A 72,089-nucleotide genomic window follows, 5' to 3' on the forward strand; every position below is an offset into this window, starting at 1 on the left:
ACTGTGAGGTTCGTTCTTTATTTTATTTTTTTCATAATTTTTTTTTTACAGGATTTTTCTTTTAATTTGAATTTTTTATATTGTTTTTTGTTTTTTTGCAACGTGGCACCATAGGAATTTTGGTTGGTTTCACTCGTTGCTGGCATATTTCTCATCCTCCTCATGTAACCTCATCATCTGGACCAGGTAATTTGCCCAAGGCTCTCTCTTGTAAAAAAATAAAATCTAAGAACGTAAAGAAAAAACAATGATAATGGTAATGATTTTAACTGTGTGCACCTTAACTGTGTAGAAATCTGTCAAAAACCTTGCTATGCTTAACAAGAAGGAATACAAAAATTTACTAATTTCATTGTATAATACTTTGATTAATAGTAAATGTTTATTTTTCTTACGAACCTGTGCAGATCAAATGTATGTTTTGTGTATAAATTCAAATGATATGTAGAACATGTCTTTCTATTGCTGGAAAGAAAATTTTAATCGTATATAATCACAGAAGAGGTAATGTTCACAGTACAAACTATTTCAAAAACATTAAAAAACCATTGTTGATAGTTACCAAACCATTAACTAAATTTTTGAGGTGTGTATCATAGAGAACATATAGCCAAGGAAAGAAAATAAATGTAGATTGAGTCCCTTGTGACAGAGATTCCATCTTCTCAGTCTGTTAGTATTCCTGTGAGTCATAATCATATTAATCGCTTGTAATACCCATTGTTTAGTTTCATTTTAGTTCCCTTGTAACGAAGAGAACCATTTATAATTCAGGCCCGTGGTATTAATTTATTGAAGAATTTATGATTCCTTTTTCCCTTAAGACCGACTTCTTAACTTCGGATTATGAGAATCAACAGAGTAAAATCGTTGGTGTATCTCTGTCTTGATCTCAATTTTATAGTAGTATTTGAGTGTCACCCTACCTCCACTATTGAATTACACCTTTTCAAATTATATGATCATCAATTGAATTATACCTTTTCAACTTTACTAATATGATCATTGATTTTATAATTCCATAAGTAATGGACCATGAAATAACCTGACAATTTCAACCTTGCTAATTTATTTATTAAATATATCCCCAAGTGGTTTCACTTGGTTGATGCTTTAGGTACTTAGCTTAACTTATATAGGGTGATGGTTGTATAATCTCGACCTAAATATTTTCTAAATTTTTCTTCGCATAATTACCTTCAAATTATTTAAAAGGTATTTATTTATAAATTAATTCATTTACTCTCAGTTCACTATAATTTGGGTTTGGTAACTATCAACAATGTTTTTGAACTCACAGTATAGTAAAAAACCACCTGTCTTCCACTATTTCATCCCATCCAAGACCAACAATATACTAAGTATTGATCAAAGCTAGGGTCTCTGAATAGGCTGGCAACCCTCACGGAGGATTGATATTAAAAATATTTAAAACTTTTAAACTATATGAAGAGTTCTATTGTGTTAAAAACTTAGAAATAGAAGCAAACTCCCATATTCTACAAACAAACATGATATGCTTGACAAATTATCAAAACTAGAAATATTTTCTTATCTGGCCACTTTGTGTGGCCACCAGACTGCTGTTGGTCTGCAGGCTCCTCATTTTTATTTTTCTCCTCCATTCGGGAAGCAAAAAATGATTTAGTATATTGTCTGAGAGAGCTCCCCGATTCTTCGATATAATTACAATATAAACCTGCAAATTAAACATGTAAATTCTCACTAATGTGTAAATATGATTATTTATTATTTATACAATTTCAATATATTAACATATAATTATACACACAAGCATATATATAAATATAATGTTAAATATTATTATAAAATATATTTGTATGTATTTCAATAGGCTTGGCGTACACAAATATACATTAATATGCATCCACTGCAGACTAAAAAATATAATGGTGAAATATCAGTCGACCATTTTCTAATTCTACCTGTAAGATAAAGTGTAAATTTTTTGTTTGGACCACTATGTACATATGATCTCTTTTGTCTCCAGACTTCTCAAATTATCTTCTCTAAAATTCAAATTTAATATCATTTGAGATACATCTTTTTTATTTCTATTTTGTTGGGTGCATGAGATTGATGCTAATTAGAGTGTTGGCATTGCTTTGTCATCTATTTTTTGTGTTTTAATTTTAATGTCAATGGGTTGACTTGTTCTACCTTGATTTATATTGTAGAACAACCTTCATGCTTCTTGGTAACATACTTTCCTTGCTTCTATTGTTATATGTTCATTTATGTTTCATTTTTCATTATTTGTAATTCACTTCAAGCTTCCCTATTTGCTTGGAACATGGGTCTTATTAACTCTAGACTAAGATAAGGCAAAATACACTTAATTGAAGGTTCTTGTACTTGCTCTTTTCAAGTAGTAGTTTATTTTTGAGACACATGTTTTTCATTTTTATTTTATTGGGTGCATGAGATTGAAGCTAATTAGAGCATTGGCATTAATTTGTCATCTATTTTTGGTGTTTTAATTTTAATGTTATTAGGTTGCTAATTAGAGTGTTGACATTTCTTTGTCATCTATTTTTGGTGTTTTAATTTTAATGTTATTTGGTTGACTTGTTCTACCTTGATTTATCTTGTAGAACTATGTTCCAAATGCACCAAAACACTCTAAAGAGAATCCCTATGATTATCAGGAGTCCCTACTCGATCAAAATGTTCTATCGTGAGAATATGGGCATATGATGTAGTGCCAAAGAACTAGAAATGATGAACCTATCATTAATGTTAGTATCATATTCCCATCTTCTCAGCACATACCATTTTAATCGAAAAAATGAAAAAATTGATCAACGAAGAGGACACCAATGAAAAAGATGATGATATCATGGCCATTGAACAACCTTGAAACTTCTTGGTATCATATTTTCCTTGCTTCTGTTGTTATATGTTCATTTATGTTTCCTTTTTCATTATGTGTAATTCACTTTGATTCCATATTTTCTTGGAACATGGGTCTTATTAGCTTCCTAAGATGAGGCAGAATACACTTAATTGAAGGTTCTTGTACTTGATCTTTTTAGGTAGTAGTTTCTTTTTGAGATACATATTTTTCATTTCTATTTTGTTGGGTGCATGAGATTGAAGCTAATTAGAGTGTTGGCACTGATTTTTCATCTATTTTTGGTGTTTTAATTTTAATATTATTGGGTTTCTAATTAGAGTGTTGACATTGCTTTGTCATCTATTTTCGGTGTTTTTATTTTAATGTTATTGGGTTAACTTGTTCTACCTTGATTTATCTTATAGAACAACCTTGATGCTTCTTGGTAACATACTTTCCTTTCTTATGTTGTTATATGTTTATTTATGTTTCCTTTTTCATTATGTGTATTTCACTTTGCTTCCCTATTTTCTTGGAACATGGGTCTTATTAGCTTCCTAAGATGAGGCATAATGCACTTAATTGAAAGTTATTGTACTTTCACTTTTCAAGTAGTAGTTTGTTTTTGAGATACATCTTTTTCATTTCTATTTTGTTGGGTGCATGAGATTGAAGCTAATTAGAGTGTTGGCATTGTTTTGTCATCTATTTTTGGTGTTTTAATTTTAATGTTATTGGGTTGATAATTAGAATGTTGGCATTGCTTTGTCATCTCTTTTTGGTGTGTTAATTTTAATGTTATTGGGTTGACTTGTTCTAGCTTGATTTATCTTGTAACAACCTTGATGCTTTTTGGTAACATACTTTCGTTGCTTTTGTTTTTATATGTTGATTTATGTTTCCTTTTTCATTATGCATATTTCACTATCCTTCCCTATTTTCTTGGAACATGGGTCTTATTAGCTTCCTAATATGAGGCATAATAAACTTAATTGAATGTTCTTGTACTTGCTCTTTTCAAGTAGTAGTTTCTTTTTGAGATACATCTTTTTCATTTCTATTTTGTTGGGTGCATGAGATTAAAGCTAATTAGAGTGTTGGCATTGCTTGTCATTTATTTTTGGTGTTTTTATTTTAATGTTATTGGGTTGCTAATTAGAGTGTTGGCATTGATTTGTCATCTATTTTTGGTGTTTTAATTTTAATGTTATTGGGTTGACTTGTTCTACCTTGGTTTATCTCGTAGAACAAACTTGCTGCTTCTTGGTAACATATTTTCCTTGATTCTGTTGTTATATGTTCATTTATGTTTCTTTTTTCATTATGTGTGTTGGATTAGTGGATCTTGACCTAGGTTCAGAGTTAGTAGCGCCAAACAAATCCCTACACTATTGGCCCTTTCGGCATCAATCTGCGGAGCGCAGACTGAAGTCTCACCCAAAGCAGTATGCGGAGATGCTGGAACCAAGTTTCTGCACCCAGAGATCTGCGTGATGTCCTGTTGTGCCCTAGAACTACTTTCGTGCAGATCGATAAGCCCTTATGGCCTATCGATGCAACTTCCTTTAGCCAGCCCCTAGGCCTCCGCGAAGGTCTACAACTGGATTTTGCAGACCATGAACATGTGAATTAACTAACGCGTATCATAGATTACTCTTAACCCAGTATTTACTCAGATCTGCTTAATTGTTTGATAACTTTAACAGAAAGTCTTATAATCTTTGTGTAATCACTTAACATAAATTACGTTCAGATAACAATATAGATCAAGTAAAGTCGCGCATCAATACATCATTATTTCATACAAACATTATTCATCACAACATAAACCACATTCATACATAACAGAAGTAAAGAGATAAAACAAAGGAATTTCTGCAACAATATTCTTTACTGATATTCAGTTAAGCTTAAAGAATCAAGACTTCCCTGCGCACTCAGCTGCAGGGGTCCGCATACTCAGCTGCGGACACTACTCTAGGCCTCTACGCACACATCTGCAGAACCTTCCTTCTTACTCTCCTGTGCTAACTCTCTAGAACCTTCTTGTTGTACCATAGACAAAACTTAATTACTTCTCTTAGACATCCCTAAGACACACCTATTTATACAATCCCATGGTCCGCAGACCATGGGTAGATTTTCAAAAGACGATTCAAGTTACATAAAATAAGAGTAAAACCCTTCTTGACTCTTTAACTAACAACGTGTTCCGCGACGACAAATTATGGAGACTTTACATCAAAACTTGTGCTTTTGCCCCAAAATTGACCCAGGGGACCCCATCCCAATAGGCCCCAAACACAAAGGTCGTGAATCTCATTTGAGTCACTCGAATGGTGTGGAGATATTGCTGTGAAGATCCCCCAAATCCACCTGCACTACTGCTACTTTAGCCACACTCTGCGTGGCTGCCTGCTTCACCTATTCGACCAACTGTTTTGTGGCTAGTCTTGTGTTGTCCTGCTTGATCTTCTGCTGTGTAAGTTGTAGGTTCTCCAACTTCTCCTGTATGTTGGTGGAGACTTGGTAGGCTTCTTCCAACCAAGGATCCAATCGCGCCTTAAGGATTGCCTCTTTTCTCTGCGCTACTTCTACTTGTTAAAGGAGTTACTTCCCCTCCGGTAATTTGGTGAGGCGCTACATTGTAGCCACTTAGCGTGACATCACTCGCACTTCATCGTACTGATGTTGAAGCTCGTAGATCTCTATATTTAATCTTTGTAGGTTGGGATCTTCCTGCAGGGTCATTACTACTTCCATGGCCTGCTCAAACAACGATGTGCAATCCACTACCGCAGCATCCACAATAGCTACTCCATCCTTAAGAACGGCTTTGCATTGTTCCCTAACTTTTGGCGGGGTTGACGGTTGTGACTTGGGATCCTATTTAGTGATATTCATATTCAATTCAAAGTGAATTCTAGCCACCTCTTCCTTAGCATTTCCCACACTTGTTGCAAGTTTCCTAATCTTGGCCTCTAGCGGCGCCTCCTTAGGGATGTGCAACTTCGGCACTGTCCTGCATGCTTCGGCCACCGCGGCCGCCAGCTAGGCACTCTGTGCCTGGATCGTCTCCTTTTCTTTCAAGGCCTCTATCTTCTCAGTGAACATCTACTTGTTGTTCACCCAATATTCATTGATTAAGTTGAGAGCATGTTGCTCCCGTGCTCTTAGCTCTGCTATCACACATGACTGTTGTGTGTACAGATACTTGTTAGGGAGCACTACAAGGTTGAGGTCGATGTTCTTGAGACTACTTACGATGACCTTGTCATTGCCCGAATCTGCGCTTAATGATCCCTTTGGTGGCACGACTACCCAGAGATCAACTGATCTGACCATCTCTACTGCCTGACTAGTCCCTCGTGCCAGGGTTGTCTGTGCGGTGCTCACCTGCCCTGCGCCCACCTATATCTGGCTGGTCTGGATCTACATCTTGCAAAGATCCTAATGGATAGTACTTAGCGAATACTGGTGCTACTGTTCTAACTACTGCAATAGTTCCACCATGTTATGACGCACCTTATCTCCGATCTCATCAAGATCACCTTCTGTTAGTGTAATAGGATCTAGTGGTGGCTTCGTCACTTTTGATTTCTTCCGGGGCCCCTCCTTCTGCTGTTCCCTATGCCGTTTCACCCGGAATGGAGTGCTTTGTCCTTCCTCTCTGCCACCATGCTACTCTAATTGCTCCTCTTCCTTGGTCTGGGGCAAAGGGGATTTACCACTCCACTTAGAGTCACGATGTTCTTGCTCAGCTTGCTGCTTCACAATGCACTCCTTTTCCAATCGAGTCTTCTCCTCAGCCTCTTTCCTCCTTTGTGTGGCCAACTTTTGGACTGCTTTCTTTGTTGCTTCCTTCTTCTTCTTCTCTACGGAACTCCCTGCGCCTTTGATAGTACCTATGGAAATATCGGATGGAGAATGCCAATTTGTCGGCTAGTGCTTGATAGCCTCCTAGATGGCATCATCTGTGGAAAGGTAAGGCAAGTCAAACCATTTCTGTTGCGGATCCTTCCGTGCCCTGATGTACACATGGTGGAAGTCTGCCTTAAACTCCGCATACTCTGAAAATTGCTCAAACAAAGTCGGGGACAATTGTGGCTTCTTATTGATGGCCATGCGAAGGCTCACCTCCATCAAAATCCAAAAAACTTTGGTCTCCATGACCCGCGCGACGTCCTTTGTGTCCCAAAGTGGGGGAAATTGTGCAGCCTCCAACTATCCTTTCTCTAGGGGGGGAAACTGACTCTCCTCCTACAACTCCCAAGCTACTAGCACGATGGAGAGCAAAAACCACACGTAGTGGAAGGTTTTTCTCTTTCTTGTGCCTAGTGGAAATTCACAAGGAACTCGCTGCAGAGGTAGCACAGCCAGTTAAACTGCACACCCTCCGCGCACTGTGCAACTAACGAGATCACTGGCACTGGAACCTCGTCCAGGTGACATTTCCTCATGACCTTTCCAACTAAAATTTGCTAGCAATTAGCACCGTAGGTTCGGTGATAGATGTGATGTAGTACCCGCACGACTTCTTAACTAGGTCGAACTTTTTCTTCATCTTTTCTACCAGGTCATGCTCATTAGTTTTTCCATGAAACTCCTTGGCTAGATTTAAGCATGAATGCAGAAAAATCATGATCTGATGGATCAACATGTCTGTGATGGGGATAGGCGCACTCAACCATAAATAGGCATCATGCACCAGGGTTAACAATTGCTTGATACAAATAAGATTGATGTTGGAGCGGTGGTAGTGGGGCACCCACAGGAGGTTCAGAAACCCCGACTGATTCACTTCGCGAATCCACTCCAGTGGCTCCTATGTAGTGACATCAGATTCTTTATAGTACACCCACTTCATGTAGTTATCCGTCATTAGGTGAGGAACCTATTATCGTCCGCCAAATCTCAGTCTTCCAAATTTAAATGGGGAACCTGCGCCAGAAACGGACCTTAAAATGTGATGCTCTCAGGTAGTAGAGGTGTATGAATAAGGAATTTATCTATGTCTGGATCCTTAGTGATCTTCACTTTTCCCTTACGTGGAGGGATATAATCTGGTAACTTGGAGATGGGCTCCATGCCCTCAGCATCTATATCCTCTGCACCCTCTTCAGCCTCCAAATCTACAACTTTCTCTTTATCCTTTGCTAGTTTTTTATATTTCTTCTGGGCCTGGGTAGAAGAATGCTTCCTCGACGACTCACACACCGGCATTGGCCTCTTCTGCTTGTCTTTCTTTGGCTTGGGGGCTTCATGTACTGGTGTAGGCTTCAGCTTGGGTGACCTTGGCACCATAGGTACAAGAGTCGGAGTCTCCATACTCACAACTTCTGCTGTAGCTCCTTTAGAGGTGACAATTCCTCCAGTGCTTGTAGTCTCAGTGGGAACTGGTCTTAACATGATGTCGCAAATGATTTTTCTATCTAACTCAGGGAATTTATCGAACATAGAGCTTGTGATCAAAGATTCAAAGAATTCATGATTCATACATGACGCACAACAAAACTAAAAAATTCTAAGGATGCAAAGTGTTCTTCGCTAGACAACCACATGTAATTTATAGGTGAATTTGAATTCAAATTCCACATTCCTCCTAAAATCCGTCCATAAATGCTGATTTGGCATTAGATCTCCAAATATTTAAATCTTAACTTCAGCCTTAAATGCCACCCCATCGCTCCTCCTAACCATCTCTTGGCTGCCAAATCATGAATAGTGACTGTACAGTCATTTTCTAGCTATGTTGCATGGTATCTCCCTTTGTAGCGTAGCTCCCTTCGCGTCGCTCCTGGTACTGTGACATCACTCGTTTTCTTGTAGCCCCGCTATCACGTAGTTCTAAAAACCAGGTAGTGTATTTTATAGTCCCGTGCTCCCTTGCAGATGGATGGAGTGCTATCACTGTGATGTCATTATGTAGTCATTGGGCCGGATCTCCTGTGTATGGCTTCAACCAGCTTCCATTTACCCTTCTCAGAAATGGTTCTCCATTCAACTTCACGAGTTGAACTACACCACCATCTATAATTTCTTTGATGACATATGGCCCTAGCTAGTGCATCTGAAACTTCCCTAGAAACTTAGCGAACTTACTATCATATAATAAGACCAAGTCATTTACCTTGAAGGTGCACAGTTTGATGTGTCGATTGTGCCAAGCTTTTTCACATTCCTTCTGAACCTGCTGATGGAATCCAACCAAAAGCCTATCTTCCTCGAGCTCCATTAGTTTCACAAGCCATTATTCTAAGGCTCTGTAGTCATCCATTCTTGTGAAAGCCACTATGCATAGACTAGGCATGATATACTCCATAGGCATCACAACTTCTACACCATAAACCAACCGAAAAGGTGTATGATTTGTGACATTTTTGCAAGTAGTCCTGTATGCCCATAATACTGTTGGTACACGCATGTCCCAATCATTTTGCTGCCTGAGGATGATATGGCGTACTCTTCTGATGGTAAACCTAGAACTCTTCTGTCAGCTCACTGATCATTTCATTGAGAAAATGTGTACCGCGGTCACTCATCAAAACCTTTGGGAAACCAAACCTGGTCAACACATATTCAAATAAAAAATTTGCTACTGTCGCCCCTGTACAGTCCTTCATAGGCTGTGCCTCTGCCAATCTAATCAAATATTCTATCTCCGTTGTTATCACTTAGAACTATAAACATATGTATATAATCCTTTGTCCAAGTTAAATGTCAAAAGTTGGTGTCAAATGGTTTTTGTCCTATGTTTCTTACTTAGGGTTGAAGTTTTAAAGGTGTTTGATGTAATCATTCTCTAATCCTATTGGTCATCCTCCATCATGATTGCTAAAGCCATGTCTTGTCTTATCCATGTCACCGATCCTTTCCGTAATTTCGCAGCGCAGTCTCATTGGTTAGTTTTGGAGCGTAATCATTGTTTAGCCATTTCGTAGCGCGTCAGCATCAAGCCGTTTCACAGCGCATTATGCCAATTCATAACTAACTGCGCTACGAAATCGCAGATTCATGCGTTTTGCAGCGTATATTCCTCAAAGGGTCAAGTCTGTTGATGAGTCACCACTTCCGTCCGTTCATGTCAGTGGGCGTACCTCCCAAACACTCATTAACCATCACTCCACCAATAGATTTGTAGGCATGCACATAAATATTATTCAAATGGGTTTTACCGTGCAAGGATTTTTTATGATGATCGTAGATGATGCATAAATGACCAACCTGTGTGATGAGATATTTGAGTTTGCAAGCGAGCCCGAGTTTTTCAAGTGAGCCTAATTACAAGCGAGCCCACGTTAAAAAGAATTGAATTACCATTTGAGTTGAAGCTGTTGGCCATTCTCTGTGTGAAAATTTCAAAAGCGAAATGGAGAGGAAAGAACATAGGTCTGGAAAATGTCAGAGAACAGAGCCTGAAGGTTTGGACCTTGCATTAAGAGATGAAGGCGTGAAGAAAGCCTTCAAGGATGCCGGCTGTTGGAATTTCTGTAAGAAGCTGCAGGGTGGCCATGCTCAGGTAACAAAGGATTTTGCTTTAAACTTCACGGGTTTGAATTCTAAAATAGCTATGTTAGAAGTTCAAGTGTCTCCGGAGGCAATTGCTGCTGTAACTAAGATTCCAAGAGGGGGGCAAGAATGGTTTAAGAACTTTAAATTTGATATGAACCCCTGCAAAGAGTTTTTAAAAGAGGCATATGTGAATGAAGACCTAACAAAAGCAGTGCCTAGAAACTATGTTAAGGAGCACTATGCCCTTCTTCTCACCTGTATTCAGAAGTACTTAACTTGTGAGGGAAGATACAATAAAGTCTACTCTTATCACTTCAAATTGCTGTTACATTTCACTGGTAAAGCATCCATAGATATTCCCTTTTACTTGTTTCGCAGCCTAAGCAAAATGTGTGACAAAGTGCAATTAAGGAAGGATGGCTGTGAAACATCTTTATTTCACCATGGTTTGGTTAAATTGTTAGTTTTGGATGGTCTTCAGAAAATTGGTAGAGACTGGAACTCTTTCATCTTCATGGCGGGTTTCCAAAGTAAAACAGGTCTTACTCCACAGCCGGTTAGAGAAAAAGAAAAATCAGTTGAAGAACTCACGATAGCTGAGCTTCAAAAGGAGGCAAAAGATAAGAAGAAGGCCAAGTCACAGTTGAGAAAATCAATAAAGCCACTGATCATTAAAGAACAACCTCAGTCATCATCAAAAGAAAAAGCTCAGCATAAGAAAGCTGTACATGGACCAAGTGGATCTGAAACAGTGTCAAGAGTTAGGACAAGGAGTCAAATAAGCAAAGAAAAAGGCAAAGCATTGGTTGTTGAGGAAAGCCTGATATCTAAGGCCAGCTTGAGTGATTTTCTTGAGGCCATTGAGTTTGAGCAAGTTGAACCGGTGCACATTGAACCAGTGCACATTGATTTGACTCAATCATCACCAGAAAGCACTAAGAAATCTAAAGCTTCAAAAAGACTGAGGTTTGATGAACCAGGTGATGAATTTATCTTCAAACCAAGAAGACCTATTACAAGAAAACAAGTAAGGGAAGCTGAGAAATTGCCTAGAGCAGAGGAAGTTGAAAAATTGCCCAGAACAGAGGTAGCAGAGGAATTGTCCAGAACAAAGGAGGCAGAGAAAATTAAGCAAAAAGACAAGAATAGAACAGTCATTATTTCCCAAGGAGGTAAGATTATAGCTATAAAGAACCAGTTGGAGGCAGCAAAAAATGTAATTGCCAAGGTGAAGAGTGCCACTAGGGAGTCTGCAGTCAGGTATGCAAATTATCGAAAAGTTGTTTTGAGAGGAAGTAAAAACCTAGTAAGCCAAGTGGATTCAGTAGCTGATGTTTACACATGGACTGTTCCAACTCTCAAACAGGCCAAATCCATTAGAAAAATAAACATGCATTTAAGAGCTGAAAACAAAGCCTTGAGGAAGGAGGTTGCAGACTTAAAGGCACAGCTAGGTCAAATAGCTGCTAACTGAAGTTGAGAAAGGTGTTGTTCTAAGTTTTGTAAAATTTTGCTTAGTTTCATTATTTTGAGGACATATAGATCTCTGCCACACGTAAAGAAGGTTTAAAAAATCAAAGGTCCAAGCAGTAAATACCTCAGGGCAAATACACACTGTTTTAGCAAATTCAGCAGTTTTGTAGCGCGCTACGAAACTGCTGTAGGTGTTGTTTTTTAACGCAGACAAACAATTTGATAGGATGATCAGAAATTTTCAAAGGAAACATCTGAGGGACATTTAGGAGACCAAATGAAGATAGCATAGCCATTCAAATGATGACAGTTGTACCTTTGTAAAAGTGAAATGTTTTGGCTCAAGTTAAAGTTTTGATTATAAAGGCACTTTATTACCGGTCATTAGGGTTTGGAAAGAGTTGCATACGAGGAGACTTGGCTTGCAAACCTATCCATCAACGAAGCCTCCAACACATCTGGAAACATGGTGGTGCTCTACATTGTTGGGATATTAAAGAGCTGGAGACATGCTGCTGCATTTTCGAATAAGTGGTGGAAGACTAGAACCGGAAAACCAGGGGTTTTCTCCTAACATCACTGAACCATCAAAGCATTCAACATCCAAAGCTAGTATGGGACATTGAATCCTTTTCTCAGCCATCTCGGCCAAACTAAAAGGAGACAGGTGTCAAAGAACAAGAAAGAATCATTCTACGAGGAGGATAGAATTAGAGTTATAGTTAAATTAGGACTCTTTAAAATTCCAGTTTAACACTTATTATATTTAATGAGTTAGTTCAATAGTGGATAGGGGTAATTAGTGGCAGTCATCGAGCTCCCCTCATGCTGGAGGAGGAAGCTCAAAGTAGTTAAAGTTATGTTTCTATATATAGATGAAACTTTTATGTAATGAGGGTTGGATATTTGAGAAAACAGAGTGTTATTTTGGCTTGTGTACAAACTCATTTTCAGTAATACAAGTGACTACTTTTCTTCTCAGGATTCATACAGTGTTTCAAATGCTCAAGATATGTGGTTTTGTTTTATCCTTTATGTTTTTACAGTTGTATAGATACACAATCACTCAGAATTCACTTTGCTGCTCTGATTTTCTGTGTGTATTTGTAAGCTGAAGTTTCCATGAGATGTGTTTTGAGTATTTAAACATTACATGCCCTGACTTCTATGTATGAGTAGTGTTATAGTTTACTGAAGGATGATTAACTCCATAAGCCCAATGGAAGTCTTTGTAATGTTTGTCCAGCCAACATATTTGTTAAATTTACTTTGCAAGAGTTAGCCATCTCATCAATAGTCAAAATCAATAACCTTTTGAGAGAGCCCTCTCAGGCTAAGGAGGCTAAGCCTTCGTCAAAAGTCTGGTTTGAAATAGTTGCACAGAGGCTACCTGATCAGCAGCCTTTCAGTGCTTGATTTTGTGATAACATCCGTGATGGTATAGCATGCACCAGTTTTCTTGCCTAGGGGTCGAATCAGTCCTACAAAATCAATTTCCCATTTCTCAAATGGCTGCAATGACACCTCTAGATTCAGGTGCATCTCATCCCTTCGCGATGGCCTACCTATCCTCTAACATGCGTCACATGCCCTACAATATGCTTTAGAATATTTATGTAGCGTCAGCTAGCATAACCCAGCGCGCAAGACCTTCTTGGCTATTGCTTTCCCTGCATAATGCCCTCCCATAGCTCATCCATGAGCTTCTGTGAGGATACTATTTAGTTCAAAATCAGGCACATAACGTCGATGTATCTCGTCCAATTCCATTTTATACAAATGGCCTGCAATGAATGCGAGATCTGCCACGCGCACCATGAAATTTTTCTTTTGCTGACTGGTGTATCCTTCTGAAGTTGTTCCTGTAGTCAAGAAGTGGATAATATATGTGAAGTAGTTATCTGCTACACACACCAGGAAGAGCTACAGGTCAAGAAACCATTTCTCCAAATTAGTAGGTTCACCTCCTGTTTCAATGCGTGAGAGATGATTAGGTCCCGCGTTCAACCTTCCTAGCTTCACAATTACCTCAAAGTCATATCCTTGGAATAAAAACAACCATCTGCATATTTCCCCCCCAACACAGACTTATTGACTAGATACTTCAGTGCAAAATGGTCTGTGTACATCTTCAAATTCTCACCTAGCAGGTAATGTTGGAATTTCTGGAGCGTGTACACCATCGCCAATCCTTCGCACTCTGCCGTCGAATAATTATTTTCATCCTTTGACAACTTCTTGCTTGCAAATGCTATAGGATAATCCATATCCCCTTCACTATCCCGTGTCAGCACTGCTCCTAACAAAATACACGATGCATCAACATGCACATGGAATTCCTTCTTCCAATATGGGAATACTAGGATTAACGTTGTGACCATTCTTTCCTTCAATACATCCAAGTTGCGTTGACATTCTTTATCCCAACAGAATGTAGCATCCTTCTTCAACAACTTTTCTATAGGCATGGTAATCTGAGCATAACTCTTGATGAACTTTTGATAGTATCCAGTATGGCCTAACGTTGCGCGCAATTGTTTGACACTCCTTGGAGCTTCCAAATTTACTATGACTGCAAACTTAGTAGGGTACACCATAAGTCCTTGCTTGCACACCACATGACCCAGCAAAATTCCTAAAGGGATGCATAATAAGAATTTCTTTAGGTTTAGTGCAATCTGATACCTTTGGCACATATCAAACATCAAGTGCAAACTGGCTACATGGCACTTTACTAGCCCAAACATTGTCCAGTAATCAAAATATACTTCCAAGAACTTGTGAATAAACTCTTTTAATGCCACGATGACTATGCACAAGAAGATTGCCAGTGCATTATTAAGTCCAAACGACATCACTATGTACTAGAAACATCCCCATTCTGTCATGAAGGTGGTCCTACTCCTGTCTTCTGGTGCGATCTTAATATGATGGTACCCAGAGAACCCATCAGTGAATGAGTAGGCCTCGTACCCTCAAACATTATCCAGTACTTCATCTGTGAATGGTGTTGGAAAGGGATCATGGACGCAGGCATCATTAAGCTTCCTAAGATCTATGCAAATCTGTATCTCTCCTTTTTGTTTCTTTTCTTAGACTACCATTGGGCTCACCCAATCAGATTCCTCCACAGGTTCAATAATTCCTACCTTAAGCATCTTATCCAACTCTAAGCAGACCTTTTCTTTATATTTGGGATTAAGGCAATATGGTCTCTGCTTAATCAGCTTTGCATCTGGTTTCAAGGTAATTTTCATTACGCCCAAGTCTCCTATGATACCTTTCAGGTCCGAAAATTTTGTAGGGAACAAATCCTGATATTCGCGGAGCAACTCAACGACTTTATCTACTGTAGCATCATCCCAGTAGTCCCCAATCTTCGAAAACTTTGGCTCTGTGTCCATGCCAATGTTTACTTGCCTAGTTTTCAATGGTGCGATGATGTATGGATTCTCTATCTGTGGTCCCTCAACCTCATGGTGGCCTTCTACTTCTGGGATGTTAATATTTTTGGGATCCTCATCCTCCCCTTTGGCAGTCACATTATAGCATTCCAGCGCATGGCACAACTGGGTGCTGCAATATGGTTGAACCAATTCTAAAGGATCCTATGGTATTCTGAAGATTATTTCCTTAACCTCATGCAATGCCTTGTCAATGCTTTCGAACCCATCCTAAAAGCTTAAGGTCATCAAAAACCCTTCCCTTAAGAGGTCCCACTCTGCAATTCCTTGGCGGAGCTCTGTTTCCAAGGGATTATATCCAAAGTGTGATAGAATATATGCACCCATTTTGGCTGCAGCTCTGTTCCATAAACCTTAGTCCACTTTGAAAAGTGATCGCACAGATAATTTCTTCCATCGTATTTCTCAGTTAGCCAAACTTTTGGGTGACCAAATCACAATCTCATCATTCTTCTCTACTCACACCATTCATCAAAGTTGTCTTTATGCATACCCCACCACCATGCGGGTGTAGCACGCAACGCCAAATCCATTGCTTGAAAGCGATGTTTCTCAGGTACTTCTCTTTCAAAGGCATCGAAAAAATTATCTACATCAGTTAAACCATCATAATAAGGTAAATTTATTACTTCTGATGACACACATCGCAACGATTTAGTCATCATATTATAGCACAACATAGATACTTTGTGCAACCTATTATGCCAATGCTGCAACTCCTCATCTGAATCCGAGGTATAGGAACTTTTGTGGTCCCATGCAATTCATCCATCAACTGTTGGATTTACCCAGTCTTGGTCTCGTGCTATTATTTTATAGATCTGATCAAAATCATCATCACTTTCCTCATAGTCACAGACCAACTCAGTTTAGCGCGGTCCTTCTACAGGGTCCAATGGTACTACAACATTGAACGATTTCCTTTCAAATGACAATGTCTACTTCTTCAAATTGATTAACCCATTCATGTCAATAGCCCAATCAATCCCAAGGAGCGCGGGGTAGGGATTTCTATCATCAACAATCTCTATCACTTCAAAATCAGCTAGTGTGCTCGCACCTTCTATATCTACAGTCACTCCATGCAGTTTTCCCATAGGGATAATGTTTTGTTGGTTTTCCATCCTCAATTGAATCAAAGACCATTGCAGCACAGGTCTCCCCATTATTTCCCATGTACTTTTAGGCAAAACGTTCACATCCGATTCCAGATCCATAATAACCTAGTCCATCTCATAATCTCCTATTTGTACGGTGAATCTCATTTCTCACCCTGTTCTTGTCTTATGTTTTCCGATCTTTCTGATTGCATGGTGTCATTCAGGAGCATTTTCCTTACCAACGCACTTGTTTATCAATTATTGTAGCCCTTTTACAACCTTTCTATTGCGCATTAATTTCACATAAGTCTCCAAGAATGTGGTAAGAATAGAGGGATCAACCTTTGTAGATAGTTTGTCTTGACTTCCGGGGGCAGTGGCCTTAGCGAAGCTCTTCTTTGCTTCCATTAATGTTTCCTTCACACGCTTCAGATCAAACTAACCTCCTTTTCTGGAGCTTGCGGACCCACCTACTTTCTTCAGGTTGCTTCCCTTTATCGTCACCAGTCGCCATTTCACTTCACAGCACAATATTCACATTGGGATCCTCCTCATGGGGCTCGACCCTCATCATCTATAGGTTCTAGGTCGATTACTGAGGTTGCGCCTTCTTGTCCTGCATTTTAGCTATCAACACAGGGCATTCTTCTATTGTGTGGTCAAACCGAGTGCACTATCAATATGATGGACGTGTCTATCTCATACATTCCCATGCGTAGTGCCCTGGTGTTCTACAATTATAGAAAAAGACTTGTCCACGACCTCTCCCAGGTCCTCCTCCTCCTCAGCTTCGTTCACACCCCTAGTATCCTCTGCACGCTCCCTAGATCCCTGATCTAGAGGCCGAGTTCCTACTTTCATTCGATACGTAGGCATTCTGTCCATCATTAATTCGTAGCTACAACAATGGCGCTCATCGTGGCACACAGATTTACAAAAAGCATAGAACAATTGTTGTGGTGTTTGCACAAAATTTTGCAGCAAGCGACAATTGTCTGTTACATGCTTTCCAGCCACTCGATAGATAAAGCACCATAGTGTGGGGCCTGTACTTGGTCCTGCTGGAGCTTCCTGCCTCAGGGGCATTGGTCCTCCTGCTGTAATATAGTTCACGAAGATAGGGAAGTGATCTTTATCATGTCTCTGTCTTTTACATTTGAGCACCAAACTTCTTCGCGCACATCCGACCAAGCTGCCTTTTCCTTTTTCAAGCTCTACAACTCCAAGAAGAGGTTCTGCAACTTTGCATTAATCTGTTGAACTCCCAAAGAAGTGTCCTGGATAGGTGTCTCATGCAATTTCATCACGATTTCCAGGGCTTCCCCCTAAGTTCCTATATTTTGCTGTGACAATGTAATCCTTAAGTGGGGCAGGAGTGCAACTATAAACCAATTGTGGTGCTGACTATCTATGAGATTCATATTAGCTTCACGGATCTAGCGCTTCAATATTTGATCTATTTCCCAAGGTGTTTCACGACCCTCATCACAATTTCCTTGAACCCAACTACTGATTGCGACCCAGACTTAGGCTTAACGAATTCTTTGTTCAAAGTGGTCTGAGTGTTTGCTAACGATGCCAATGGATTATCAGTGCAATAATTGATGTACCATGTCAACGCATGATCTTGTAAAGAAGTAACAAACTACGCCTTCTTTATATGATCATTTGTAATCTTCTGTGCTGTCCACACAGCCTTTGCAATGAACCAAAACTGATCTGAGACCTCACTTCCAAATCCCTTGAAAATAGGAAACTTCATTGTATTTTACATGTTGAATGGCAGCGGAGGTGGTGGTGTGGGTGAAGGTGTATGTTGTGGAGGTGAAGGTCAAGGTGGTTTGGGTAGATGATGTATTCATGGAAAACACTATCTTATCAACTGGATAGTGCTTTGCGGTGATGTTTGTACCACTCCCTCATCGTCACTCAAAGGAGGTTCAATCAATGGGATATATTCAGGGCTTGTTCTTCCCTTATCTCTGAAGAGCTTCACACTTCATGTAGCTTCAAACATCAAGGCAATGGCATAACCCACTTTTCACACAAGAGCATCTTAATCCAAGTATTCAAATATCTCAAATACTTACCTCATGGTCCTTTGAAGAAGCATCACTCTGCTTCACTGTAGCTGACTGAGGTGTCAACCATGAACTCTGTAACAAATCCTCCTATGACTTGATTGAGAAAATGATCAAAAACATGCACAATCTTATCTTTAGAAGCTTCCTACCTTCACACTAGCTTTGGGGTCCACACTATTGTACCGTCAAGCCTCCACCTTCCTTGGCCGCCTGCCAATTTAGTGATCCACTCATATAGTCTGATCAGGAAGGTACAGAAAAAGATTTCATGTATTTTTGTGTATAGATATCTGTCCAACCACTGTTCTTTTGTCAGGAATGGATTTATGTTTTCTTGCGCCACAAATTTGTGGATCTTTCTATCCAACCACTTCTTTATTTCTTTCTTTGTCGGATTCTAGTGATGCGTGATCACACATCTCTTTATGCAAATCCTGGTGCCAGCAACAAAACCATTTGTTGGCTTAGTGGGTCCTAACCCAGGTTCAGGGTTAGTTGCACCAAAAAAATCCCTATACTACTGGCCCTTTTGGCATCAATCCACAGAGCGCAAATTGAAGTCTCACCCAAAGCAATATGGGGGGAATCCTACAACGAAGTTTCCACACCCAAAGATTAGCGTGATGTCCTTTTGTGCTCTAGAACTGCCTTCACACAGATCGATAAGCCCTTATGGCTTATCAATGTAACTTCCTTTAGTCAGCCCCCAGGCCTCTGCGAAGGTCTATGACTAGGTTTTGCAGACCCTGAATAGGTGAATTAACTACTTACGCGCATCATAGATTACTCTGAACCAGTATTTACTCAGATATGCTTAAGTGTTCGATGACTTTAACAAAAAGCGTTATAATCTTCACGTAATCACTTAACATAAATTACGTTCAGCTAACAATAAATATCAAGTAAAGTCGCACATCAAAACATCATTATTTCATACAACCATTATTCATCACAGCATAAAGATCATTCATACATAATAGAAGTAAAGAGATAAAACAGAGGAATTTCTGCAACAATCTTCTTTATTTATATTTAGTTAAACTTACAGACTCAAGACTTCCCTGCGCACTCAGTTGCAGGGGTTCACGCACTTAGCTATAGACACTACTCTAGGCCCTTGTGCACACAACTATAGAGCCTTCCTTCTTACTCTCTTGCGCTAACTCTCTAGACTCTTCCTGTCGTACCATAGAAAAAACTCAATTACTTCTCTTATGCATCCCTAAGACACACCTATTTATACAATCCCATGGTCTGTGGACCATGGGTAGATCTTCAAAATCCAAATGAAGTTACATAAAAGAAGGGTAAAACCCTTTTTGACTCTTTAACTAACTACGTGCTCTGCGACCACAACTTGCAAAGACTTTACATCAAAACTTGGGCTTTTGCCCCTAATTTTACCTAGGGGACTCCATCCCTACAATGTGTATTTCACTTTGCTTCCCTATTTTCTTGGAACATGGGTCTTATTAGCTTCTTAATATGAGGAAGAATACACTTTTTTGAAGGTTCTTGTACTTGCTCTTTTCAAGTAGTATTTTCTTTTTGAGATACATCTTTTTTATTTCTAATTTGTTGGGTGGATGAGATTGTAGCTAATTAGAATGTTGGCAATGATTTGTAATATATTTTTGGTGTTTTAATTTTAATGTTATTGGGTTTTGTTGATGGTGTTGGACTTGCCAACATGTCAAGGGGATCTCCCCGGTAAGAAGTCCCAATTATACCTCAAACTGTTTGGTGTAGGAGTCCCAGCAATGGGTCGTAAGGTAATGCCTTGACCGCAATGTCACACAAAGGCAAGTAAGATAACTTTGTATGTAGAAAGGGTGCGACTGATGCAGTGAGTCAAAGAATGAGTATGAGAGTTCCAACACTTCAAAGGGAGAGGAAGGTGAAGGTAAGTTCTAGGTTGAAAGGGATCAGTCCCAACTCAGCTAGGAACACGCAACACAAAGGGCATGCATAGCTTCTAGCAGAGCAGTCGACACGGATGTGACAGTCACAAAATACAAGGTAAGATAACACAAACATCGCTCACGGATTAGTCTGAGATGAGTGTGATGGTTGATATAACAATGTTCAGAGAAAGGTTTGTCTGATTTCTAACAGAGTAGTCGACACAGACGGTGACAACATTAACAACATAAGAAACACATTAACAACAAGATTAATATAATTTCATACAAATCAATTCATATATAAGTACGTAAGTTAAACAACATATATCATTAAGGCAACCAGAGTAGTCCAACTACAATAACAACATATGCATGAAAATGTGATCGCTTTTATTATATAAATAAGTGTAAGCCACAATCATATAATACACCATGTAAACCTGCTAGCCCCCTAAGTGGAACGTTACAACCACATCCACCTAGTCCTCCAAAGAGATATACTAGCTCCGTGTAGGCATGAAGCCAAGGCATGTTATAATACTGTCCAAGCCTTCTTCAAGATAGTCTTAGTAGAATCTTGGTTGACCAAAAGCACATACAATGAGTTATGAGGGAATATTTATAGCAAAGGGTGGGGTGACCCTTGACATTCCCCTTTGTGGCCATTCAACTACCCTCATGACTCTTCACCTACTCTATGACTGTTACATTCACTCTTGACACTTGACACGACTCAACATTACAATGAACATGTACCCATGTGAACAATGGCTTGAACAAGCCAAACTAGACACCACTCTGACTAAGACAACTATAGAAGTCCAACTACTTGACATCCTCATGTTGATCAATAGTAACATATTGGTGCCAAGATTGGTAGTCTCTCATAGTGTTCATTTGCTCCGCTGTGACATCCATTTGGAACATGCACCTTGCCTCCATGGCATTTGGGTAAACTTCTTGGGCTCCTCTGTCCAACTCATCTGAAAGCATGCGCATCATTGTCCTCATTGTGGCTGGATGAAAAAAATACTTGCACATGATGTCTGCACTGATAAGCAAGTCTGGATTGGTGGCGATGCACATCAAATCGTCGAAGTACGAGTCAAGCTCATGTTGGACCTATTTCTTGGTCTTCGCTTAGGTGAGAGTCCCAAGTGATGGAATTGCATATGTGTGCACAACAACCTCTGTTCTCTTGAATACTCATGCATGGGAAGCTTGTATGCTAGTGATGAGTTGTGGTAGGTCCTCATAGTTCCATATCTGAGTCTGGATATGTGCTTGTAGCCCGACCGCATTGGCCTTCATCATCTTTGGCAAATGAAGCGGGGCTCCTTTATAATTCATCGTCCATGCTATCAACGACACCATGTATGTTCTTCAGGATGCGAGCTCTTCTCACACATGGATGCTGCCATCCATGAAGATGAATGACTGCTTAATGCATGGTACCGAATTTGGAGTACAATGTTCACATACCTGTGTCTGAGGACAACACTTCCTTCAGTATTTCCTTCTTTAGTTAAGCTCAGGTGGACATTGTCACCAAGTCTCCTCCCTGCTTGGCCACCTGTAGTTCCTTCGCCATTCGATCATTCTCAGCTATGAGGAAGCAAATACTAGAGCTAGTGGCTTCGACATAAACTCTAGTTGCATTGGCCAAAGCAGCTGGGTCCTTGTGAGCATTGGCCACGATCACTTGTTCTTCAACATGCACAGGGGATGTTCGGTCCTCCAGAGTTGGTAATCTCTCAGGGTGCACAACTCTATGTTGAGATTCATCAAAGGAGTTGTCGCACATCTCTACTTCTGGTTGACCACTAAGGATCTCAGTGAATCCTTGGTCATTCGAGACTTGCTCATCATCTAGATGCATGGAAGTGGGTGAGACGACCTCTCTATGGTGAGGCATGAGGTCGGTATCCTATTCCAACTCCTACTGCTCCATGTCTACATCCAAATGTTCAAAAGCCTATTCTATCTCATGAGAAAAGTCTTGCCCCTATGAGGGTTCACCTTGTTTGCTTGATGCTAGCTGTTCAGAAGAATCAACTACTTGTATTGGTATTGCTTCGTCTGTCTGCACATGACCTTCCCCCTGGTGTATCTCCTCTTGTTGCGCTTCCTTCTCATGTTGGGATAGTTCTTGTTATTTCTGGAGTTGCTCCCTCAACTCATGCAATTCCTTCTCTGCTTCTTCCATTCTCTTTTGATCCCTCTGCCTTCACACGATTCGCTTGTTGCGCTGCTGCCTCTTCTGTTGAATAACCATAGTTGCTTGTTCAACAAATGGATCTATTCAAAACTTGCAGCTTTGTTCCTCCTCCATGTGGTCAACAATATTTCTCTTCCCTTTTTTGTGCAAAGGTATGCTTGGCTCTGCTACCTCTACTGTTGCTGCTATTGCTGGTGTTCTCCATGGCGCTACTTCATGATGTTGTGCTAACCATTCTATGGCGAGACCAACTTGTTCATTGGGTCTAGAATGATGGTAACAATACCCCCATGAGTTTTCTTCGACCCAATGAAATACCCCGTGGATCCAATTTAAATGAAATCTCATGCAGTGATCCTTCACAATGCAATGTGGGTTATACGGGTTGAAGCTTCGAATGTCGAACGGGTACTTCCTCAGTTGTTCAGCGTCAACATTTGATTTATTGACACTCCTGATCTCGTATAATGCATTCTGAAATAGAAGAGTGGGCAAAGGTGCCTTCTTCTTCCGTTGCTGCCTAGATGTTAATTCTATTGAGATATGATACACTACTTCCTACAAGACAAGCACGTCCAAAGAAAACTTTGGCAGAACATGGGGAGGCTTCTTCGAACTGAACACTCGGATGAACGTGTTGTCTGGTGATGCATACCAATTTTCAATCCCCAACAATGCCTTCATTGCTTCTTCTTTCATGCAGGGTGGATCCTGTTCGAATATCAACCTATACACTCAGGTGGGCTCATCCATCTTATACATCTCATTGTAGTCTTGTGCCTAGAAGGTTGAAAGCTTCGTCCCACTGACACTGCTCAAGGTCATCGTCTCAAGTTCAGTGTGAGAGACGATCCAATGAATCATATACGCACAAGGGAACGTGGGGTATCTGGATGCAATCCGATATAGGCCAAACTTATGTATGTTCACGTACACCTGACGGTCTTCAAGGTCTTCAGCAAAAGTAGTTGCAAATGTTTCATTCACCTCTTGCCACTTCAATTTGATGTCCTTGTCTAGATAAAACTTTTGTTAAGTTATGTTATGTTCTATGCTTATAACAGTTTACTTCTTTTTCTTATTATATTCCACCGATTAGCAATCACATGTACATAAAGTAAAGTGCAGATAGAACATTAAACGATCGACAGAAAACAAGCCAAGACAAGAGACACAAGATGTGGCGGCTAGCTAGGGACAAACCCCACAATGTGTGGGGAAACCATTTGATCAAATCTTCTTTTATCTTTAATAATTCAGCAGAGAGAAATAGTACAATAAATCTGATTCATATCAGCAGTAGCAAACCCTAGATCAGTAGCATCAGCATTAGCGACTTCATTATCAAACTAGGGCAAACCATATCTCACAAACCGACAGTCGGATTGACTTCATTCCACCACCAAAAGTTTCAGCTTACAGAGGAGGTTCAAATGAACCTACAGTGCAGTTCAGATGAGGAGATATTCTAGGCCACGCAAGTCAATCTTTACTTCTGCAGTTGCAGCTTCAATTTCAGCAGTTTCTGGCTTCAAACTAGGGCAGTCGATATCTTGCAAACCGTTCGTCGGATTGACTTCATTCCACCACCAAAAGTTGCGGCTTTAAAAGGAGGTTCAGATGAACCTATAGCGCAGTTCCAAAGAGGATATCTTCTAGGCCAAGCAAGTCAATCTTTACTTCTGCAGTTGCAGCTTCAGTTTCAGTAGCTTCCGGCTTCAAACTAGGGCAGTCGATATCTTGCAAACCGTTCGTCGGATTGAATTCATTCCACCACCAAAAGTTGTGACTTTCAAAGGAGGTTCAGATGAGCCTACAGTGCAGTTCCAAAGAGGAGATCTTCTAGACCATGCAAGTTAATCTTTACTTCTGCAGTTGCAGCTTCAAATTCAACAGCTTCCGGCTTCACATGTGTGAGAGAGAGAGAGACCCATTTCAGCGCAGTAGAGAAGAGACTCATATCTGCGCAGTAGAGAGAGAGATATATGTGATGAGATGAGTGAGTCTAAATGAGGAAAAGTCCTCTTATATTTATACACAACGTTGGTGGGTGAATAGATGTGACTGTTGGGCTTTTGAGCCTACATGAGTTGTAGGTCGGCTTGATAATAATTCCATAATCAAAATAAATTCATATCTCCATGAATACTTATCGGAATTGGATGATATTTATATCAATACTACACCTCTCGATGAGAGGAATCTAATAAAAAAATTATTAGCCATGAATAAGATGACCCACATGAAGTTTTTCCCTAGTTTCCAATTTTAACACTCCCTCTCAACCATGGAGAACTTCATCTACAATCTGTCTATCGGTTGTTACTATTCATCCATCAAATGCACTGCCTTGTACAGCCTGACCCTTGCCCTGCTCTGCTCTATTTTGCCTGTTCTGCTTTGTCTTGTTCTGCCCTGCACTGATCTGTACTGTTTTGTTCTGTTCTGCTCTGTTGTTGCATTGTTCTATTCTACTCTGCTTTTGTCCGAATTATGAAGAAGAAGAAATGATCAAGGATGTATCATACTGACTCAAAGTCAGTCTCAGAGTATGTACCACTGGTCCCAGACCAGTCTCAACCAACCCAAAGTCAGCATCATAGTGAGTACAACTCCAATGGTCCCAGACCAATATCATCCTCCACTGACTCAAAGTCAGTCTCAGAGTATGTACCACTGATCCCAGACCAGTCTCAACCGACCCAAAGTCAGCATCATAGTATGGTACAATTCCTACCACTGGTCCCAGACCAGTATCATTGATCCCAGATCAATGGAGGTCATCCTAGCGTAGGGAGTACGGTAGTTACAACGATGCGTCCATCGGTACTACTATGGTCCCTAACTTCATTTCCCTGCTCATTGATCAGATGAGAGGTACTTCCCATGAGTCCCAGGCTGTATGGGTAGGATGCCTCGACAGGAGAACTAATCAATCCTGTCCTCACAGGAGAACACATCAATCCTGCTACAATTGCCATCGAGAACACATCAATCCTGCTATAATTGCCATGGAGAACACATCAATCCTGCTACAATTGCCATGGAGAACACATCAATCCTGCTACAATTGCCATGGAGAACACATCAATCCAGGCTGCCATGGAGAACACATTAATCTAGGCCTCACAGGAGAACACATCAATCCAGGCCTCACAGGAGAACTAATCATCCTGCTACACAGGAGAGCGAATCATCCTGTTCCACAAGAGAGTGAATCATCTTGTCCCACAAGAGAGCGAATCATCTTGTTCCAGTGTGCACCACCAGGGGAGGGTGAGTCACCCTGTGGTCATATGTTGCTCCAGTAATAACCGCAAGCCCTTAGAGCTCCCAGAGCTCAATGTATGCAACATGCAGGACCCTTGTACAAGGGTTTCTTACTGACTCCAAGTCGTTTGGGAAAATCACAGATTAGATCTTTCCTCGGGGCTTTGACAAGGTGTATCAACTTGTACATCATCTTAATGCGATGGAGCCTCCTTGCTCATCAACTTACCATATCCAAGATGATGCCTATCTGCTGGAGCAATCGACGAATACAGGATTCCTCAATAATCGAATCCCACCTCTGGTTGTTATAGAGAATCACAGTGGTATCCAATGTAAATCCAAATAGCTCACTGAAGAGCTTTTGCAACCAGACTACCTCACACGAGGTTATGCTAGCAACAGTATATCCTGCTTCGGCGGTGCTCAAAGCCACCGACTTCTGCTTCCTGCTCATCCAGGATATCGAAGCAGATCCCAAGGTGAAACAGCACCCGGAAGTGCTCTTACGGTCCACCACACTACCTGCCCAATCAACATCAGTATATCCAAGTAGTCTTACATCTCCGGCAGTGTATCTTAATCCATGAGAGATTGTGTCCTAAAGACATCTCAAAAGATTCCTGGCATCAATCCAGTGAGGCTCAACCAAATATGAGCTCACAATGCTAACTGCAAAAAATATGTTTAGACGGAGGTTCACCAAGAACATCAATGCGAATGAGTTTATGAAACTCAGAGGCATTTCCCAAATCTGGTCTGACATCACTACCATATAACTTCTAAAAGTTAAGATCCTCGAGGTAGTCACAGGCTTGCAGTCCATCATACCAAATCTTTCCAATATCTTTACCACATATTTCCCTTGAGATAGGAAAATTTCCCTTGGCTTCTGCCATACTTCAAGTCCTAGGAATTAGTGCATCAGTCCTAGGTCTTTTATTTCAAATTCAGAGGCCAGCTCCCTCTTACATTTGTGAATGAGAGGGTCTGCACCTGTTAGAAAGAGGTCATCCACATACAATACCAGTATGAGAGGCTTTTCATCTTCAACCTTAAAGTAAAGGTTAGGATCGGCTTCACTCCTAGTGAATCCCAACTTCATCAAGTAGCTATTGATCCTCTCATACCATGCTCGGGGTGCTTGCTTCAGCCCATAGAGAGCTTTCTTCAACCTGTATACATGAGATTTTCGATCATAAATCTCAAATCCTTCGGGTTTCTCCACGTATACCTCTTCTTTGATCGAGCCATGCAAGAACGCAGTCTTGACATCCATCTGATGTAGGTTCCATCCTTGTGAAGTGGCAAGGGCTATGATCGAGTGGATGGTCGTATATCTGGAAACAGGTGCAAATATCTCATCATAGTCTATACCTTCCTTTTGGGAGAAACCTCGAGCAACAAAACAAGCCTTATACTTTTCCCTGCTTCCATCTGCTGCATGCTTTATCTTGTAAAGCCATTTTGAAGTAACAATTGTCTTGTCCAAGGTCTGGGAACTACTTCCCAGACATCATTCTCCATAATAGACTCATATTCTACGGTCATACCATCCTTCCATACTTGATGCTTGACGGCATCTGAGAATGACGAAGGCTCATTTTGTATGATCGTGCTCATGATGGTCAGGTATCCTTGATACCTATTAAGTTTCTTACTCTGACGGAAGGTTCCTCAGGGTGCAGCATGTCCTTTAGCATCATCAAGTATCCCCCTAAGCCATGAAGGCCTCTTCCTAGAAGAGGAAGGCTCATGTGGATGAGAATCTATCAGATCCATGGGTTCTTCTACATCAGGCATTGATTCATCATCCTTTTCTTTCGGTTCCCTGGTGTTGGCTTCTTGAGAGCTCCTCAAAGTCGAAAGATTGTTCACCTTGCGGTGAACTTTTCTTTAGGAGTCTTGGAACCCAATGCTTGATGAGGGCATCAATTTTGTACATATACGACGGTGATTGTAGTTTCAGCCCATAGAAACATTAGAAGTCTTTGATCATGTAGCATGGCCCAGACAGCTTCCATCATCGTGTGGTTCTTCCTTCCCACCACACCATTCTGCTCAGGAGTATGTGGTGTAGTAGTCTCCCTCTTAATGCCAACCTCAGGTATGCCTGAGTGAACCAATTGTAATATATCAGAGGTCTTGCTTTGGCTTGAGGGGAATGGTCCCCTTTTGAGCTTTCCTTCAGCACATCATAGACATACACCTTCATTCTCTATTCAGAATTCGGGCATCCCTATCACCATTTGTCTTACACCGAGTATAGCTTTATAATGAAGGGGGGAAAACCTCTAATGCCAAAGTTCGGACTGAAGAGATGTGTCATAAGACATGACACCTAGCAAACTTCCATCGACCTGATATAATGAATCAACACTAAACCCAAGAGTAAAGGCATCTTTAACATTATTTTTCCATATACATACCTTTCCATCGCTGAAGGTTACCTTGTAGCCTTTGTCTTCCGTTCCCGAGATGGACACTAGGTTCTTTTTGAGGTCAGGTGCATTTAATACATCCTGGAATTTCTGGCCTTCTTGAATGCTTGTCCTCTTCCTTGATTCCCAGCTCTCCTCTTACCTTTGCTGTTGAATTTTTCATTCCTTTGATTGCCATCAGAGGGATTTTGATCATCGTCCTAGAGAGTCCTTTCTATCAGGGCACTCCCTTGCATAGTGACTTGCTTTATCGCAAATGTAACATCGTCATTTTCTTCTAGCCTTAGGTCCAGCCTTTCATTTTGATTTAGTCCCTGAATTATTTCTTTTCTTTGCATGAAAAAAAAAGGTAGCAGGAGGACCTTTAGGCATGGGCATTTCTTACACTTCTTCCCTTGTTTCTTCTTGAATGCATCTAGCCATTAATTCCTCGAAACCAGGAATTGCATTATAGTTCAGAAGAGTAGTCCTGAACACATACCATTCAGATGGTAATCCTTCAAGAGTTGTGAGTGCCATTTCTCTGTCAGTAATAGTTTCCCCAATAGATAGGAGATCGTTCTTGATCTCGATGATTATTAAGAAGTATGCTTGCATACTTTCATCTTTACCCTTCTTGATTTCCCTCAGCTTAAAACAAAACTTGATTTGCATCATTAACTTTAAATAAACTCACCAGTCTATCGTAGATTTCCTTGTAGGTGTCTAGATTAGAGATGTAGGCCACCAAGCGCTTGTCGATAGAGTCTCAGATGATCTTCTTTGTGTTGACTTCTCCATTTTTCCATTTGTTCCAGGCAGCAGCAGATGCATTTGATGAAGGCTCAACAATATTGCCTCTTACATGGTCCAACACTCCTTGATCTTCAAGGGTTAGATCGATAGACATCTTCCATCCGTGATAATCGGCTTTCTCACGGAGCTTTTCTTCGACAGGAAAGAGTGTTGAGGACCCCATAGTTCTTTTAGGATAGCCTTTCCAATCTTCTCTTCAATGATTGCTCTTGCTCTTGCTCGGGCTTTGTCTTCACCTCAGCTCTGATACCATGTTAAGTTATGGTATGTTCTATGCTTATAACAGTTTACTTCTTTTTCTTATTATATTCCGCTGATTAGCAATCACATGTACATAAAGTAAAGTGCAGATAGAACATTAAACGATCGACAAAAAACAAGCCAAGACAAGAGACACAAGATGTGGCGGCTAGCTAGGGACAAACCCCACAATGTGTGGGGAAACCCTTTGATCAAATCACCTTTTATCTTCAATAATTCAGTAGAGAGAAATAGTACAATAAATCTGATTCACATCAGCAGTAGCAAACCCTAGATCAGTAGCATCAGCATTAGCAACTTCATTATCAAACTAGGGCAGACCATATCTCACAAACCGAAAATCGGATTGACTTCATTCCACCACCAAAAGTTTCGGCTTCCAGAGGAGGTTCAGATGAACCTATAGTGCAGTTCAGATGAGGAGATCTTCTAGGCCACGCAAGTCAATCTTCTGCAGTTGCAGCTTCAGTTTCAGCAGTTTCCAGCTTCAAACTAGGGCAGTCGATATCTTGCAAACCGTTCGTCGGATTGACTTCATTCCACCACCAAAAGTTGCGGCTTTCAAAGGAGGTTTAGATGAACCTACAGCGTAGTTACAAAGAGGAGATCTTCTAGGCCACGCAAGTCAATATTTACTTCTGCAGTTGCAGCTTCAGTTTCAACAGTTTCTGGCTTCAAACTAGGGCAGTCGATATCTTGCAAACCGTTCGTCGGATTGACTTCATTCCACCACCAAAAGTTGCAGCTTTCAAAGGAGCTTCAGATGAACCTACAGCTCAGTTCCAAAGAGGAGATCTTCTAGGCCACACAAGTCAATATTTACTTCTGCAGTTGCAGCTTCAAATTCAACAGCTTCCGGCTTCACATGTGAGAGAGAGAGAGAGACCCATTTCAGTGCAGTAGAGAAGAGACTCATATCTGCGTAGTAGAGAGAGAGAGATGTGATGAGATGAGTGAGTCTAAATGAGGAAAAGTCCTCTTATATTTATACACAACATTGGTGGGTGAATATATGCGACTGTTGGGCTTCTGAGCCTACATGAGTTGTAGGTCGGCTTGATAATAACTCCATAATCAAAATAAATTCATATCTCCATGAATACTTATCGGAATTGGATGATCTTTATATCAATCCTACACCTCTCGATGAGAGGAATCTAATAAAAATATTACTAGCCATGAATAAGATGACCCACATGAAGTTTTTCCCTGGTTGCCAATTTTAACAACTTTGTATCTTAGTAGATCAACATGCTAGAGGACACCTGTTCAACTGTTGTTCCAACTGCAACACCATTGGTGGCCTGGGATCGTGTTCTCTTGGAATTCATTGAGATAGTTGAACACCTGAAAGATCTGGAAACAATCAACATGCATCACAAGAAATATGTCAATGAAAACAAAGAAAATCTGGGGAAGGTCACAACACGTACCTGGGGAACTGATGAGCAAGATTGCACAAATTTTACTGGGAGGCTTAGTGACTGGCTGCTAGAACTACACAAAAGGTAGTATGGATTAATTGGGAGGTTGGACTAGCTATTAGATCTACAAAATGTGCAATCCAGTTGGGTAGTTGGCTGTTGGGATTGCGCAATGCGTGATTCCAGCTGGGAAAGACTGTTGGCCCAGGGACAGTTTTGCAAAACTTTTTGGGCCAAGCAACCACTGACCTCCAAAAATGCACAATTCAGTCCAGGAGGCCAGTGCTGGGATAGAATGCACAAATTTGTAGAGGAAGGTGAGACTCCCTTCTCCAGATTACGCAAAGCAGCCTTGGTGAAGGCAGAGACCTGGCCAAGGTTGGCTCGACTCATAGACGGGCAACTGAAAGCAAGTAAGTCGATGAAATGCATGGTGACTATTTTAGGGAAAATAGTGTCGATTCGAACTGCTAGTCCCACTAAGATGGGTAGCTATCTTAGGAACAAACAATGAAAGCCTTTCAAGAGTTCCTTTAAGTGTGATAGATGGAAGAGAAGAATAGAGGACCAACCTGGATCCTTCGCTTTGATCCTAGCTTGATTTCTCCTTTCCTTGATAGAATTTTCCACTCCTCTCCTACTTGTCCCACTTCAAAGAGTACCTATAGAGTCAAAGTAACAATAAACTATCAAAGCATCTCTATCTAAAACATCATAACCAATATGGAATCAGAAACACATTGACCATACAATTGCATTCATAAACAATAAGATTCACAAATATAAGATCATATGGAGGAAAACTCAAAGAATTTTATTAATAGTAATGTAAGAGAGGATTACAACCCAGCTGTCTGATCTAGCATCATCCTCTCAGTTGTAGAAGCCCTCTTAAACTCATGAACAAGCAAATCACCCAACAATGCAAAGTCTCTTCTCAACAAACCAACAACACTTCCTTACAAAATACAAAATTCCAGCCTCCTAGATCTCTTAGATGAGGGATCCATATATAGATGTCTTGCAAGGGTGTGATTCAGCTTTGGGTTTTTTATTAGTGTCATTCCACAGATAGTTCTTGGTTCCACTTGGAGATTTCATGATCTCTTACTCATCCCTGGGAAAATTCAGAGAGGCAAGTGTCACAGGAGAAGTTTCTGGAAGATTCCATGATCATCCACCTTGCAAACTATCTCTGCCATTTGTCTATTCTCATTCATCGCACCCCATAGAAGGCCATTTTAATATGCATTGTACCTGGCCAGTTAGGCAGTCAGTATGCATCGCACCTTGCCCATGGAGAAACCTGTATGGTCCAGTTTTGGCCAGTTCTGAGTAGTTTTTCAGGTGGAACTTCTGGGAAATGATGTAATTGGCTGACCATGATCCTTTTGGGTATGAAGCAACACTTTTAGGCACTTAAGGAGTCCTTAGTTTATGGACATATGAGTTTGGGGTTGCAATGCCCAAATATGTCTATAACAGATGCCCCCTAAAGAATGAGGTCGTAAATCTTCTGATGTCGGGTGAAATGATTTATTCATTAGGATCCGAGGTATTCAACCCGGAAGGTGACCTGTATAAGATACAATACAATACATCATCATCATATTATTTTCATGATCTAGCTGAGGCGGGCATTCCCATGCTCAACTTTATAAATTCATTTTCATGTACATAGGAAAGATAATCGTCTGCTGTTGCAGACTTGTGATTCTTCGCATGAGGAGTCATCTTCCCTGGCTAGATGACTATCTATGCATCTTCTGTGTACAATTGATGTATTTATTTTCCTGAATATATTGCAGCCCAGATGGATGAAACTAGATCTACGGTCTTCAAAATTCGTACAATCTTCACTCGATGTACAAGTCGATCCATGTGAAAAGATGTTCTGAAGTTGAACATGGAAAGAGATTGCTTGATTACCAGCCAATGATGTAAGCTGTTAATAGACGCGAGATGAATCACCGATAATGATGATGACCCTCAAGGTACTACAATACAATTCATGTGGTGTGAATATATGAGCTGATGTCGAAAATCATGGAAAGTCTTTCGATCGAAGGTCATTGATGTAAACCTATCGCTGGAAGTGAGAAACTTGCCATTGAGGCATGCAAGCTTCAAAGTACTGAAAGGGTTGTTTCTAAGTCAAATTCTTGGATAATGAGCTGATGTTGACAAGAAGTGAGCTGTCGGAGGAGGGCCATGATGTATCCCACATCTAGAACGTGAAACGGAGCAAATGATTTTTTGTGGAGGTGAAAACGATCTGATGATATGAGGTTCAGGAATGGTGGTCATGAAAAATGAAGCATGGACATAATGCAGTGGATGAGGCATTTACTGAATGGTGAATTCTCTGAATGGATTCTCTTGAACATATTGGCGACACTGATATGGACTGCTAGTGTAAACCCCATGGATGGCATGGCGGACCAATGGTAACGGTGAACGGAAACCCAACCCAACTCAATCACGGTGATGGAGTGAAAGTGTCATGTTCAAGAGTGACTTGCTACCAATGGAGTTCTTCAAGTTTTCTTCCCATTTTTCCTCAGTCATTGCTGACAAGTACCTCTTTATTTTTGACAAGCTTGAGGAGGATAACATATGCTTGGTCTATAATTTTCCCTTCGGGCAAACCTGTCGCTTTGTGTTTAGCAAGCCTAGCATCAATGAGACTCGTTCTTGTCTCGGCGGACAAGTTTGTTGCTATTTTTTTAACAAGTTTGATGACAAAGATAACTCGGTCCTTTTCTTGTTTAGAGAGTCTAAAAATAGATGAAAAGGAGACTCCAACAGTCCTTTTTCATGGCATAATCCCTTAAGTCCAAAAAAGTGTAAAATATAACGAAAGGGATGACTTTCCGATAGCTTTAACGAGCCAACAAAGACAAGCACTCGATCTTTTTGTTTAATAATCTCTCAAGTCCAAAAAGATTAAAATATATGAGAGGGATAGTGTTCCCCTTACTTTAACGAGCTGGGAAGGCTAATAGCTCGACAATATTTTTATATTTAATGAGTCTAAAAAGAGTTTAAAAGAGGCTCGTTTTTTGAGGAACGAGTGATATTTTTGGGTAGCAGTTGGTTCCAGGTAAGTTTGGAACTTCTCAAAACATGGCAGTGTGAAGAGGGTGGCAATCAGAATCACTCATCGCAGATGTTCCTCAAAAGGGTAAACAATCAAGTGGAAGCGTATGGTCGGCCATATGAAATGGAGGTGATGGAAGGAACACAACCAAAGTTCAAAAGGGCAGATAGCAAAGTGATCACAAAAGGTTATTTACCAGAGGCGGGTTTATTTTTTAATGAGCTTGAACCTTGTGCCAACATGTGCTCAGTGCGGGTTGATTTTTTAACGAGCTTGAACCTTGCAGGAACATTGCTCTTACCAGTCTTTTGATAATGTCCCTTGGTAGATTTATTTTTTAATGAGCTTGATCACTACTATAACATGTGCACATTGACCTTTTTATGTAAGCTAGAAACGACCAAACTACGACGTTAAAGGGTTAAGAACCTATAAACTAAGAAAATCAAGGGTCGCTTTTCACTTGCATGCAAATGTTTGCATGCCCCCCAAGTCTTTCAGTAAAAGGAGAGTTTCTAGGTTACCAAATGGAAGTTCCTGCGGTTAGGCAGGACCGTTTCTGTCGGCCGACAAGAAATCTTCCTTTGTGATGTCTATCGAAATGGACAAAGGTGATTGCTGTGAGCTTCCAATCACATAACGTACGAAGGTGGATGTTCTGAGCTACCATTCACAATCGTACAAAGGAAATAATCACATCACACTGATCACATAACCTATACAGGAATGTTATTCGGTCCAAGTATTATAACCTTTCAAGAGAATCTCTCTTTTCCTCTGGGTTCGCCTATAGAAGCAGACTAGGGTGCATGCCCCCTAATATTCATCACACTCACCGAATTACTTGCAGTAACTAGGTGGATGGGATGAAGATGGAAGAGACATTGTTGATGTAAAGAGGCCATTTAAGAACAATGTAAACTTTGAAACGAGAACTGATACTGTTACCCGTTTCGTAGAGGTAGCAAAAAAATGACCCGATTTTCAAAAGTGGTGATGCAGAATACACATGTTTTTTTTAGAACATGGTTTTTGGAACTTTAATTTTTTTCATGTGCATTAAGTTTTAGAATGGTAGTGATTTTCATGCTGATATAAAAAAGTGAGCATTCTGCATCACACTCCTTTTTTAAAAGCCCTGTTTTTTGGCTTTAAATTTTTTAATGTATAAAATGTAAATAATTATTTAGTAAATTTGATAATTTTTGAAGTGGCCGTTTTCTCCACATTTTATTGTTTTTTATTATAATTTTAAATTTTTATTTCGTGAGGTTTTTACTGTTTTGCATTTTTAAATTAGAAGGTCGATATTTAGACTTTTTGATATTCTACATATTTATACATCCTTAATTAATTTTTCAATCGACATGAAATAATTGTTTCTAAAAAACAATATTTTTTAACAATGGACATAAAAATAATTTTTTTTAACATAAGTATAACTAAAAAACTACACGTTTTGATAATTTTTTGTTAGAATTGACATGTCAAAATCACAATTTTTATACGATAATTTTAACTAAAAATGGTTAAATAATAGCTTTTTCTATGAATTTCATGTCAAAAAAATAATAAAAATCACTTTTTTTTTCAAAAAATAATGATTAACTTAAAAATCAATGCAAAAATCACATATTACGAATCGCCCTGCCTGCCGGGCGAGGGCGCGGGCGGCCCGGGTGGCGCCTGCACGAGTATTCTAGATGTTCTTGGAATGTATAATGAATATTGCAATATGCATTTTTGCTCATCATTCTGTATACTATTGAAAAGGTCCTAGAATAATTTTTCCAACAATAGCTCCCATTTGACCTAGGTAATTGGAGTAAAAATTTCTTCAAAGATAGGGTATCCAAATGGGCCTACTTGTATTTTGGTTGGGGTATCTTGAAAAGATATTTCTTATCTCCTTATTCTATGGAATTATAGGGAGTGCCACATATGGTTGGAAAGGTCTCAAAATTTGTTATTTCACTACAAAATCTTGTCTTTCATTTGCACAACCTTTGAAATCAATAAGAAGAATTTTCAATAGATTCAATAACATTGTGGGATTCCTCTAATGACATAATGAATGTCAAAGGATCCAAAAGCAAGCACCCATCTGGGTTACAGATGAGATTCTGATTCTGTCGCTTAATTATGGAATGATTATGCTTTTTGACCTTCTATTTCTAGTTAATTTTGTACAAGGCCACTTAGGTTAATGTTTGAGTTCTAGTATGGTTACTTTTGTCTCTTTCAATTCCTAGTTGTGGTTATGAGATGAAAAGGTTTGATCTTGAGAACAACATGCTAAAGATGATGATGGCATCTATCATTCATATTTAGAAAGCTTATTTATTATATTTCTCAGGTTCAGAGTTATAGGAAAACTTATATATTCTCTCTTATGTTTATAGTTTTAAGAAATCATATATCTTTTTTAAATTTAAAGATATAAGAGAAGAACACTTCATTAAAAAAAAATATGCTCTAATAAAATGAAAAAATTATTTAAAAAATATATTTCAAATAAGGAGGAGGAAAAAAATATCATTTAAATTATATTTAGTCATTTAAATACCTGTTATAATAATAACAATAAGTAAAACAATACCGATACTATATTTGGTTTATAATATTATATTTTTCTATGTAAAGTATACGTACTTTCTATTCCTAATAGAAGATCTGGACCGAGTTGCTCTATTTTGTTTGGAGAACGGCTCAATCTTCATATGTGTACTATATATGTAGGCGTTAGAGTACTAAGCAAGAAATGGGGCTACAAATATGAAGGTCGCCAGGCTCTAATTTTGCTCAAGTACAAAGTTCTAGATAGCATAGTTTTAAGGCGTACCAAGTCTGAACGTGCAGCAGATCTTGCCCTTCCTCCCAGAGTAGCATTTCTAAGACGGGATGCATTTGATGCAAGAGAGGAGGACTTTTACCAAGCTTTATATATGCAAAGTCAATCACAGTTTAACACATATATAATTGCGGGAACAATGCTTAACAATTATGCTCATATCTTTGATCTGCTCACAAGATTACGCCATGCAGTAGATCATCCATACCTGGTGGTTTATTCTAAAACTTCCATGTCACTTGCAAATGGCCAGAACAACACATTTGATTCATCTACAGCTAAAAATGTTTGCAGTCTCTGTAATGATCAATGTGATGATCCAGTTAGTGCATCATGTGGACACACATTCTGCAGAGGTTGTATAGAAGAATATACCTCAACTTCTGGACAGTCTTCATGCCCATCTTGTTCAACACCTCTCACAATTGACTTAACCGGGAGAAGGAATGCAAATAACCAGGAGAACACAAACAAGATCAAGGGTTATAGGCGCTCGAGTATTTTGAGTAAAATAAATCTTGATGAATTTCAAACCAGCACGAAGATTGATGCCTTGAGGGAAGAGATTGCATTGATGGCACAGAAGGATGCTGCTGCAAAGGCAATAGTCTTTAGCCAGTTTACATCATTTTTGGATTTGATTGCTTTTTCTCTAGAGAAGTCAGGGGTGAAATGCACTCAACTGACTGGAAATATGAGTATTCAGGCGAGAGATCAAACAATTGAAAAGTTTACAAATGATCCAGATTGTAAGGTTTTCCTGATGAGTTTGAAGGCAGGAGGGCGATTCCGGGAATCGCCCTGCCTGCCGGGCGAGGGCGCAGGCGGCCCCGGTGGCGCCTGCACGAGGGCGCTCCCCCTCGTGCAGGTGCCACCCGGGCCGCCCACGCCCTCGCCCGGCAGGTAGGGCGATTTCGGGAATCGCCTTGCCTGCTGGGCGAGGGCGCGGGCGGCCCGGGTGCAGGCGCCACCTGGGCCGCCCGCGCCCTCGCCCGGCAGGCAGGGCGATTCCCGGAATCACCCTGCCTGCCAGGCGAGGGCGCGGGCGGCCCGGGTGGTGCCTGCACGAGGGGGGCACCCTCGTGCAGGCGCCACCCGGGCGCCCGCGCCCTTGCCTAGCAGGCAGTGCGATTCCCAGAATCGCCCTCCTGCCTTCAAACTCATCAGGAAAACCTTACAATCTGGATCATTTGTAAACTTTTCAATTGTTTGATCTCTCGCCTGAATACTCATATTTCCAGTCAGTTGAGTGCATTTCACCCCTGACTTCTCTAGAGAAAAAGCAATCAAATCCTCAAACATCGATAATGTGTACTTCTTACTCAATTTTATCCTCAAACATCGATAATGATATTCGATGCCTCGACATTACCGCGTGGAATAAATTTTAACAAGAAATATGAATAAAATAGTTTGGACTAACTTCTGGGAACGAGCTACGTCGAAGCCCCTTGAATTCTTTTGGGATTGGAGTACTTCTCGCTAGTGAAGGTCGTGGAATTGTCCAACAGAACGAACCCATCGCAGCCCTGGAACAAGAAATGAAAGAGTATTCTCTAAATCAAAATATCACTGTGAATGACCGTTGTCAAGCCGGGTTCAATCAATAATAATAATATGAATTGTTTGTTGCACTTACATTAACGAAGCAGTCGTGGAATTGAAGGTGGAGAAGCGACGCCCCCATGTGTTTCTCTTTGGCAACTGCTTGCTTAGTTTCAGGCCAGCGGTGGCAGCCTGCCGGGCGGGGGCGAGGGCGGCCTGGGTGGGGCTGCACGATGGCAGCCCCGCTCGGGCCGCCCTCGCCCCCGCCTGACAGGCTGCAGGGCGCTTCCCGGAATCGCCCTGCCGCCTGCCGGGCGGGGTGAGGGCGGCTCGGGTGGGGCTGCACGATGGCAGCCCCACTCGGGCCGCCCTCGCCCCCGCCCGGCAGGCGATAGGACGATTCCGGGAATCGCCCTGCAGCCTACCGGGCGGGGGCGAGGGCGGCTGGGGTGGGGCTGCACGATTGCAACCCCACCCGGGCCGCCCTCACCCCCGCCCGGCAGGCTGCAGGGCGATTCCCGAAATCGCCCTGCAGCCTGCCGGGCGGGGGCGAGGGCGGCCCGGGTGGGGCTGCAATCGTGCAGCCCCACCCGGGCCGCCCTCGCCCCTGCGCGGTAGGCGGCAGGGCGATTCCGGGAATCGCCCTGCAGCCTGCCGGGCGAGGGCGAGGGCGGCCTGGGTGGGGCTGCAATCATGCGCATGATACACACCCTGCGATGAAGGAAAATCTGTGATTCAATTACAGTATCTCACGTTATTCCGAAATCTTTATGGAAAGAGGAAATGAATGAATGTATGGAGATTTAATAAATGTTATAATAAAAACGTGCTCGTTAACACTGTACCATGTCCCTATGTTACAACATACAAACAAGCATATCATGGAATTATGTCTTCCATCAAGTTGCATTTGTTGATATCTCAAGAAATACTCAAAAGCTAGTAAAATTCCTGCGATTTCAAGATTTCAATGTTGTAACATCTTCATTGTCATACTCAAAATGAATGATTTGGTTCATATAGATTAAGCAAACGGATCAAAGCCCAAAAACATAAACACTCCAGTTAACACCATTAATACCAAAAAAGTGCCTTGAGGATGAGAACAGAGTGAGGTCGACAAGCCCCTTTTAAGGACAGGTCGGAAAATCTACCATTCCTAAGCTCAAATACATAATCGCAGGCAAAAATTGAACGGCATAGCGTAATGCCTACTAATACTACCCAAAAAAACATCACAATTTGGATGATAATGGCCATTAGCTAATCCGAAGATTTAACAAAAGGCACCCGGATGACTGGAACGCAATGAAGAGGACGAGCAATGTTTGTCAGTAAACATTTAATGTTTAAAAAATTCAAGTAATTATTTTTATATTTCAATATTTAATCACACGTACTAGCTATGAGAGGTTGGGATTATTTTTGGTAGTTTGTTTAACACAGAATTTGTTAAACCATTTCTTTCCCCTTCTTCTTGAGCTTTCAATTATAAAAACTCGGAATGGAAGAGATGAAGGAAGAGGTTTCCTTCTAGCACACTGAAGTGATACCTAAAGAAAAATCCTAGAAACCTGGAGGCACTGAAGAGACTGGGTTGGGTTTGCGAGTGTTTAAGTGTATTGCCAGGAAATTGGAAGCCAGACACAAGACTACTGATGACTTTCAGAAAAAGTTCAGGAGGTTTCCTTTTGGGGCACTGAAAGGAGACTAAAGATAAATCCTAGAATCGTGGAGGCATTGAAGAGAATGGGTTGGATTTGAGAGTGTTCAAGTGTATTGCCAGGAGATTGGCAGCCAGACACAAGACTATTAATGACTTTCAGAAAAAAATTCAAGATCTTATACAGCTACAATATTTGCATTAAATATATTTATTGTACCAACTGTTTGCTGAAACATACAGTTTCAAATTTGTCTTCAATGTAAATATACTCTTGGAATTGGGGTTGGAGTGCCAGAATTCCTAGAAATATGGAACAAATGTATGATGGACATGACATTCATTATCCTCATCCCTGTCTCCTATTATATTTTAGAGAAAAACCATAGGAATGTGACATGATCAAAAGCTGTGTTGTGCTGCTGTCATCACATCTATTACATGTGTTCAAACATCTATTGAGAACATCTAACAGTTCCTAAACAGTCCCTTAACTAATAGAATATGGTCAAGTGGTCCATATCTTTTCAACGTAGTTGCTGTGATGCTACTTCCGATTGCAGTTGCCTTTCAGATTCTGGCTTGCTCTTACTGGAAACTACCTAAGTAACAATGGAAGCCATTATAATAATGCAGCTTCTATGTGCAGGCAGAAAAACATTAGGTATGCAGGCAAGATACTGAGGAGAAACTGATGGTGATTATGGCTGGATCAAAAGCCCACTTCCCTTGCTAAGCCTTCAACTTCTAGTGCCAAAGACATGAATAATATTATTTGAAAATTTCTTGCAATATTGCATTGGCAAAAGGATGTGCCCATGATTGCCTGCAAGCACTCCAGTTAGCACAGTATTATGTGATTTCAAGCACATCAGATATATTTTTTTCTGTATCCTGATGATATATCAAGGTCTCTATTTGTGGTATACTTTTAACAAGATTCTTGAACACTTGCTTAAGCATAATATGGAATCAAATCAAAATCCATCTGTTCGAAGGCAACGAGCTTAGTGAGAAAGCAAAGAAATTCCAGGGTGCCTTGATTGATGTTGTCAATATTTAATAAGCAAGGATAAGTTTTGTTTTGTTCCTCTGGAAATATGCCCCGAATCCAACCATGATAGCATTTATGGGTTCATTTTTATGAGCATCTACAATGTCTCATGAGAGTTCATACTGGATAGGTTTGTCTGCATAAATCCATGCTCTTGAACTTCTAATTCTATTACAATTTTGGCTCTGAAAGGTGTGCTTCTACATATGCTATTATGGCAGTATGAGACTAAAAATAAACAAGTTTTACATATTTAGCTTTAGATTGGCCTTGGAAGCTACATGTACCAATAAAGTTACTCAGACTCATACTTATATATGACTTCCAAGATGAATCTGTCTTGGAAAGAGGATACTATATATTTCAATGATTGTGTTATTATATTTCCTGTTACAATCTATATATAATAGTACAAGTGTTTGATATGCTTATCATATAACAAACACTTTCATGTGGTTGTGCTAGTATACATCACTTTCTTCTTGTCATCTTTGGACTGTGATTATTGGGTTAATTTCCTTTACATTTGGCCCTAGGTTATTCTGTTCAGAGATACATGCCCATAAATTCAAAAAAGATTGAATTATATTAGTGTAGATGTTTAAGATATTTTCAAAATAAAGAATTTACTTGAAGAAGACTTACTGCTTAAGTGCACATATTAATTATCAGACTAATTACTTGGTGATTTTAATCCTAGGTCCATGAGGCACTAGGTTTCCATATAGATAAACAAGTTTTGATCTAAGCATTAATAGAGGAAGTCCTCTTTCATGTTGTATTTTGTAAGCAATCGAAAGATGAATCGCATTCTTTTACAAGTCGTTCCTCTTAATTTTAATTACTAAAAAAGAAAATCTAGGTCAAATCATTTTTAGGTCAAATATATTAAAAATGTAGGTCAAATCATTTTTAGTTCGAATAGATTTAGTTGTCTTTTAGTATTAAGTGTTTTACCTAGAGAAACTTAACTCTTTTTTTGCATTACACCAGCACTTTGACTAAGTTTGCAACTTCTTACTGAATCAATTAAGGTCTTGCGGTCAATTGCCTTAGGGCTTGGCACTTGGCCTTTTTGTTTATAGGCATCTTGCTGCTAGCATGACCTTGTTGAATTGTTGATGTTTCTGTGCAAACAAATATAATCATCAATGAAATACTTAGCTAATGGTGATCACAAATCGATCTCAAATGGATCTAGCTAAATAATATTTAGTTTACTTACAAAAAACTCCCAATTTCCTATCAATGTACCAAGAACTACATAAGAGTTTCCTATGCTTTGTAATTGAAACTAAACCATGTAAGTCATGATTTTCATAATCATGATCACAATGGCCATGATACTTACCAAAAGATATATTCTGATGGTGTAGGACGAGCCATTTCACACGACAGCTTAAGGACCTCCGACAGATCAACCGGATGTTTATCATGTGGAAGCCATTCAAAATGATGGAGCAGCGCCACCCGGGCCGCCCTATATGCAATTGTGCAGCCCCACCCAGGCCGCCCTCGCCCCCTCCCGGCAGGCTGCAAGGCGATTCCCGGAATCGCCCTGCCGCCTACCGGGCGGGGGCACGGGCGGCCCGGGTGAGGCTGATCGAGAGATTAAATATAAGATATTGTATTTTTTATAAAAAAATAGTTTTTATTTTCCAATTTAGATTCAAATAGAGCTGGGATCTTAGGTCTATATATAAACCCTTTAATTTTGAATAGAAAAGGGTGAGAAAGGGATAATAAAAGGAAATTTTATATAACATTACTCTGACTGTGGGATTTTTATTTTTATTTTTAAATATCTATATAAGTGTCGTTGGTTTGTTTTGGGTTAATTAATCTATTATTATGTAACTCCTCTTTTCCATAGTCACTTTTACTTATCATATTTCTTAGATATTTGGGATTTGATTCCTAAATGTTTTTGGAGGAAAATTGATTGTTGTTTAGTGGCATGGACCCTTGAATGAATATTGAAAGTATTTGCATTTCTTTTCATCTTTTTTTTTCAATTTCAATTGATTATAATCGATCATATCTCCCTTTAGTAATTTGTATCCTAAGGGTGATCTAGACATTATTTCAACCCAAGTTCCTATGAATAATGTCCAAGAATTTAGATTGTAAAAAAAATCTTATTCTTATATGAGTTGAAATAACTTACATGTTGTAGTAGTTTCTAATGTGTTTTTACATTTCATTATTTATTTATTGAGTTGCTTCTTAAATGGATAATTGAAACACCATTTAATATTTGGAAATTGTTGCAGCTACCTTTCGAGTTTATTTCTTTGTTTGAAAAAGTTGAAAGATTACATGTTTGTATATTTCATATTTTGTTTTTTAGGTCAAGAGTTCAACTTGCATGTGATTATATTACCTTTAACGTCATCCATTTCGTAGAAACAAGAGAAATACCTAATGTTCATACCAAAATTCACATTATAAAATGGATTTTTTTTAAGGGACTTCTTATGATTATTAATTGAAGTTCACTTTCCAAGGATCGTGATAACTTAACTTGGGTCTATAAACGTATTGTTTAAAGACAAGGAATCCAATATAAGTTGTTTTTGAACGTTAAGGGAATATAAAATGTGAATTTTTATTCAACTTTGCTTCATCATATGCCCCTTCAAGATCATGCATTTAGTAGAAGCAAGAAAAACTCCTTATGTACTATTGTTCATCTTCACACCTTATAACATATTAAATAATTTTTATAAAAAAAAATGCATAATCACTTTTCGTTTTGAAGGTGTTTTTGGCACAATTTTTGCACATAAAAATTCGGTGTTACTAACATTTTTTTAAAAATGTTGAAAATTGACCCTAAAAAAAAGGCTATCATTCCAGTATCAACACTTTTCATTTTCAGGGTGCTTTTTGCACAATTTTTGCACAAAAAATTTGTTTTCACTGCCATTTTTAAAACATGTTCAAAACTGACCCTAAAAAAAAAGCCATCGTTCCAGTATACACACTTTTCATTTTTAGCACTGTTTTTCATGTTTTTTTTGGGTTTTTTGGCCAGAGTTCCCGTTTTGAGTTTATAGTTCCCGTTTCAAAGTTTACATTGTTTAAGGATGATGGTTGATTTATAGCTGTGTTTGAACTAGGAAATGAAAGCTGGTCGACAAGTTGTACTAGTCTGCCTTCATGTGGAAAACACATCACTCGAAAGAATGTGGAGACAATGGCTTCCATGTTGTATATATAATCATGTCCAAGGAGTAGATTGTAATCTAGTGGACCTTGGACTACCATCACGTTTATATAAACGATTTTCTTTCTCAAAGTTATAGGCAACTTTGGAAGGATCCCTAATGGTCGACTGGTTCCTTCGTTGAAGCCCGAAAAATTTTGTTTTTCAGGCAAAAGTGATGGCGAACCAAGCTCTTTCCAAGCAGTTGAGGAAAGGATACTCACCGAAGCCCCTTCATCTATGATTGTACCAGACACGATCATTTTTTAAACTTGTACTATGATTCAGAATGGTACATTAGATGGAAGGCAAGGTTTCTCTAGTTGATTCTAGTCAAAGAAAACAACCAGACTGCTTGGAGGAGTGTTATAGACATTTTTGTGCCTTACAGCTCTAAGAATGAAATTTCCATAAACCAAGGGATCGTAAGTCCCTAAAAGTGTTGTTCTGGCCCCTAAAGGAACAAGGTCAACAAATTACATCTTCTCCCAGAAGTTCTCCACCAGAAACTGCTCATAATCAGTCAAATCAGGATCATTTCAGCTGCTCCACTAGCTAGCTGCGTTGCATAGCACCCAAGTACACTATCTAGGTGCGTTGCAACGCACCTAAATGCACTACCAGGGTGCGTTGAGCGAGAAATGACAAATGGCAGTGTCATTCCGCGAGGTGGACAAACAATAGAAGCTTCCAGAATCTTCCCCAATGACACTTGCCTCACTGAGTTCGACCAAGGATGAGTAGGCTCTCAGTCTCCAAGTGGAAACAAGAACTGACAGAGAGAAGCCACTAGTCAAATCATAAGCTGACTCATCCTCTTTGCATACATCTATATATGGATCCCTCATCCCAGAGATCCAAAGGCTGGAATTTTGTACATTGCAGAGAATTGTTGTTGGTTTTGAGATAGATATCAGAGTATTGGGTGATTTATGCTTTGTTGGAGGTGAAGAGGGGATTCTATGCTGGGAGGTTAATGCTGGATCAGGAATCATCGGTTGTAACTCCTCCTGGATCTTCTTGTTACATCAATAAAACTATTTGAGTTTCTCCTACATGCTTGTGTATCATTGATGTTTGTTACATTTGTATGTTTAGCTTAAATCTGATCCTAAGCAATTTATGAATATAAATCCATGTCTTTGTGTAGTTTTCTTCTTCTGTGATCTTACAGGAACTTGGTGAAGCTGGGCAAGTAAGGGAGCAGGTAGCTGGAAGCTGTCAAAGAGGAGAGAGATTGGATCAAAGGACGAGCGCAAGACACAGGTTGGTTCATCCTATTCCTCTTCGTTTATAGTTCATAAAGAAGAATACGAAAGTAGTTTTCTCTATTTGTTTCTAAGGTCACTGTCACACCTTAGTGGGATAGGGTCGTTCTGAGAAGACACTTTTCCCATTAACAAAATGGCGACTCCACTGGGGATCGTGTCTAACTAGTTTGTTTGTGTTTCTCTTGTTGTTTGTTTCATAAACTTAGGAGTAGCAATTGAACTGCATTTGCCATTAACAAATGCAAAGTTGACATCTGATACTTCAATCCATTCATTGGATCTGTTTATGATTTGAACAGCTGATTCAAAAATGATCTGATTGCCCTTTGTGATAGCTCTTAGACCTCTTTTAAATCTACCCTCTGATTGTGCATTACTGATTGCTTTTACTCGGCCAAAAACCATAGATTAAACTGCAAACCATGACCGAGAACCCAGATAGAATTCTCGTTTATGCCCCAGGGCAGGCTCTGTGAAGAGATTCTACATTTCAACGCAGTTCCCGAGAGGGCTACCTGCGCTGCAATCCAGTTTCTCTGTGTAACAGGTGCACTGATCAGCCTAGCCTTGTGCAGCTGAGGTTCTTTGCTTCATTTTTTTAGTTTTGTCTCTCATTTTTGCAACCTGTGATCAGTGTGTGTGTCTGTTTAAAAACCCCTTTTCTTTTCCTTAATTCCGCCTCCTTTGTACAAAAAGACTGTAGATGTTTTTGTGTGTTTGTGGCATCATTTACAGTTTTCCATTGAAAAAGTAGAATAGTCATATTGTCATCCTTTGATTTAGATATGTCGTAACTGTCGATTTTGATCTTAGGAGAAAGTTTATTTGTTGTTGACAGTCGATTATGCTTTTACTTTTGCCTTTGGTTTGAATTTGTGACTTTCTAGTGTCGAAACGAGTATTTATTTCAAAATCATAAAGTGTCGTAATCATCTCTACCTTTTGATTTCGAAAAGAAGCTTGTTTGTGTTTGTCACTTGAAAGCAAATTCAAATTTGTACATCAACTTTCTTTTTAGGCATCAATATTAAGAAAGTGAAAAAAAATACATGCACATGTGCATTTGCATATTGATAGTCTATTTGGCTTGATTTAGGAAAGTGCATTTAGAGTGTGCTCTTTGCTCTTTGTGAAAAGATTGTGTCTTTCTTTTCCCCTTGTAGCTAGGATTTTCATTGCTGAAAAGAGATAAAAGTTTGCTTATCATCTTTAGATTGCATTTTAGGAATTACATCTACATCTCGTGGTGAACCCAAAAGGCAAACTTCATAAGAAAGATCAACTTAAAATAAATTGAATGAATCTAACAACACTTTGGAACTTAACGCACAACATTTAGAGGTCTAGGCTAGAGACGTATTCCGGCGTCGTAAAGCTTGGTAACTGTTGTCCTCACTGATGGTTGGGTGATTCCTCCACTTTGAGACGATAAGTGCCAGTATGGACTTGTGCTCCCACGTACCATCGAGTATATATTGGGAGACCCCTATAGGCTTAAAACCTTTTATCCATAGGAAGCCGTGTCGGCCACCCTACTGATCACAACGCACCGAACACAACATTCGGGAAGATTGACTGTCGTACCGTAAAAAGTATTCTGCAGTTTTGCGATTGGTTTGGTACTCCCTCTACCTAGATCTCCAGAGCAGTCCCTTTCGTTCCTTTTCAGAGTCCTTAACGGAAAAGGTCCATCTGAGCACTTGTCACTTCAGGCTCATTAAAAATCGAAGGAGACTAGAGTCATCTTTTGTTTTTTCTCGACTCTTAAAAACTAAAAAAACAAGTTGTGTCAAAGCGTCTAAAAATTTATTTTAAACAGAATATTCATACCCTTTTCCTACGTTGATCTTAGGTTGAGAAAATGGAGTCTACCAACCAAGGAATTCCCCTTTGTGGAAATCCTAGTCCCTTCTCCTCTTGGGGAGATGGTTGTGCACCCCATATGGCCACATTGTTGCTTCCAGGACTGATAATTGGCTTGCCAGTATGGATCTTCTCAACCAATGTCGTTCAGAACACCACCATTCCTGAACAATCGAATCAGCAATTAGACGAGTCCAGAGTTGCCCACCAACCTTCTACTTCCTCTAATTCTTCCTCTCCTCCTTCCTCTTCGCTTGATGGGGCTGTAAAATCCAAAATTCAAGTTCCTAAGGAGAAGAAGGAGAAGGAGAAGAAAGAGAAGAAGAAGAAGGAGCCAAAGGCGAATGGGGGAAAACGAGTGTCGTCTAACAAAAATCCACACACTGCACCGACCAGGCCTAAATCACCATGTGTCATTTGCAAAGGAGACCACTTTCACAGAGATTGTCCTTGCATCCCTCAGATACTAAGGGACTAGTCTCCTCGTTTGCACAATCTGGTGTCATCAACCTCTAATGTTCATGTTGAAAGCACACCATCAACTAGCGAAAGTGAAGCCCCAGGACAAAAAGGAAAAGCTAGATTTCCTTGTAAACTATGCGAAGGAAATCATGTCGTCCACCGTTGTCCCTTCTTAGACGAAGCGAAAGGAGTTTTGGATGATCGTCCAGTTTCACCGTTATGACTTCCTCCTGGATATAAAAAACTCTTGCCGAGTCTGTCGCTACTTGAGAATCCAGCTGGCCCGCTCAAGTGGTCGGCTGAAGCGCCTATCATCGAAGATAAACCATCTGAATCCATAGCAGACGAAAGTAAAAAGGTCGAGGCGGCAGTTGACCCGGTCTTTCCTTCAGAGGTTTTATCTTCGGATGATACAGTCACTGAAGAGAACAAGAATGAAACCGTCCAAATTCTCTTCATCAACACAGACTCCGACGAACATGGGGGCAATCTACCCATTCCCTTACCGCAGGAGGGAAGTTCGTCAGAGCCATACCCGGCCATCTACTCGGTCCCACCTCCAAGAAACCTAGTTGTCTCTTTCGACTGGAATCAACTAGGTAGACCCCATTTACCATCAAGCATACCATTCCGAATTATCGTTCAAATATATATAATGGTCATGGCTGGTACCATCATAGATCAGGGGGCTTCTGTGAGTATCCTTTCCTCTATTGCTTGGAAAGCGCTTGGTTCGCCATCACTGTTGCCTGACATGAGAAATCTGACAGGCTTTGATAAAGGAACCAGACGACCTTTAGGGATCCTTCCCGATGTGCCCATAACATTGAGAGGGAAAACAGTTCGCATGAACGTAATGGTAGTTCAAGGACCCTTGGATTATAACCTACTCCTTGGACGAGACTATATTTATTGCATGGGAGCCATCGTCTCCTCACTCTTTAGAGTATTGTGTTTTCCGCACAAAGGAAGAGTGGTCAAGCTCGTGGACCAACTTTCATTTCTCGGATCACGCATAGCAAATAGTCATATACCATCCCTAAATGGTCTCTTCACGCAAGAAATGTCTCAATCCCCAGTCTGTCCTCCCGATGAGCACGAGTAATTCGGAGGGATATGACTGAAACCCAGGGGCATGCATCCTGGTCTGCTTCGGCAGGAAAACTTTGGGTATAGGGTAGGTTTTCGCGGGAAAATATGACTAGTCTGTACCTCGTCCGTCGGTGGAAGAGGGGTTATTCTAGAATAAGATTCTCTTGTCAAAGTTATGTGAGTTGACGGACGTCGTCACTCACCTTTGTTTATCTTGGTAGACATCGCCGAAGAAGTGTTTTGTTTGCACCGCAAATAGAAGAATCTTTGGGTAACCTGTAAGAGGTAGGCCTTTCCTGATAGAACAAATGTTTTGTCTGCAAATTGAGGGGTAACTTTGAAACCATATTTTATGCCTGGGGGCATGCAAACCTTTTGGAGTGCAAGCGAGGGGTGGCTATTTATTTTTTAAAATTTTTAGGACCTCTAACCCTTTAAACTCATAGGATTAGTCATCACCTAACTTGCATAAAGAAAGGATGTGGGGCAAAACTCTAAAAATTGCCAATTTAAATGAGACATTCTTATCATATGACTGGATTAATCGAGCAGTCTTAGCACATAGTTCAAGCTCGTTAAAAAATAAACATAAGACATGAGCAAATGTTTCCACCCGCGTTTAAGCTCATTAAAAAATGAACTATTCCCTGGTAAATAACCACCGTGAATGTAACATTTCATCCATTAAATCCTTGGTCGTGTTTGCACCGTCACCTCCACTTTTCATTTGGCCGATCATTCACCTCCATTTGATTGTTTACCCATTTTGAGGAACAACTGCGAAGAGTGATTTCACTAGCCATCCTTGTGACACTGCCGTGATTGGAAAATTCCAAACCTTACCTGGAATCAGCTGCTACCCATTTTATCACTCGTTCCTCAAAAGACGAGTCTTCTTTAAGCTCTTTTCAACTGACTCGTAAAATATGAAAAGCTTGCCGAGTTTTGGCCTTCCAGCTCGTTAAAGCGACCGGAAGTGCTATCCCTCCTCTAGATTTTAATCTTTTTGGACCTGAGGGATTATTGCACAAAAAGATCGAGCGCTTGTTTTGTTCGGCTCGTTAAAACTATCGAAAATTCATCCCTTTTGTATTGTTTTATACTTTTTCGGACTTAAGGGATTAGATGACAAAAAAGGAATTTTGGAGTTACCTTTACGTACCTTTTCAGACTCTCTAAAAATGAAAAGGACCGAGTTATCTTTGTCATTAAACTCGTTAAAAAGATTAATAGCGACAAACTTGTCTTTAGACGAGAACGAGTTTCACTATCGCTAGGCTCGTTAAAACATAGCGATGGGTTTGCCCGAAGGGCAAATTATAGAACAAGCATATGTTATCCTCCTCAAGCTTGACAAAAATAAAGAGGTACTGGTTAGCAATGACTGGGGAAAAATTGGGAAGAAAACTCAAAGAATCTTTATTGGTAGCAAGTCGCTCTTGAACATGACACTTCCACTCCATGCCTGAGTCGGGTTGGGTTGTTTCATTCACCGGTCACATCACCATGGTCACGCCATACCATCCACATTTGTGGTAAATGCTACCAATCCATCACATAAGTGTCACCGACATGTTTAAGAGAAGTCATCCAGAGAAGTCACCTGTGTCCCATCCACTACCATACATTATACTTCATTCTTTCATGACAACCATCCTGAACCATATATCATCAGATCGTTTTCACCTCCATCAAAATCATTTGCTCCGTTCCGTGTCATTGATGTGGGATTCATTAAGGCCCTCCTTTGATGGATCGCTTCTTGTCGACATCAGCTCATTATCCAAGAAGTTGATCTAGGAACAACCCCTTCAGTACTTTGAAGCTTGCATGCCAAAATGGCAAGTTTCTCACTTCCGGTGACAGGTATACATCAATGACCTTCGACTGAAAGATTTTGCGTGGTGTTCGACGCCAAGTCCTTTATTCACACCACATGAATTGTACTGCAGTTCCTTGAGGGTCATCATCATTATCGATGATTCCTCTCGCGCTTGTTAACAATTTACATCATTGACTGGTAATCAAGCGATGTCTTTCCATGTTCGACTTCAAAACATTTCTCACATGGATCGACTTGTACTTCGAGTGAATATCGGACGAGATTGAAGACCCCGGATCTAGTTTCATCCATCCGGACTACGATATATATTCAAGAAAATAAAGACATTGAAATGTACAGCACTGCAGCATAGATAATCATCCTACCAAAAGGATGATGGCTCTATCAGAATCATCAGTCTACCATCAGACGATTGATTGTCTGTCTTATGTACATGAAAATGAATTTATAAAGCTGAGCATGGGAATGCCCGCCTCAGCTAGATCATGAAAACAGTATGAAGATAATGTATTGTATTGTATCTTATTACAGGTCTCCTCCCAGCATTGAAAGAACTTCGGATCCTCCTAATAAAGCATTTCACCCGATAAACAGCCTCATACTTTAGGGGGCAACTATTATAGACATTTTTGTGCCTTACAACTCTAAGCATGAAATGTCCATAAACCAAGTGATCCTAAGTCCCTAAAAGTGTTGTTCCATCCCCTAAAGGAACAAGGTCAACAAATTACAGCTTCTCCCAGAAGTTCTCCACCAGAAACTGCTCAGAATCAGTCAAATCAGGATCATTTCAGCTGCTCCACTAGCTAGTTGCGTTGCATAGCACCCAAGTACACTAGCTAGGTGCGTTGCAACGCACCTAAATGCACTACCAGGGTGCGTTGAGTGGGAAATGACAAATGGCAGTGTCATTCCGCTAGGTGGACAGACAATGGAAGCTTCCAGAATCTTCCCCAATGACACTTGCCTCACTAAGTTCGACCAAGGATGAGTAAGAGGCTCTCAGTCTCCAAGTGGAAACAAGAACTGATAGAGAGAAGCCACTAGTCAAATCATAAGCTGACTCATCCTCTTTGCATACATCTATATATGGATCCCTCATCCCAGAGATCCAGAGGCTGGAATTTTGTACATTGCAGAGAATTGTTGTTGGTTTTGAGATAGATATCAGAGTATTGGGTGATTTATGCTTTGTTGGAGGTGAAGAGGGGATTCTATGCTAGGAGGTTGATGCTGGATCAGGAATCATCGGTTGTAACTCCTCCTGGATCTTCTTGTTACATCAATAAAACTATTTGAGTTTCTCCTATATGCTTGTGTATCATTGATGTTTGTTACATTTGTACGTTTAGCTTAAATCTGATCCTAAGCTATTTATGAATATAAATCCATCTCTTTGTGTAGTTTTCTTCTTCTGTGATCTTACAGGAACTTGGTGAAGCTAGGCAAGTAAGGGAGCAGGTAGCTGGAAGCTGTCAAAGAGGAGAGAGATTGGATCAAAGGACTAGCGCAAGACACAGGTTGGTTCATCCTATTCCTCTTCGTTTATAGTTCATAAAGAAGAATACGAAAGTAGTTTTCTCTATTTGTTTTAAAGGTCATTGTCACACCTTAGTGGGATAGGGTCGTTCTGAGTAGACACTTTTCCCTTTAACAAGGAGGTATCGAATAAATGTCCGGATAAGTTTCATGAATTGGAGGGGTCTCTTCCTATGGTGAAGGAATGGGCAGATTTCCCCCTAGTTCATTAGCCTCTATATTGACAAAAAGAATTTGAACGGTGTTGTTATCATCCTCTTTGGAAACTATATCATCTGAAGGTGGATTTTCTGAAGGCAAGATTGGGTTGACTGCCATCTCGACCAGTTGACTTTGATCCGATATGGAATCAGAAGGTTCACTTTCAATGATAGGTGATTCGATCGACAATTGAGTTATGTCAATTGGGTTTTCAACTAGCGAAGGACTTGGCAAGAGTTTCTTGTATCCAAGTGGAAGCTGATGTGGTGAAGCAGGATGGTTATCCAAAATACTTTTGGCTTCATCCAGAAAAGGATAACGGTAAAGAGTGTGATCACCCTCACATAACCTACATGGAACTCTAGTTTTTCCTTTTTGTCTGTTGACTTCGTTTGCACTAGTTGATGGTGCATCATCAACCTGACAGTCAGGGGTTGATCACACTGGATGGTGCAACCGAGGAGACCATTCTCTCAATATCCACAGGATGCAAGGGCAATCTCAATGGTAATGGTTCTCCTTTCAAATTGCGCATGGATTTTTTGGTTTGTAAACTTTAGTGTGCAGATTTTCGCCAGACGATGCTTTGGTGTTCCCTTGTTTAGCTGGCTTCTTCTTCTTCTCCTTCCCTTTCTTTTTCTTCTCAGTTACTTGGTTTTTAGTGTCACTAGTTTCACCAAGAAAAGAGGAATAAGGGGAAGGAGAAACAAACAAAGTAGAAGGTGAAGGGGTAACTTCAGTATTATCTGGTTACTGATTAGATTGTTGAGGAATTGTGGTGTTTTGAACGACAGAGGTTGAGAAAAGCCATACCGGCAAGCTGATTGTGATTCCTGGAAGGGACAATGTAGCAATATACAGAGAACCAATATCTCCCCAAGAGGAGAAAGGATTAGGATTCCCTCCAAGGGGGATTCCTTGATTGGTAGACTCCATTATCTCAACCTCAGATCAATGTAGGAACAAGGATGTTATTCCATTTAAAATAAATTTTAAAGACACTTGGACGCGATAGGCTTTTCAATTTTTAAGAGTCGAGAAAAAGCTAAAGGTGACTCTAGTCGCCTTCGATTTTTAATGAGCCTGTAGTGACAAGTGCTCAGATGGACCTTTTTCTTTTAAGGAGTCGAAAAGGAATGAAAGTGACTGTTCTGGAATTCTAGCTAGGGGGTTTACTAAATCGATCGTAAAACTACAAAATACACCTTGGTGATAAATGATAGAGAAATTACCAAGGAATTATGTACATCAGTCAATCTTCCTGAATGCTGTGTTCAGTGCATTACGATCGATAGGGTGGCAGACACGGCTTCCTAAGGATAAAGGATAATAGCCTATTGTGGTCTCCCAATATATACTCGACGGTACAGGGAGCACAAGTTCGTACTGGCACTTGTCATGTCAAAGAGGAGGAATCACCCAACCTTCGATGAAAACAATAGTTACCAGGTTTTACAACACCGAAACACGTCTCTAGCCTAGACTTCTAGATGTGTTGCGTTAGATTCCAAAGCGTTTTTATGTTCATTGAGGTTTATTTTATGGTTGATCTTGCTTAGAAGTTTGTCTTTCAAGGTTCACCACATGATGTAGATGTGAAATTCCTAAATATGCAATCTAAAATGATAAACAATCGTTTATGTTCTTTTAGCAATGAAAATCCTAGCTACAAATCAAAGAAGATAACGATTTTTCTTTCAGCAGAGAGCATAGAGCACAAACTAAATGCACTTTCCTAAATCAAAACAAGCAGTCAAATGTAGGTGCACATGCATGTATTTTTTTCCACTTTCTTAATGTTGAATGATAAAAAGAATGCTAAGTACATATTTAAACTATTTTCTTTCAAAGTGATAGTACTAATAATTTTCTCTTTTCAAAACGAAAGGGAGACTAAGACGACACTTTTCGATTTTGAATTTAAAACTATTTTTGACACTTGAAATACTAATAATTTCAAAATCAAGTACAATGACAAAATTACAATCGACCATGTAGAAGGGGAAGACTTTACGACACTCTTATTTTGATTAAGAATGACAATTACGACACTTGCATCAAAAACGACAGTTCGATTAGGCTACTTTCGACAAAGGAGGATTGCAAATGATCGACAAAAACACAAAAACATTTACAATTCCTAACTTATCGAGGTTGAAATAATGTGAAGGAATATGGTTACAACAAGAAGGTACTGATCATGAACAACAAAACTATTGAATAAACCTGAAAACAGAGAGAAAAACCAAATTTCAAAGAAGAAAACACAGTTTACTTAATCATCACACCTGTAACATAGGGAAACAAGGATGCATCTCACCTTCAACACACGGGAGGTGCGATGCATCCAGGTTACACAGTTACAAACAGTGCGATGGGCCAGGGAGTGAAACTGAGCTTGGTTTTTGCTCAAAACTTGCAGCTAAGTTCAGTGATTTAGGCTGAGTAACTATAGATAGTAAACACAAAGCATAAGGGTAGGATCTGATGAGGTTCTGAGCTACCACAGGGGCAGTTAAGATGTTTTGTAAGTTAGATGTTTAGTTCATAAACCAACCTGGAGATTGATTGAAGCAACGATTATCTACTTCACAATTGTATAGCAAAGGTGTTCTGAAGGATAGCTGGCTTAACTTCAGGCTCCGACTGTAGTTTATAAAGCAAACAGTAAATAAACAAAACAAACTATTCGTTCCCCAGTGGAGTCGCCATTTTGTTTCAGGGAAAACTAGTGTCGATTCGAACTATTTGTCCCGCTAAGATGGGTAGCTATTCTAGAAACAAACAATGAAATATTTTCAAGAGTTCCTTTAAGTGTGATAGATGGAAGAGAAGAATAGAGGACCAACCTGGATCCTTCACTTTGATCCTAGCTTGATTTCTCCTTTCCTTGATAGAATTTTCCACTCCTCTCCTACTTGTCCCGCTTCAAAGAGTAACTATAGAGTCAAAGTAACAGCAAACTATCAAAGCATCTCTATCTAAAACATCATAACCAATATGGAATCATAATCACATTGACCATACAATTGGATTCATAAACAATAAGATTCACAAATACAAGATCATATGGAGGAAAACTCAAAGTACTTTATTAATAGTAATGTAGGAGAGGATTATAACCCAGTTGTCTAATCTAGCATCATCCTCCCAGTTGTAGAAGCCATCTTCACCTCATGAACAAGAAAATCACCCAACAATGCAAAGTCTCTTCTTAACAAACCAACAACACTTCCTTACAAAATACAAAATTATAGCCTCCTAGATCTCTCAGATGAGGGATCCATATATAGATGTCTTGCAAGGGTGTGAGTCAGCTCTGGGTTTTTGATTAGTGTCATTCCACTGATAGTTCTTGGTTCCATTTGGAGATTTCATGATCTCTTACTCATCCTTGGGCGAATTCAGAGAGGAAAGTGTCACAGGAGAAGTTTCTAGAAGATTCCATGATCATCCACCTTGCAAACTGTCTCTGCCATTTGTCTATTCTCGCTCATCGCACCCCACAAAAGGCCATTTCAGTATGCATCACACCTGGCCAATTACCCAGTCAGTATGCATCGCACCTTTCCCATGGAGTAGCCTGTATGGTCTAGTTTTGGCCAGTTCTGAGTAGTTTTTCAGGTGGAACTTCTGGGAAATGATGTAATCGGCTGACCATGGTCCTTTCGGGTATGAAGGAACACTTTTAGGGATTTAAGGAGTCCTTAGTTTATGGACATATGAGTTTGGGGTTGCAGTGCCCAAATATGTCTATAATAGTGACACTAAGTGATAACAGAAGTGATAAACAGTGCATGTAAAACATGAATGGAAGATTACGCAAACAGATCAACATGCATGTGGGTGAGGCCATTCACCGATTGGGTGAACGTCCATGAAAAACAATTTCATGCATGAGACAACAGTGAGATAGCAACAGAAATTGAAACAAAGCTAGGACAAGCTAAAATATATGTGAACGACAACAGGCATTCAAATAAATCAAGCAAACAAAACTCACACAAGCGAATACACAAAAAGTGATAGAAATGCTGAAAAAGACAAGTTAAGGCCACTTACCTTGAATAGTTGAGTTGGATGTGTCGAAGAGTCTTGGATGTGCTATGGGATGTCAGAGCTCCAAGGTCGATGTGAATGAATGATATTTGATGCGTCGAATAAATAATTTTGATCTCAAGACATGCATGCCACATATCTAGGAAAAAGTGACACTTGGAGGGAAACTTCTAAAACAAATTTGCATGTAACCCCCAGCTACTAAAAATATCTCCCTGAATCATGGAATTCCTTTTGCATGTTGTCTCTTGCTATTCTGGGAAAATCAAGTCATGCATGCATGCAAGTCAATTTTCCTCAGTTCCGGGTTGAACTGGTCAACTAAACTGTTCATGCATGTCAGTGCTCAACTGCTTGGGAAAAATATGCATTCTTGACTGTGAGCTAGGTTTGAATTCCCAAGGGGATTGCACAATTTCTGGGCCCAACAACTGACTGCTACAAAGATTTGTGCAAATCCTGGGCTGAACAACCTGTTGATGGGAAAAATTACGCAAATCCTGCTAGGAGGGTTGGCTGGTAGGATTGTGCAATATTGGAGACCAACAGGTTGTCAGAGAGGATTGCGCAATTCCTGGAGGGAAAGGCTAGTTGCCCTCCATGAATGCACAATTTTCAAGGGGAAGTTGCTAAGCCTGCTACTGGACCAGGTCTAGGTAAGCAGTGTGTGAGGGGAATGGATCGACTGTGATCGATAGGCTATCTTTGTGCAAGGAAAATACTGAAGCTTGAGTACTTGACGAAGTAAGACAAAGTGCTATGTAAGGTTGGTAGGAAGGCTCCAAAATAGGTTAAGGCAAAATTTTGGAGAGTGGTTGTAGCCGCTACAACACTTGGCGACACATTGGTATAACTCCAGCTCTCCTCATAGACCTTGTTCGTGAAAAGAAAGTCTAACACCTCTGGAAGTATTGTTCAGTTCTTAGCTCATCTTGGTTTCACACTAACTTGATTGTAAGATGTAGCATCTACCAAGTCCTTGGTTGATTGACACACATTCCAAGCCAAGGCAACACAATTGTTTTGATTGGGGTTGAGGTGTATATAGGTGCAGAAGGATTATAGTCGTCAGAGTCTTAGTTTCATCTCTAGTGTTACTCCACTTCCAGGAGGCCTGGACAGTACCCTGGTGGAGTCACATAGGAACACAAGCATGGCTCTGCCGCTAGCGAGCCTGGTTAGTACTCCAACAGAGTTACTTGAATCACCTCCCTGCGTAGGAAGCCTTTCTCTTCTTTCACCTTATTCATTTTTTATTTTGAATTTTTTGACTTTTCATTTTTTCATTTTCATTTTCACTGTGAATAACACTAATTCATTTCAGAGGCAGAAGAGGGATCCCGACTTATTGAGAGCAGAGGAGGCTGCTCCAACAGAGAAGTAGTTTATTATATCTCTGTCATGCCTATTAAGTTTTTCCCCCTGACCTTACTCTACTTGACTGAGGTGACAAGGGTTAACCCAAAAACAATCGACTAGAGAAGGTGACACTAATTAGCGCGCAAGCATTATGTTTACACCAAGGTTCAATTCGAAGAGTACGTATTTTCCTTCGACATATCATGGAATAAGAGTAACAATTTAATCATACAGAGGCAAGATGATAGATAACCAAGTAGCGATAGCTATACAAACCCTCTTGTACTTTACCTAGCTTGTTTCATGAGTCACACATGGTTTCATGCGAACTAACCTAAGAACAAAACAAGTGAACGAACTAACAACAAAGCCAAACAAAAGCAGAAGCAAAAATGAGAGCAAAGCAAGAAAACAAACAAGCAAACAAAGCATGAATGTAATCAAGCATGCAAGAAAACAACTAAAATCAAATGCTACTCCTACTCCTACACTAACGGTGCATGGGCTTGATCACATGAAGTGATACTTCCAATGTAGCCACTGGCGCATTGGTAGACCCATGTGGGTGAAGGCTTGGTCCACAAGTAAGCCAGTTGTGTGGATCGGCCTACAAGAAAGATATAACATTGAGGACAACCACACTTTGTGTTTCAAAGTGGCCACATGACATAAGCGAGTGCATGTGCATGACGAACAATCTATGGACTTATCATGGTGTTGTGTGACACTACATGCAACATTCAAGCAAAAGCACACCCTTGACTGAGACATGCAAGCAAACAAAAGAAGCAGAGATAGCTTGCGTTGCGAATGAGTGCTTGCAATGTAAGACTCATCCAATGCATGAGAAATAGGATCGTGTAGTTTGAGTGGAGGAAGTGTGATATGTGTGTGAGGTGGATCTTCAAAGCATACAGACGAGTGATGAGGAGCCTTGGGTGATTTAACAGTTCATGATCGGAAGTGAGACTAACCCTAAGATAGCGAGGGTCTGACATAACCATCATCTCGGCCTGAAGTGGCTCGATAGTCTTGGGTGTCTCAACTTCATCATCATGTAGATCATCATAAACCAGTGGCTTTGAAAGATAAACTGTGATAGATTCATGATCATGACAAAAAATAGGAGCAAATGAATCATGATTGCCATGATCAGAAAAATCAATGAATTATTCGGCATCCTAGTGATCAGATGAATCAAACAGAGGGGTAGATGAAAAGCAAACAAACTCATCCTCTGTGTTTTTGGAAAAGACAGATGAAGGATCAAGTGGATCTTTAATGAATAACTTATCCTCTTCGTTGTCGAATGATGGATTAGCATTCGATGAGTCCTGTGAGTGAGCAACAATGGGTGCATCTGTAGATGAAGACACACATACAAAATCATGGATGGCAGGTTGACCAAAGAAGCTAGGAAGGAATAGAGGGGGCTCGGATGGAATGGAATCATCTTTCGCCGAGTGTTGATGTTCAAGCTCCCACTCATACTCTTCATGAATGATAGCGCATGTTGGTTGTGCAACACCAACTCTGTCTGTGGGTTGTTCCTCGTTCACAACAAGTGAAGAGTCCAGAATGGATGAACACAAGACATCATCATCTGGAGGAACACCTGAATGCGAAGACAGAGGTCGAAGAAAACAATGCATATGGGAACTCGAAGAAATCACAACAAACTCTGCACGAAAATTGAGTGGAGTGATGTTGGGAGGGTGTGTGTAGAAATTTTGAATAATTTAACACATATTCAATGTAGATTATCCTGATCATGTACTAATGCGGAAAACATACACAATACATAAGCTCCTCTACGTTGATCAAGAATATAGCAGCATCAATAACAATAAAACATCAAGAGCATTCACACATTAACACAGTATGTATCACGGGGAAAGCATCTCGCTAAAAACCCCACACTATCTGTATATTAATGATTGAGTCATGTAACATTACACAGCATAATACTTCTCACAAGTATCTCCACCTCTGTTACACACAATACAGCTCAGATTTGATCTCCAAATCTATCCCACTGCTTGCCTGCCTCCACTGCTCAATACCTGCTCTGAAAACTGATGAGAATTGCTTCCCAAACTCGATTTTCACCTGCAAAATAGTCACTCACTCTTTGTGGACGTGAGAAAAGGCTAAAATGCGGGCCAAATACGTGAGCAAACTCATTGGCATACTCAATCCCTTGATTGTGCAAGATCTGGTGCACAACTATAGTCACAACTGATAGCAATCTGATTCTCTACCACCTGTCCCTGTTGAACTGAACATGCACTGACATGCAACTGAGTTAACTGATGTATTCTTTAGTTGTATTATGAGTTAATAATTAGTTTAACAACTCATCATTAGTCTATCTACAGTTAGACTAACTACAACCAGTTTAACTAAGTTAAACTGAACACAACTCCATCAACTGTACCTCCAATCCACTAAACTCAACTCACTTGAGTTCTAACTGAAGTCATGCATGCAACAACTCAACTGACTCATAAGAAAAACGAATTTCCTTCTGACAGCTGCATGTGCCACTTCCGTAGCTCAAACTGAAGTGCTCCAAGAGAATAAGATTAAGTTTATAGTCCAAATATTATTGTGAGATAATAATATTTGACTTTTCTATTTTTGACAACCAGTCTAAAAATAGACTTGATCACTCACACTGTGATCACTCACACTTTCATCAAAAATAGAAGTCCATCTATTTTTCCCAACTTGATCAATCATCCATAAACATAGACATGATCCATATGTCTAAAAATAGACATAGTCTAAAAATAGACTTGCGCCAAAAATAGCCTGCGGGCCCACTTAGTGAAGGCGACTCTTTTCACTAAGCTCCATCATCTTGTTGCAATCTCAACACTCCCTCTCGACAAGATATGGATTATCAACAACCCCTATCCTGCCTCGGTGGTACTTGAATTTGCTCCTGGTGAGAGCCTTCGTCAGAATATCAGCATCCTGATCCTCCATTGGAATGTACGAAAGTAACATGATCCTCCGCTGCACACAATCTCCGATATGATGGTACCTGATGTCAATATGTTTAGATCTATCATGAAATACAGGATTAGCCGAGAGTTTAATGCAACTCTGGTTATCACAGTAAATCATAGTAGGATCCAAATGAGAACCGAACAAACCAACCAGGATCTTCCTCATCCATATAGCCTCGCATGCAGCCAAATTTGCTGCCATATACTCGGCCTCCGCTGAACTGAGTGCCACGGATCTCTGCTTCCTGCTGTACCAAGAAACTGCTATCGATCCGATACTGAAGACCCCTCCTGATGTGCTCTTTCTGTCTGTTGGGATCCCTGCCCAATCTGCATCCGTGAAGCCACATAGCTTCACCTCATCCTCCTGTCTGTACCACAAACCATATCCCGATGTGCCTCTCAAGTAGCGCAATACATGCTTGCCCGCCTTCCAGAAGAGCTTGGTAGGCTTAACCATAGCTTGTGAAAGCTGGTTAACTGCATAGCATATATCAGGTCGTGTATTGACCAAATACATCAGCGACCCCACCAACTATCGATAAACAGTGGCATCCACTTCTTCTCCCGAAGTGGCATCCTCCTTCCTCCAACCTCCAGGAAGAGGAGTATCAACAGGCTTGCAGCCATGCATGTTGAACTTCTCCAGTATCTCCCGAGCATACTTGCCCTGAGAAACAAACAGTCCACCACTGCGCTGCCATATTTCCAATCCTAGGAAATAGTGAAGGAGGCCCAAGTCCTTCATCTCAAACTCTGTAGCAAGATCCTTCTTGCATGACAGTATCAATAGCTCATCACCCGTTAGAATCAAATCATCAACATACAGTACAATGATAAGCAACTTACCCTCCACCACAATCTGGTATAGGTTCGGATCCGCCTCGCTCTTGGAGAATCCAAGTCCTGTGAAATAGCTGTCTATCCGTGTGTACCAAGCACGTGGTGCTTGCTTCAACCCATACAGCGCTCTCTTGAGCCTGCACACATGCGACTCGCTGCTGAAGACCTCAAAGCCTTCGGGTTGCTCAATGTACACCTCCTCCTCAATGACTCCGTTGAGGAATGCAGTCTTCACATCCATCTGATGAATGTGCCATCCCATCTGCGCTGAGAGAGCAAGAATCGTTCGTATGGAAGAATACCTTGCGACAGGTGCAAAGGTCTCCTCATAATCGATCCCCTCAATCTGTGAAAAGCCTCAGGCAACAAATCTTGCCTTGTACTTCTCCACACTCCCGTCAGCTGCCTGCTTAACTTTGTAGATCCATCTCGAACCCACCACTGATTTCCCTTCCGGTCTAGGAACAATCTCCCATGCACTGTTTCTGACAATAGAATCATACTCTTCCACCATGGCGTCTACCCATGCGGGATCCTCCACAGCTTCCTCGAAAGAGGATGGCTCAGTCACAACACACTTGCTCATAAGAGCCATGTATCCAGTGTACCGATCAGGTGACTGTCTCTGCCTGCGTTGGGCTGTAGGTGGTCCTACAACTTTCTCTGCATCTTGAGCCAGTCGCTCAGCTTCTGTCAAGCGCTTTCGCCCTCTGATGGTTGGCGCTGCATGAGTGGTCTCTTCCACTCCATGAACCTTGTCCTGTGGCTGATCCACATCCTGAAGCTCATCCTTAGGAACTAATAGCTCCTCATCTGCATGCAAGTGTAGCTCCCTCTCAAGCGAACACTTCATGGCTTTCTCCTCCTGAAATTTTATATCCCGTCGCACAACAGTTTTACCATTGTCTGGCAAATACACACGATAGTTGTGGGGCGTATCAGTGTACCCCACAAATATCCCAACCTCTGCAGTCGGCTCCAACTTCTTTCTGGCATCCTTCGTCACATGCATGTAAACGTTAGCACCAAAAATCCTCAAATGAGAAAGATCAGGCTTCTTACCAGAATAAGCCTCCTCGGGTGTACTCATGCCAAGTATCCTATGAGGACAACGGTTCTGCACATAAACTGCTGTATTGCATGCTTCCGCCCACAAGTGAAGGGGTAGGCCCTGATCATGCAACATTGCCCGTGCAGCACCCACAATCGTTCTGTTCTTCCGCTCAGCTACCCCGTTCTGCTGTGGGTTATGGGGAGCTATGAGCTCTCTACGAATCCCTTCTGCCTTGCAGAAATCCTTGAACTCGTCCGAGATGTATTCACCACCATTATTGCTCCTAAGAGCCTTCACCTTCTTCCCCAACTCCTTCTCGACCAGTGCTTTGAATTCACAGAACTTTGAATATGTCTCGCTCTTCTTCTGCATGAAGAAGATCCAACACTTACGAGAGAAATCATCAACAAAAATCACATAATACCTGTGTTTTGCTGTCGAAGCAACTGAGAAAGGTCCACACACGTCTGTGTGAATTCTCTCAAGGATCGTCGTGGCGCGACTATCCTTCTCGTGAAAGGTGGCTTTCACAAGCTTCCCCAAAGTACACCCCTTGCATTAATCTAACTGCGTAAGTGTGCCTTTAGGAAGCCCTGTAGTGATCTGCTGCAGTATCTTCAAGGCTCCATGGTGAGGTGACCCAATCTCCTGTGCCACAACTCGCCATCATCCCAGCTCACCAATCCTTCTGCCTTGCCTGCCATTGCTGCGCATCCATCTACATGCAACTGATAAAGGTTCCTCACTCAAACCCCTATCTTCCGGGTCTCACCAGTTGTCTTGCTGCGCAGGAAGGCCTTTCCCTTGCTGAAAACAACATCATACCCCTTGTCTTCTAACATCGCCACTGAGATGAGATTCTTCTTCAATCCTGGAACATGCATGACTTCCTTCAATACAAAGGGTTTACCAGACTCCCTCTCAAAGGAAATGGTACCGATACCGGTCGCACTGTATCTACCATCATCGCCCATCTCGATGTGCACTCCAAGATCTTTGTCCTCCAGATCAGAGAACAAATCTCTATCTCCCGTCATGTGAAAAGACGCACCACTATCCAAGAACCACACTGATCCCATCACACTTGAAACCAAGCATGTGATCAATGAAAAATCAAGCTCAAACTGAGAAGCTAAAGCCTCTCCCCCTACAGATCCAGCAGCTTGCTTGTTCTTCTTCTTATGCGGACAATTTGTGGCATAGTGTCCATGCTGGTGACAGTGAAAACACTTCACCTTGGACATATCCTGCTTCTTGCCTTTCGCACCAGACTGAGAAGCTTTCTTGCTCTTCCCTTTCTTTGCTTTGGCAGCCAAAGCACAATTCTCTTCATCAGATACCTTTGATGAAGATCCATTCTCACCTTTATTGTTTCTGAGTTTATCCTTGAGCGCCAGGTCGCTCTTGCTTTGGAATAACATTTGCAATCCGTTGAAAGACATTTCAACAACACTGCTGCAAATTCGATTTTCCACCAGCTCCAAACTCAACTGCTTCCGATCAACCCTCGCTTGATATCCTGTAAAAATCTCTTCTACAAATCAAGCTGCTCCGATACCATGTAGAAACTTTTTCTACAATTATCTAGCTCTGATACCATGTAGAAATTTTGAATAATTTAACACATATTCAATGGAGATTATCCTGATCATGTACTAATGCGGAAAACATACACAATACATAAGCTCCTCTACGTTGATCAAGAATATAGCAGCATCAATAACAATAAAACATCAAGAGCATTCACACATTAACACAGTATGTATCACGGGGAAAGCACCTCGCTAAAAACCCCACACTATCTGTATATTAATGATTGAGTCATGTAACATTACATAGCATAATACTTCTCACAAGTATCTCCACCTCTGTTACACACAATACAACTCAGATTTGATCTCCAAATCTATCCCACTGCTTGCCTGCCTCCACTGCTCAATACCTGCTCTGAAAACTGATGAGAATTGCTTCCCAAACTCGATTTTCACCTGCAAAATAGTCACTCACTCTTTGTGGACGTGAGCAAAGGCTAAAATGCGGGCCAAATACGTGAGCAAACTCATTGGCATACTCAATCCCTTGATTGTGCAAGATCTGGTGCACAACTATAGTCACAACTGATAGCAATCTGATTCTCTACCACCTGTCCCTGTTGAACTGAACATGCACTGACATGCAACTGAGTTAATTGATGTATTCTTTAGTTGTATTATGAGTTAATAATTAGTTTAACAACTCATCATTAGTCTATCTGCAGTTAGACTAACTACAACCAGTTTAACTAAGTTAAACTGAACACAACTCCATCAACTGTACCTCCAGTCCACTAAACTCAACTCACTTGAGTTCTAACTGAAGTCATGCATGCAACAACTCAACTGACTCATAAGAAAAACGAATTTCCTTCTGATAGCTGCATGTGCCACTTCCGTAGCTCAAACTGAAGTGCTCCAAGAGAATAAGATTAAGTTTATAGTCCAAATATTATTGTGAGATAATAATATTTGACTTTTCTATTTTTGACAGCCAGTCTAAAAATAGACTTGATCACTCACACTGTGATCACTCACACTTTCATCAAAAATAGAAGTCCATCTATTTTTCCCAACTTGATCAATCATCCATAAACATAGACATGATCCATATGTCTAAAAATAGACATAGTCTAAAAATAGACTTGCGCCAAAAATAGCCTGCGGGCCCACTTAGTGAAGGCGACTCTTTTCACTAAGCTCCATCATCTTGTTGCAATCTCAATAGTGTGAAGGGTGAATATATGTTCGAACATGACCCTCAACATCACTGGGTGATGGTAGAACTGTTGAATGAGAGGGAGGCAGACAATCCTTTGAGACAGTGCATGCTCCCACATGGGATTACATGGTTCCATCAACGAAGAAGGTTGAGCGAGGCTTGCCATCAAGCTTTCTCTTGGGACAGGCAGATTTCTTAAGACAGTACTCGAACCGGTCCTAGAGATAAGAGAAATTCATCTGGCTCTTCGGAGCTTGAAACTGTAATTCACGAAAGCGCTACCAAAAATCAATAACGGATTCATGTGGAGCCCTCCGTTGCTGTAACAGTTTTCGGTCAAGATGGCCTGGATCAAAATGATGGAATGTCATTAATAAGATCACAGAAGTGCTTACATGAGTGCATAGTGTTATCTCGTAGGTTGAGCACCTCACAAAATGGGGATTCGTGAAGTGTGAATGCAAGAAGTAGACTAGCCTATTTGTTAGTAAACTCATCTTCCTCATCATGGAAAGGAAGTTATGTAAGTGTTCAGGCCAGGCCACTTTGCCTTCACCATCATACGTGTGAGTGGAAAAGAGATTGAAAATCTTCCTTGAGATGGATACATCTTCACGATTTGAAAAACACCTTCGAGGAAGAAGAATGCAAGACTCCATGAAAGATATGAAAAGTTTCAAAACTAGATGAGAGGAAACTGCTCGTCATCAGTCCCTCCTTCTAGCGCAAGAAATGTTGACAGTGCTGGACCCACCAACATGTTAATGGGATTTCCCCAGTAAGAAGTCCCAATTAGACCTCAGACCATTTGGTGTAGGAGTCCCAGCAGTGTGTCGTAAGGTAATGCCTTGACCGTGATGTCGCATAGAGGCAAGTAATATAACTTTGTTAGTAGAAAGGGTGTGACTAATGCAATGAGTCAAGGAATGAGTATGAGAGGTTCCAACACTTCAAAGGGAGAGGAAGGTGAAGGTGAGTTCCAGGTTGAAACAGATCAGTCCCAACTCGGCTAGGAACACGCAACACAAAGGACATGCACAACTTCCAAAAGAGCAGTCGACATGGATGCGACAGTCACAACATACAAGGTAAGATAACACGAACAAAACTCACTGATTAGTCTGAGACGAGTGTGACAATTGATATAACAAGGTTCAGAGAAAGGTCTGTCTAATGTTCGACAGAGCACTCGACATGGACGGTGAAAACATTAACAACAAGATTCATATAATTGCATACAATTCAGTTCATATACAAGTATGTAAGTTAAACAACATATATCATTAAGGAAACGAGAGCAGTCTAACTAAAATAAAAACATATGCATGAAAATGTGCTCGCTTTTATTATATAAGGAAGTGTAAGTCACAATCATACAATACACCATGTAAACCTGCTAGCCCCATCAGTGGAATGTTACAACCACATCCGCCTGCTCCTCCAAAGAGATGTACTAGCTCCATGCAGTGGAGAAGCCAAGGCACATTACAATACTGTCCAAGCCTTCTTCAAGATAGTCTTATTAGAAGCTTGGCTGACCAAAAGCCTATACAATGAGTTATGAGGGACTATTTATAGCAAAGGGTGGGGTGACCCTTGACATTCCCCTTTGTGACCATTCAACTACCCTCATGACTCTTCACCTACTCTATGACTATTACATTCACTCTTGACACTTGAATTACACTTGACATGACTCAACATTACAATGCACATGTACCCACATGAACAATGGCTTGAACAAGCCAAACTAGACACCACTCTGACTTAGACAACTATAGAAGTCCAACTGCTCGACATCCTCATGCTAATCAACAATAACATATTGGTGCCAAGATTGGTAGTCTCTGATAGTGTCTGTGTGTTCTGCTCTGACATCCATCTGGAACCTGCACCTTTCCTCCATGGCATCCGGGCACACTTCTTGGGCTCCTCTATCCAACTGATCTGAAATCATGCACATCAATGTCCTCAATGTGGCTGGAATAGTAACATACTTCACATGATGTCTGCACTGATAGGCAAGTCTGGACTGGTGGCGACGCGCATCAACTCGTCGAAGTACGAGTCAAGCTCCTGTTGGACCTACTTCTTGGTCTTCACTTGGGTGAGAGTCCAAAGTGATGGAAATGCATATGTGTGCAAAAAAACCTCCTTGCTCTTGAATACTCATGCATGGGAAGCCTGTATGCCAGTGATGAGTTGCGGTAGGTCCTCATAGTTCTGGATCTATCTTCGAATACATGCTTGCAACTGGACCGCAATGGCCTTCATCATCTTTAGCAAATGAAGCAAGGCTTGTTTATACTTCATGCCCATGCTCGCATGCTATCAACGACAACATGTATGTTCTTCAAGATGCGAGCTCTTCTTACACATGGATGCTGCCATCCGTGAAGATGAACGACTACTTGATGCACGGTACCGAATTTGGAGTACAATGCTCGCATAACCTTGTCCAAAGAAAACACTTCCTCAAGTATTGACTTCTTTACTTCAGCTTGGATGGACATTGTCACCAAATTTGGACTGGTGGCGATGCGTATCAACTTGTCCAAGTACGAGTCAAGCTCCTGTTGGACCTGCTTCTTGGTCTTTGCTTGGGTGAGAGTCCTAAGATATCGAAATACATATGTGTGCACAAAAACCTCCATGCTCTTGAATACTCATGCATGGGAAGCCTATATGCCAGTGATGAGTTACGGTAGGTCCTCATAGTTCCGGATTTGCCTCCAGATATGTGCTTGCAGCTAGACTACGTTGGCCTTCATCATCTTTAGCAAATGAAGCAGGGTTTGTTTATACTTCATTCCCATGCTCGCATGCTATCAACGGCAACATGTATGTTCTTCAAGATGCGAGCTCTTCTCAGACATGGATGCTGCCATCCATGAAGATGAACGATTGCTTGATGCATGGTACCAAATTTGGAGTACAATGCTCGCATAACCTTATCCAAGGACAACACTTCCTCAAGTATTGCCTTCTTTAGTTCATCTCGGGTGGACACTGTCACCAAGTCTATTCCCTGCTTGGCCACCTGTAGTTCCTTCATCATTCGCTCATTCTCAAGTATGAGGAACCGAATAATAGAGCTAGGGGCTTTGGCATACACTCTATTTACGTCGACCAAAGATGTTGGGTCCTTGTTCACATTGGTCATGATCACTTGTTCTTCAACTTGTGCAGGGGATGTTCGGTCCTCTGGAGGTGGTACTCTGTCAGGGTGCACAACTCTATGTTGAGATTCATCAAAGGATCTGTCGCGCATCTCTGCTTTCGATTGACCACCAAGGATCTCATTGCATCCTTGGTCATTCGAGAATTGCTCATCATCTAGATGCATGGAAGCGGGTGACACGACCTCTCTATGGTGAGTAATGAGGTCGGTATCCTGTTCCAACTCCTACTGCTCCATGTCTGCATCCAACTGTTAAAAAAAATTGTTCTATCTCATGAGAAAAGTCTTGCCCCTATGAGGGTTCACCCTATTCACTTGATGCCAGTTGTTCAGAAGAATCAACTACTTGTATGGGCATTGCTTTGTTTATCTGCATGTGATGCGCCCCTACTAAATCTGCAGCTCTTATTATTTTTGGAGTTGTTCCCTCAGCTCATGCAACTCCTTTTTTGCTTCTTCCATTCTCTTCTGATCCCTCTGCCTTCACGTGGTTCTCTTGTCACACTGCTGCCTCTTCTGTTGAATTGCCATAGCTGCTTATTCTACAAGTGGATCTGCTCGAAACTTGTAGCTTTTATCCTCCTCCATGCGGTCGACAATCTTTCTCTTCTCTTTGTCCCGCGTAGGTATGCTTGTCTCTGTTGCCTCTACTAGTTCTGCTACTACTGGTGTTATCCATGGTGATACTTCATACTACCATGCTAACCATTCTATGGTGAAACCAACCTGTTGATTGGGTTTGGAATGATGGTAAAAATACCTCCATGAGTCTTCCTCGGCCCAATGAAATGCCCCATGGATCCAATTGAACTAAAATCTCATGCAGCGATCCTTCGTAATGCAATGTGGGTCATACGGGTTGAAGCTTCGAAGGTTCAACAGATACTTCCTCATTTGTTCAGCTTCGACATCCGCTTGCTTGACGCTCCAGATCTCGTACAACCTAGTCGGAAATGGAAGAGTGGGCCAAGGTGCCCTCTTCTTTTGCTGTAGCCTAGCTATTAATCCTACTGAGATATGATACACTACTTCCTTCATGACAAACATGTCCAAAGCAAACTTTGGCAAAACATGCGGAGGCTTCTCCACACTGAACACTCAGATGAACGTGTCATCCGGTGAGGCATACCAATCTGCAATTCCTAACAATGCCTTCATCACTTCTTCTGACATGCAGGGTGGATCCTGTTTGAATATCAACCTGTACATTGGGGCGACAAGATGGTCGGACAACCGTTTGATCACTCCTCTGAAGTTGCACTCGGAGAATAGCTTGAAATATGTTCTCACAACAGTCTCTGCCAGTGACCATGCCCACTCTAAGCCTGAGAACTCATGTCGGGCACAGACTGCATCTAGAATGTAGGCGGACATATAAATATCTACATGCATGCCTTCGGGCAACTGTCGAGCCTTCATGACTTTCTCCTTCAGCTGATGAGCTAGTATGCCGGATGAGTTGCATGGTCTTCCTTCTCTAGCCAGTTGGTCCATTGCGACCACCCAACTCTGAGGGAAGGTCTCAGTGATTTCTTGGCCACTCAGTCGACGTGCGAATATGACCAAGTATTGGTATGCCTTCCTCAATATCTTCGTCTTATAGATTCGATTAGGGGTCATCTTGAAACAAGTTGGTTCTTTTACCCAATCCTTCAGAATATCTCTCGAGTGGCCTATGCTCTTGAGAAAGCTCAATGGAGGTGTCATGACAGTTAGGGCTCATCCATCTGATACATCTCATCGTAGTCTCATGCCCAGAAGGTTGCAAAATTCATCCCACTAACACTTCTCAACGTCATCGTCTCAGGGTCAGTGTGAGAAACGATCCAGTGAATCATATCCGCACATGGGAACGCGGGGTATCTGCATGCAATCCATTACAGGCTGGACTTATGAATGTTCATGTACATGTGACGGTCTTCAAGGTATTCCCCAAATGTTGTGGGGAAAAATGCCTATGCAGGACGATCCTATCCACCTAAGGTGTGACAGTGCCTTAGCAACAAACAGAGACAGCTATTCTAGTATTCTTCCTTTATGAATTAAGAATGAAGAGAGATGGATGGACTAACCGGTGTCTTCTGTTTGTCCCTCGATTCGGTTTCTCTTCTCTTTGGGAGTTCCCAGCTACTTGCCTTCTCGCTCGCCCAACTTCAAGAGGTTTTTGCAAGATCACAAGAAGAGAACACTACACAAAGACATAGATTCATATTCATAACTAGTTCAGGATTAGAAATAAACTAAACATACTAATGCAATCATACATCAAAGATACATCAGTATATAGGAGAAACCAAGATAGCTTTATTGATGAATAACAAGGTTCAGGAAGAGATACAACCCAGAGGGCTCCAATCCAGCATCTCCTTCCCAGCAAATGGAATTCCTATCTTCACCCCCTTCAAAGAATTAAGCACCCAATGATTCAAATCTCAAACCAACAGCAATTCTTTGCAATAACAAAATTCCAGCCTCTAGATCTCATGGAGGAGAGATCCATATATAGATGTTTGGAGAGAGGATGAGTCAGCTTGAGATCTGACTAGTGTCCTCTCCCTCTGTCAGTTCTTGATTCCACTTGGAGGTTCTTGCTTCCACTTGGAGATTGGGAACCTCTTACTCATCACTAGTTGAATTCACTGAAGCAAGTGTCATTGAGGAAGATTCTAGAAGCTTCCTGGGTCTTGACACCTCTTGGAATGAACTTGCCATTTGTCAACTCTCGCTCAGCGCACCCTGGTAGTGCTTCTACCTGCGTTGCAGTGCAGGTAGCCAGTGTTGACTTTGCATTTCAGCACAGACAGCTAGTGGAGCCATTGAATTGATCCTGAATTGACTTGTTTTTGAGCAGTTTCTGGTGGAGAACTTCTGTGAATTGCTCTGGTTTGTTAGCCTTGTTTCTCTAGGGGTAGGAACAACATGTTTAGGGACTTTGGATCCCTTAGATTATGGACATTTCATGCTTATAGCTGTAAGGCGCAAAAATGTCTATAACAGTTGCCCCCTAAAGTATGAGGCCGTTTATCGGGTGAAATGCTTTATCAGGAGGATCTGAAGTTCATTCATTGCTAGGAGGAGACCTATAATACAATACAATACAATACAATACATTATTTTTCATACTGCTTTCATGATCTAGCTGAGGCGGGCATTCCCATGCTCAGCTTTATAAATTCATTTTTCTGTACATAGAACAGACAATCATCTGATGGTAGACTGATAATTTTGATGAAATTATCATCCTTTGGGTAGGATGATTATCTGCTGCAATGATGTACATGTCAATGTCTTTATCTTTCCTGAATATATATCGCAGCCCAGATGGATGAA

At 40.7% G+C, this 72,089-nt stretch overlaps 1 protein-coding gene across 1 annotated transcript; it reads left to right on the forward strand.

Moving 5' to 3' along the window:
* The first annotated feature begins 36,623 nt into the window (after nucleotides 1-36,623).
* On the forward strand, nucleotides 36,624-38,364 carry LOC149143510 (ATP-dependent helicase rhp16-like). The gene is made up of 2 exons (XM_089451853.1): nucleotides 36,624-37,508; nucleotides 38,167-38,364. Exons 1-2 carry the CDS (start codon nucleotides 36,624-36,626, stop codon nucleotides 38,362-38,364), a joined length of 1,083 nt encoding a protein of 360 aa, XP_089307979.1.
* Nucleotides 38,365-72,089: the final 33,725 nt, after the last annotated feature.

This window comes from Pinus tabuliformis, chromosome X (assembly GCF_031772625.1).
Source record: "Pinus tabuliformis cultivar Carrire ecotype Pingquan chromosome X, CPIR1, whole genome shotgun sequence".
NCBI classification, from domain to species: Eukaryota; Viridiplantae; Streptophyta; class Pinopsida; order Pinales; family Pinaceae; genus Pinus; species Pinus tabuliformis.

Coding starts and splice junctions, on each gene's coding strand:
- LOC149143510 (XM_089451853.1), top strand. CDS start 36,624: ATGTGTACTATATATGTAGGCGTTAGAGTACTAAGCAAGAAATGGGGC. Junction 37,509..38,166: donor CAAATGATCCAGATTGTAAG/GTTTTCCTGATG, acceptor TGAATAAAATAG/TTTGGACTAACTTCTGGGAA.